Source organism: Oryctolagus cuniculus, chromosome 1 (assembly GCF_964237555.1).
Source record: "Oryctolagus cuniculus chromosome 1, mOryCun1.1, whole genome shotgun sequence".
Lineage (NCBI taxonomy): Eukaryota > Metazoa > Chordata > Mammalia > Lagomorpha > Leporidae > Oryctolagus > Oryctolagus cuniculus.
Window position 1 is genome coordinate 106,593,874 of NC_091432.1, and position 72,089 is coordinate 106,665,962.

The following is a 72,089-nucleotide window of genomic DNA, read 5'->3' on the forward strand; positions in this document are numbered from 1 at the left end:
ACAAATGCCTAGAGGGCTAGGACTTATTTGGATCCAAGTTCCTCTTTCCCCCCTTTCTCTGGAGGACCTTAGGCAGATTAATACAGGTCTCGGTAGCTTCACAGATGACCGCAATCATTACATTAAGGCCTTCCAGAACTTAACACAGGTATATAAGTTAATCTGGAAGGATGTAACACTTTTCTTCAGCCAAACTCTAACAAGGTCACAAGAGCTAGTAGCCATACAGGCAGCAGAGGGATTTGGGGTGTGTTTTATGTATCCCATGGATATGAACGTTAAATTGCAATCTATGAATTAGAGGTGCCATTATCCATAGGTCAACAGGCAATTCTCTAGAATGAACCTAATTGGGGCCCTAACAATCTTCCAGATAATTGGAGAAGAAGGGACCTTATTTTCTGTGAAATAGAGAGGCTAAAGAGAATTGGAACCAAACCCCTTAATTACTCTAAATTATCCCAGACTGATCAAGGGCCATAGTAAAATCCTATGGAAAACCCTATGCCTTCATGGAATTCCTGAGAGAGACTTTGAAGAAATACATTTCATTTACCCTGATTCTATAGAAAGACAAGAAATTTTAAAGGAGTGATACCTGATCCAGTCTGAAACCAGAAGTTCAGAGTGGGACCAGAAAGTGCCCTAGAGAGTTTCTTGAAGGTGGCCACCACAGGATTTTATAATAGGGATGAGGAGAGGACCAAAAGGCAGAAGCCAAAGGACAGAAGGAGATATCCATGCCTTCCTGATGCTATCAGTGCAGAGGCAGTGAACACTTCCTCACAGGTACTCAGAATAGACCCCCAAGGCCATGTCCCATTATAAAGGAGATCATTGGAAGTTTAACTGCCCCTGAAGGCCAAGAACTCCATGGTCAGGCATCTCCACTAGACCTCCCACATGGGACTGAAGGGACCTGAAGGGGCCCTCTTTACAGGCTCTGGTGACACAGGAGATTGGTACCCAGGAGCCCAGGGTAGTTCTGATAGTGGAAGGAAGACGTATAAATTTCATTCTGGACACTGGAGCAACTTTTTTCTATTCTCCACTCCAGCTTTGGGACTCTCTCCTCTTGTACTGCTACTGTAAAAGGTGTGTTGAAAGCACCTCAGGTTAAATATTTCACCCAACCTTTAGGCTGTGTCTGGAATGATCTAATATTTACTCACTCCTTTTCAATCATGCCAGGAAGCCCAGAACCTTCACTAGGTAGGGATCTCCTGGCCCAGATGAAGACCACAGTTCTTACAGGACCAGGGGAGATTTTATGCCTCCCTCTGACAGAGATGAACAATCCTGAAGTTCGGAGTACCTATTTGGGTTGGGCTATAACTGTTCAGCTTGTTCATCTTTTTTAAAATTTATAATGTTTTAATTGACATAAGGTAAAAAATTTTCATGTATTTCATAAATATAGATTTAAGAGCACAATGACATTTCATGCTCTATGCTCCCTCCTGGCCTTCCCAATGATATATTTTCAGATTATTTTATAATCACAGGCTTACTCCTCCACAAAATAAAAAATTCAAATGTAGTAAGTGGAAAAACCACAGTTCCTCAAGAATATATACAATGGTGGTAAGCAATAATCAAATCTCAAAATGTCAATTTTTGCGCACATATATGACATTTTTTTGTGTTCAGCATATTAATTAAAAATCAGGAAAAATATATTTGTCCTTTGGGGACTGTCTTATTTCACTAAGCGTAATAGTTTATAGTTGGATCCATTTAGAATCGAGACAGGATTTCATTCTTTTTATTTATGGCTGAGTATAGTGTATATATACCACATTTTCTTTATCCAATCATCAACTGATGGGCATCTGAATTGATTCCATATCTTAGCAATTGTGAATCAAGCTGCAATAAACATGGGGTTCAGATAACTCTTTTATATGCTAATTTCATTTTGTTTGGGTAAATTCCCAGAAGTGCAATGGCTAGGTCATATGGTAGATCTAGCTTCAGATTTCTGAGGAAACTTCATATTCTCTTCCACTGATTGCATTAGTATACTTTCTCACCACAGTGTATTAGGGTACCTTTTCCCCCACATCCTCACCAGCATTTATTGTTTTTTTTTTTTTTTTTGATTTTGGATGATAGCCATTCTAACTGTGGTGAGGTGAAACCTCACTATGATTTTGATTTGTATTTCTCTTATGACTAGTGATCCTGAGCAATTTTTTTATGTGTCTGTTAGCCATTTGAATTTCATCTTTTGAAAAATGCCTTTTTAAAGCACTCTGGCCTCAGAACCAGCCCTTAAGGCATTTAGATCTGGTTTTAGCCCATGAGAGTTACGCAGGCATGGAAAGCCAAGACACTGTGGCAAAAAATGACCTAAATGAAAGATCTCTGCAAGTGAGATCCCAGTGGAAAGAATGGGCCATCAAAGAAGGAGGTACCTTTCTCTGAAGGGAGGAGAGAATGTCCACTTTGATTATGGCCCTTTCTAAATAATGCCGGAGTTTGTGGACTCAAGAGGCTTCCATAGCCTTGGCAGCTCATGACAAGAGCCTTGGGTGATTACTGACATCATAAAAAAGAGTGTCATTTGTTAAATCAACAACGGGAGTCACTGTGCACCTGCTCTCCATGTAGGACCTCTGTCCTTAATGTGTTGTACTATGAGAATTAATGGTAAAACTACTACTCAAATAGTACTTTATACTTTGGATGTCTGTGTGGATGCAAACTGTTGAAATCTTTACTTAGTATAGAGTTGATCTTCTAAATATAAAGATAATTAAAAATGAATCTTAAGAAGAATGGGATGGGAGAGGGTATAGGAGATGGTGTGGTTTGGGGGTGTGAAGGTGGGTATGGGAGGAAGAGAAACTATAATCCAAAAGTTGTACTTATGAAATTTAATTTATTAAATAAAATCTTTCTATAAAAATAAAACAAAATACTTTTGTAAGCAAAAAAGGAAAAATGCCTGTTTAAGTCTTTTGCCAATTTCTTTTTTTAAAAAGATTTATTTATTTGAAAGTCAGAGTTGCACAGAGAGAGATGCAGAGAGAGAGAAAGAGGTCTTCTATCTGATGGTTCACTCCCCAATTGGCCACAACAGTCAGAACTATGCTGATCCGAACCCAGGAGCCAGGATCTTCTTCTGGATCTCCTGTATGGGTGCAGGGTTCCAAGGACTTGGGCAATCTTCTACTGCTTTCCCAGGCCATAGCAGAGAGCTGGATCAGAAGAGGAGCACTGAGACTAGAACTGGTACCCATATGGGATGCTGGTGCTTCAGGCCAGGGTGTTAACCCACTGTGCCACAGCACCAGCCCTGCCAATTTCTTGATTGTATTGTTTCTTTTGTTGTTTTAGAGTTTATTGAACTCTTTATAGCTAGTGGATATTAATCCTTTATCAGTTGCATAGTTTGTATATATTTTCTCCCATCTGTCAATTGCCTCTTGACTTTCTTGAGTGTTTCCTTTGTAGTGCTGAAGCTTCTTTGCTTGATGTAATCCCATTTATCTGTTTTTGCTTTGATTACTTGTGCTTCTGGGGTCTTTTCCAAGAAGCCTTTCCCAATTCTAGTATCTTGCAGAATTTCCCCAATGTTAGTGATTTGTTGGTATCAGGTCATAGATTTGGATCCTTGATCCATTGTGAGTTGATTTTTATATAAGAGGTAAGGTAGGAGTATTGTTTCATACTTCTGCATCTGGAGATCTAATTTCCTCAGGACCATTTGTTGAAGAGATTATTATTGCTCCAGAGACTGATTTTAACTCCTTTTTCAAAGGTTAGTTGGTGTTACATGCCTGGATTGATTTCTGGGGTTTCTATTCTATTCCATTGGTCTGCAAATCTATTTTTATGCCTCTACAAGGCTTTTTTATTATAGAATGTGTTAAAAATCTTGTATTGTTATGCCTCAGAATTTGTTTTTGTTGTTTAAGATTGCTTTAGCTATGCAGGGCCTCTTGTGCTTCAATATGAATATTAGCATCATTTTTTGTAGCTATTCAAAAACAATTGACTCATGTTGTTCAGACTCCATATGTTTGCATATTTTTTGGAGTTTCTTAAGTTGTTAACTTCCAGCTTCATTCCATATGGTCAGAATCGATACATGTTATGATTTCCATTTTTTGAATTTGCTTGACTATGATGTGTCGTCATGAAGGTGTTTTCTGTTCATGTCTATTATGAGTTCTATGTGCTTTCTGTACTTGGGTGTATCTTTCTTTCCCCCAATTAGAGAAGTTTCCTGTTATTATTTCGCTGAATAGGCCTTTTAATTCAGTCTCTCTTTCCACACCTTTACAAACTCCTAAGAGCCGTATGTTATATGTTTTGATAGTATCCCATAAATCTCAAACACTGTTTTCAGTTTTTCTAAATTTTTTTTAGTCTGAAAGAGATATTCAAATATTTGTCTTCTATCTAGGACATTCTTTCTACCTCACCAAGTCTGTTCTTAATGCTTTTCACTGTATAGTTATTTGACATATTGACCACTTCACTTCTAATATTTTGAGTTGATTTCTCTTCAATATCTCTTTCTCTCAGTAAAAGTTTTCATCCATGTTGTATATGGATTTCATTCTCTTGAATTTGTTTCTCATTGTTTTGAGTAATCTTATGATCTTTCTTTTGAATTCTTTTCAGACATTTCATCAACCTTTTCTTCTTCACATTCTAATACTGAATTACTCTGTGTTCCTTTGAGGAAGTCACGTTGTCTCTCTTCTTCATTTTTTTTCTTGTGTTTCTATTTTTTAGGCATTTGTGGAACCACTTGTTCATTTTCTCTTCTGATGGCATTTATCTTTGAAATATGCCTCTTGGCTTAGTGAGTGTTCCTTCAGTGGATATTCAAAGGTGTGTTGGTGGGGACAGGAAGCTCCAGTCAGTGCTTGGGAGTGGTGCAAGTGTCCAGGGTGATACCCAAGTTGGGCATGATAGATCTTTTGTATTGTCAGCAAGGTGGAGTGTATGATCACATCAGCTGGTGTGAGCCTTGCTTCACCCTCTCTCTACCAAGGTATTCAATGACTAGATTGAGCCCCCAGTGTTTACACAACACACCCAAGCAAGCACATCTACCACACTAAGACAAAGACCTGTGTGGGGCTCAACGTGAGCATGTTTCCCTCTGTAATAACTCACTATAAGCATTTAGGGAACTCTGAGCCTCTGAAGCCTGACAGTGATTGCTGAGAGACCCAGCAACATCCCACACATTGTCACGAAGTCACAGAATTCCCATAGTCATAATGCACAGGGCTCCCACAGTCACAAGGAACAAGAGATCCACTCTTAGCCCCGTGAGCCTGCTCCACCCATGGAGAGAGCTGAGGGATTCCCAGAGCCTGCTGCCTGTTGGTGTTTCACCTTGGTAGTTTGAGAGTACAGTCACCCATGATAGAGTTAGGATAGGGGAGCATCTCACAGTCTTAAGTGGGTGCCCAACCCCCTTCTAACTCCCCTGAGAAGACTCAAAGTCAGTAGTGACCATGGATTTATCCCTCAGATAAAATCCCCTACTTGTACATGCATGAGCTACAGCTGCCTGCACTCGCCTTATCAAGACGAGGCCTTCTCCCTGCTCATTGCCGGGAGTCTTTAGGAGGGGATGGGAAGCAGGCGATGTGCTTTCCTTTCATGGGGTTGGGTGGGCACCCTGCCTCTCCGCCAGATTTAAACTCAGTGTGGTCTGCAAGGTTCTCTCTAGACAATATCAGCAGGGACAGGGTTGCTGCAGACTTCTTTCACTTCTAAGAGGAATATGTCTCCTGGCTGCTCAACATTTCGCTGCTGGGTGTGGCACTTTGTAGGGATCGGGGAAGGGAAGGAAGCAGTTTCCCTGCTCTAAACCCAGCAGTTGCTCACGTCCCAGTCAGCTCCCCAGCTCCACATGATAAGAGATTAACACCCAAAGTATTTAAGAAATTCAATTCAATGGTAAGAAAAGAAATAATCTGATTAGAAAATGGGCCAAGAGAATGAATGAACACTTATCAAAAGAAAACATGCAAATAGCCAACAGATATATGAAGAACATGTTCAACATCAGTATACATCAAGGAAATGCAAATTAAAACCACAGTGAGGGGCCAGCACTGTGGCTCACTTGGTTAATCCTCCACCTGCGGCACCGGCACCCATATGGGTGCCGGGTTCTAGTCCCATCTGCTCCTCTCCTCTTCCAGTCCAGCTCTCTGCTGTGGCCCAGGAGGGCAGTGGAGGATGGCCCAAGTGCTTGCGCTCCTGCACCTGCATGGGAGACCAGGAAGAAGCATCTGGCTCCTGGCTTAGGATCAGCATAGTGCCAGCTGTGGCAGCCATTTGGGGAGTGAACCAACGGAAGGAAGACCTTTCTGCTGTCTCTCTCTCTCTCTCTCTCACTGTCTATAACTCTACCTGTCAAACAAACAAACAAACAAAAAAAATCCATAAAAAAAAACACACTGAGACAACACCTTAAATGTGTTAAAATGACTATTATCTAGAAGAGAAATATATAAGGGTGGGAAGGATGTCTTGTAAACTGTTGGTGGGAATGCAAATTAGTATATCCATTATGGAAAACTGTGGGAAATAAGAATGCCTGAAGCCACCTACCCACCAAAGGATGGACTCAGAAACATGAAATAAGCAGAAAGTGAGGCTTCTATGGCTACCTGGTCTAGAGAATGGTGACAAGCAGGTGGAAACATGCAACTCCCTCAGAGCCTCAGCTCTTTCTATCCCTGGTATGCAGAGGTCCTTTCCCCCAGGTTTCTCACTGGATGGGAAACTTTGGAGGTACAATAAAAACCCAACATGGCACTAAGGCAGGGTGTGGGAAGGGCAACAGGGGTGGGTGTCGCTGGGCAGATCTAGGACAGGGGAAAGCATCAAGGCTCCAGGAACGGAGGTGCAAGAGCATAGTGTAACAGGCATCCAGTGCTACAGATTACAGAACTGCTGAAAGTTGCAAAGATAACAAGTGGTGAATGGTTTGCAAAGCCACGCAGCCATTGATCTCCTTTGGGTTTGCAACCCTCTCTCCTACATGCTACTGAAGCCTAGTATCTTGACTTCACCAAGGTAAGTTAAATTTTTATGAACGTATTCCATGATCACTTCTCACAAAACTATATGGACATTCCTCAAATTTAAAAATTAGATCTATCACATGATCCACAATCCCACTACTAGGTATATATTTAAAGGAAATGATGTCAGTGTGATGAAGACATATCTATACTCCCAAGTTCATCAAAGCATTATTCACAATAGTAAAGATAGGGAAGTAACCTGATGAATAGATAAAGGAATCTATGAATAGTTTTTTTTTATAATATGGCTTTGCATAACCTTTTCGAAGTTTCCTTAATATGCATGGATTTGAAATTTTTTTGTACCAACATAAATTTATCTTTTAAATCCATCTTTACTCAAACTTTTAAAAAATATATATGTATTTATACATATATATGTACATACATATGTTATACATACATACGTACAACATATATATGTACATACATATGTTATACATACATATGTACATATATATGTTTTTCAGTCTTATACAAAAAATAAATCCTGTCATTTGTAGAAACATGGATGAACCTGTAAGACATGCAAGTAGAATGATCCAAGCACAGAAAAACAAATATTACATGATCATAATTACATGTGGAATCTTTAAAGTCAAATTCATAGATGTAGAGTATAATGATATTTGTCAGGGGCTGGGAGGAGAGAGGGGAGAATAGAGAGATGTTGGTTGGAGAATACAAAGTTTCAGTTAGGGTGAATAAGATCTGGAGATGACTGGTACCTACAGTTAGTAATAATGCATTTCATACTTGACACAAATTGCTAAGAGAGTAGATCTGAAATGTTCTTACCATGTCAACAAAAATGGTAATGTGAAATGATATAATTATATTACTATAATACATAACAATATATTATATAATATTAATATATTATGTTAATTAGCTGATTTTAGTAATTATTTCATAATGTATGCTCATGTGTACTAGACATGTGCATTTTTTATTTCCAGCAGCATCTCAATAAAGCTGGAGACAAAAGGAATCCTGAACCTCTGTCTTAATTGTCGCAATAATATAGGACAAAGCAGTAGAGAGAAACAAGAAAGGAGAGAATTATATTTATTTATATAAATATGTATATTTATATATTTATAATTATGCATTATAAAGTATGGGGAAAGATTGGAAGGAACTATAACCCTTTTCTTTGAGTAAATTCCTCTAGAAATTATCTGCTGACACCTGGTGATCACAATCCTGTTATCCATGCAGTTATAAAGACATGTACCTGGAGGGACTGGATCAGATGCAAACAAACATGATGTATTTTGAGATACACACACACATACACAAATATGAAAGACAAGCCTGTAAATATATGTATCTGTACCTACAGATCTATCTATCATCCATCTACACCAGTATAGAGAGAGCTAGATCAAAGGCCCCTCATGCAAAGTAATGTAGACTGATGTACCATGGCCACTTACCACCATTAATGTCATGCTATCTACAAAACACAGTTTGCTCTTTTGGATTCTCTCCTTTCTTGTTCCATATGCAGAATTGCAGCAGGATTTAGACTGGTGGCTACTCCTCTTACAGCCTGACATTTAATTTAAATCTTTAGGGCTGGAGTGCTTTTTGTTTGCAGTGGTTTAGAACAAGGAGGCAGAGTTTAAAAAGAAAGTACTCGGCCGGCGCTGTGGTGTAGCGGGTAAAGCTGCTGCCTGCAGTGCCAGCATCCCATATGGGCACCGGTTTGAGTTCTGGCTGCTCCACTTCCGATCCAACTCTCTGCTATGGCCTGGGAAAGCAGTAGAAGATGGCTCAAATCCTTGGGCCCCTGCATCCACGTGGGAGACCTGGAAGAAACTCCTGGCTCCTGGCTTCATATCAGCTTGGCTCTGGCTGTAGTGGCCAACTGGGGAGTGAACCAGTGCATGGAAAGCCTCTCTCTCTCTGCCTCTCCTTCTCTCTGTGTGTAACTCTGCCTTTCAAATAAAAATAAATCTTTTTTTCAAAAATAAAATACTCCAAATGTTGAGAGGAATCAGCTAAAGTGATTCTCCGGTGTTCTGAAACTGTGGACCAGGGCTTCTGTTTTTCTTGTTTCCAAGTTTTCAGGTATTTCCCCTTCTAATGTGGAGGTGACTACACATCACAGTCAAACAAAGGCATAAGCAAGGGAAGTACAGTTTGCACATAAATATATAATGCCTCAACCAACGGTTGACCTTGCCCTGCAATTAGCTGTCTGTTCTTTAAAAATCAAGCTTTGGAGCTTCCTCCTGCCACTGGCTGTGTAGAATAAACAGGAACAGATCCCTGAAAAGGAGAGCTGTGACTCCAGCTGGCACTCTGTGGACACAAATAACATTTCAGCTTTTGATTGATGAAGCTTATTGGGAAACTCTAACCCTGAAACCAAGGCTTCGATCAAGGAGACTGTGCAGCTGTCATTCATTGGAGATAAAACGAGAAAATGACGGAGAAGCTATGCATCCACAGGTGCAGTGCCTTCCAACTTTTGCTGGTAGGCTTTAATGGAGTGGGGAGAGGGCAGAGAGCTGTAGACCAGTGGTGCTTTGCAAATGGCATGTCGCAGCCCTTTAGGGGGATGGTCAAATTGTTTTATTTGGGTATTAAAAATACTTTTAATGCAGAATACAACTGGGTGGGATAAAATAGAATAACTAGAAAATATCCAAGTACATCACATGTAGTTAGGGTAAGTATTGTTTTAGAAGGATTGTGGTTTGTGTGTGTATGTGTGTGTGTGTGTGCATGTTCATGTGTCCTGAATTGGGACTTGGTGTGGTTTTATTCACTCTGGATCCCAGGAGGTAAATTTGAGAACCACAACCATAATTTAGTTCTTAAGCCACATATTCACATACTTTTGGGATTCTGAGTTTAAGAGATAAGCCAGACACAGAAGGACAAGTACTGCATGTTCCCTTTCATATATGGAAGCTAAAACAATGTCAATGTGAACTTAAAAAGGTGCTTATAGGAAACTGAGAAAGTGGTGGGAGGAGGGGTAGATTTAATCAGCTTTGCTGCCCTACAGCCCAGTGGGCAACTGTGATCCACAATCATGTATTCTACACATATAAAGAACTGGAGGAAAGGAGCTGGTAGGCTCCAAATACAAAGAAAAGATAAGGAAATTTAAAAGGCAACTGCCTGATTTAGTCAGCTGATACTGTATTTATGTGCTGAAATATTGTACCATATGCCATAAAACTCTACAACTCTTTCATGTTAATAAAATTTTAATTAAAAACTAGAACTAAAATATTGAGCTACCAAAATTTTTTGTGTTTTTTTTTTTTATATTTACTGAGCTTTTCTTGAGACTAAGTTTTTAAATTTTTTTTTTAGTGAGCTTTTCTAAAGACAATAACTCTTGGGCTTTTTGGCACTGTTTACTGACAACTTTGGCATGAGGGGATAAAACCCAAGATGGAAACAAGTGTCCTAAAAATATTAATGGGGGATTTATTGTGAAGCCTCTGGGGGCAGAGGAGACATGAGAGGGAGTGCATCAGAAAACTTGTGAGTATGCGTGTGCACATGTGTGTCAGAAAGATTTACAAACCAGGGTTTAGTAGAAGACATTTACTTTGGGTTAATGAAGCATTTACTTGGGTAAAAAGAAGCATTTACTGGGGTCAACAATGCTACAGCTTGCTGTCCACACTGAGTCTTCAATGAGAGAAGATGCAGAGGCCTGATGTGACTCCACACTTGTAGAAATAACTTGAGAGTCAGAAGCCAGGAATCCCTCAACTGGTTCTGATTCCTGCCCCAAGGAAGAACTTTGCTTCTTATTTCTAATAGAACATAGAAGGAACATTCTGAAAGCCTAGGAGACTCTCACCCTGTTCCAGAGATTACTGAGGAGGAACCAACATGCCCAGACCAGTGCCATGTCTATTTGATTTCTTGTGTGACTATTTCTCCTGTCCTGTCTTGCAGGATATTCGTTTTGTTTCCAAATGCCATAGCTCGCAAGTCACTGGTGTTACTGATATTTACAATAGTTTTCTGGGTCATATACTTGGCTTCGGAAGACCACATGAAGGTAGGAATTGATTCCTTGTGTAAACTTTCACATAAAGTCACAATGAATGACTTCATTCTAATACCCCCTGCCTGAAAGGCAAGAAATAAAAGTTGAGAGGGTTCCCTAGTCAGCATTGCTCTTTTGGACAATATGTACTCCGTTGTTGCTATTTCTTAGGGGCAGGTGGAGCGTGGCCATCTCAGTGGTTTTTGGCACAGCCAACCAGCCCACCTTTCAACCCTTCCTTCTTTAGCCTCGGACACTGTACTCCAATTATATCTCCAATTAAGTTCCCTGTCTTATTCAGAACATTTTCATCATCTTTGTGTAGTCTGATTAACATGTGTCAGATTTTTCTTTTCCTGTGGTCTGTCTTTCTTTGTTCCTTTTCTTATTAATTTTTTCCAGTTTTTATTTTTTATTTATATAAGATGAACTCTGGCCTCATAATCAGCCCTTAAGGCATGCGGATCCGGCTGAAATGCCCATGAGAGTATTTCAGGCATGGAAAGCCAAGACACTCTGGGGGAAAAAAAAACCTAAATGAAAGATCTCCACGAGTGAGATCCCAGTGGAAAGAACAGGTCATCAAAGAAGGAGGTACCTTTCTCTGAAGGGAGGAGAGAACTTCCACTTTGACCATGGCCTTGTCTAAAAATTATCAGAGTCAGTGAACTCAGGGGGCTTCCATAGCCTTGGCAGCTCATGACAAGAGCCTAGGGTGATTACTGATGCCATAAACAAGAGTGTCAATTTGTTAAGTCAACAACAGGAGTCACTGTGCACTTACTCCTCATGTAGGATCTTTGTCCTTAGTGTGCTGTACATTGTGATTTAATGCTATAACTAGTACTCAAACAGTATTTTTCACTTTATGTTTCTGTGTGGGAGCAAACTGTTGAAATCTTTACTTAATGTATGCTAAACTGATCTTCTGTATATAAAGAGAATCGAAAATGAATCTTGATGTGAATGGAAGGGGAGAGGGAGTGGATAAGGGCAGGGTTGTGGGTTGGAGGGACGTTATGGGGGGGAAGCCATTGTAATCAATATTCTGTACTTTGGAAATTTATATTCATTAAATAAAAGTTAAAAAAAAAAGATAATGGGAACTAGCAAAAGAGCTTAGACCATACTCAGGAGGTTTCTCTTCTTGGGTCATCTCTCCAAATTCTGAGTTCTTTAGATTTCTTCCTTTGATCTTCTTTTCTTGCACACTTGTAGGACTTCATTCATACCCCCCATACTCCTTTGTTACCCGTATTAGTGTTTCTTAAAGTTAGACTTGAGGGCTCTCTGCACCAGAACTTCCATGTTTGTGCTTGTGTGTGTATAATGCAGATTGCTGAGCCCTACTCCAGAGTTACTGAAAGTTTGGGGGTTGAGCCTATGATGTATTCACAATCTCCCCTGCTGATTTTATATAATGCTGAAGCTTAACAACCTCTACAGTGTGTTCCCAGAGCAGAAGCCACTTCTGAGACCCACTGCTGTACATGTGTTGTTCATTGGATGTCTCCACTTAAGCCTCTTAAAAATGCTGCCCCACCCACATACACAAATACACAGTATGAGTGGGCCTTTGAACTTGTCATTAAGACACTTGTATCTCATATTTGAGTACCTGGGTTTGAGTCTATCTTTGGCTCTGGATTCCAGCTCCCTGCTAGTGTAGATCCTGAGAAGCAGCAGGTGATAGCTGAAGTGGTTGGGTCCCTGCCACCCAGTAGGGAGACCTGGATGGAGTTCTTAGCTCCTGACTTCCACCCAGTTCATTCCCAGCTGGTGTGAGCATTTGAGGGGTGCATTAAACCAGAATTCTCTACCCCCTCTCCATCCTCTCTGCCTCTTAAATAAAAAAAGAAAAGGTGGGCAAGACATATTTAAAAACACACTCTGAATCTGTTCTACCTCACACCATCTTCCCTTGGAAAAACAAACAAAACAAGCCTACAAGACCTAATGGAAAGAAATTTCCTGTGCTTTCCTGTATCTCTCCTATCTTGACTACTGACTGCAGACCATGTAGTCAACCAAGCAAAAACTCTCGACTAGGTAAAAACCAGTAAGTGTTAGAAAACCTGCCTCTCAAATCAGCCCTTTTTTTTCTCCATCCACATTCCTTGCTTTAAAGTTTAGTCCTTTGTCATTTCTCACTTAAAGTGCTGAAAAATAGCTACTAATTAATTTCCCTGCCTTCAGTCTCCATCAGTTCTAACCATTCATTCAACAAACATTTGCTGTTTGTACATTGTTTCAGGTTTTGATATAGACACAATATCATGGTTGTTTTTAATAATTTGAAATTATACTTCTAAAGGAAAATTTGAATATGGTACTCTAATCACCTTTAGTTTGGTATAGGTGAAATTCCTTGGCATATTGTTTCATTTAGTCTCATTTGGGTAAACGACACAGAACTTCCATTGTCCCAAGACATTCTTTCACTGCTGTCTCATCTATCTGCTCTTCCTTCAGGTGTCCACAAAGCTAACTTTTTTAAAAAAATATTTATTTTACTTGAAAGTAAGAGTTACACAGAGAGAGAAGGAGAGGTAGAGACAGACAGAGAGAGAGAGCAAGAGAGAGAGAGGAAGAGAGAGAGGTCTTCTCACTCCTCAGTTGGCCACAATGGCTGGAGCTGTGCAGATCCAAAGCCAGGAGCCAGGAGCTTCTTCTGGGTCTGCCACGTGGGTGCAGGGGCCCAAGGACTTGGGTCATCCTCTACTGCTTTCCCAGGTCATAGCAGAGAGCTGGATGGGAAATGGAGCAGCAGGATCTCGAACTGGTGCCCATATGGGATGCTGGCACTTCAGGCCAGGGTGTTGTTGCACTACAGTGCGACCACAAAACTAGCTTATTACTTCCTTCAAGTCTTTGCTCAAATGTCATCTATTTGATTCTAGAAACAGCCCATCCTAACCTCTTAAAATTCCTTCTACCCTTTTGACTTCCTTTTGCAATGGTGCTTTTCACTCCCTGCTGTACTCTATGAGTTACTGACTTATTATGTTCTTTGAATATTGTCTATCTTGATCTACCATAAGGTAACATCTAAGAAGGCAAATATTTTTGTATTTATTTGTTGCTAACTTCCAAGTATCCAGAATATTGTGTGGCAAAAGGAGGTGCTTAATAAATAATTGATAAATAAAGAAAGATTGTTCAGTGATCTAGGTGAATGGTAATGGTAACTGAAAAATAGAACTAACAATAAGGATGGAAAAAGTCAATGAATTTGAAATAGAATTGACAACAATAATGATTGGCTAGGAGGGGAAATGGCGGAGTTAACCAGGAACTGCATTCTAGGTTTGCAGAGCTATAGGGCTGTGATAACTTTCATTGAGTATATGAATATGTCAGAGTATGAGAAATACTTTTGAAGAACAGAAAATTAATTTATACAGAAACAATTTATATTTGAGATCCTTTCAGATCATCAAAATGGAGATATATCTTCAATAGATTATTGAATATGTAGATCTGAGTAAAACATGGTTTAATTGGTTAAGCTGCCATTTGGGAGGCCTGCATTCCATATTGGAGCACTTCGAGTCCTGGATAGTTCATTCCTGATCCAACTTCCTACTAATGCATCTGGGAAGCAGCAAGTGATGGCTCAAATACTTGGACCCTTGCTACCCATGTGGGAGACCTAGAAGACATGTTCATTTCTTGGCTTCAGCCTGGCCCAGCCCCAGGCATTTGATTTTTCCATTTGAGGAGTGAGCCAGTCAATGGAAAGTCAATCCCACTCTTATTCTTATTGATTTCAAGTAAATAGTAAAACCTTAAAAAAGCACTGGGCTGAGATGTGAGTTGTAGGAGAGGAAGTGGGGAAAAGGGATGGAAGAGAACTTGCAACATGTAATTGGCAGGAGTGGGGACTAAGTGAAAGCATGATAGTTAAAGGAGAACTGGAGTTGCCGGCACCGCGGCTCAATAGGCTAATCCTCCACCTAGCGGCACCGGCACACCGGGTTCTAGTCCCGGTCGGGGCGCCGGATTCTGTCCCGGTTGCCCCCTTCCAGGCCAGCTCTCTGCTATGGCCCGGGAGTGCAGTGGAGGATGGCCCAAGTGCTTGAGCCCTGCACCCACATGGGAGACCAGGAGAAGCACCTGGATCCTGCCTTCGGATCAGCGCGGTGCGCTGGCCGCAGTGCGCCAGCCGCAGCGGCCATTGGAGGATGAACCAATGGCAAAAAGGAAAACCTTTCTCTCTGTCTCTCTCTCACTGTCCACTCTGCCTGTCAAAAACAAAACAAAACAAAACAAAACAAAACAAAACAAAAAAAAAAACAAAGGAGAACTGGAGTCTCAAAAAAGCATTTTGTTAATATGGGAGATACTTAAGTATATTTAAATTCTTATGGAAAGAGGCTAATGGAAAAAGTAGGAAGTAAACAAGAAAATATATGGTTATATTAAGTTAAACATGGTACCAGGAAGTGTAATTGCCAGCTAAGTATCATGGGTCTACAATGCTGACAAGTTTCAAAAACAAAGAGATATTGGTACTGGAGGAGTACCTTCAATATAGATCTATTTTCAGTTAACTTTATACTCATAAGGTTAACTCTACACTAAGTAGAGGGATTAAAAAGTAGTATGAAGAAAAATGTAAAAAACAAAAACAGACAAAAAACATTGTTCCTCAACAGTCAAGACAAGGGCTGGTCAAAATCACTGCATCACAAAATGTCAATTTCACTCCAATAGATTACCTTTTAGGTACTCTATTAGCTACTACAGATTGGAAAGAACATATGGTGTTTTTCTTTTTGGGACTGGCTTATTTCACTCAGTACAACGGTTTCCAGTTGTATCCATTTTGTTGCAAATCACAGGATTTCATTTTATTTTTTTACTGCTGTGTAGTATTCAATAATATGCACATAGCATATTTCGATATTCAGTCTTTAGTTGATAGACATCTAGGTTGAATTCATATCTTAATATTGTAAATTGAGCTACACTGAATATGGGGTACAGCTGACTCATATACTGATTTCATTTCCTTTGGATAAATTCCTAGGAGTGGAATCGCTGGGTCATATGGTAGGTTTATATTCAGATTTTAGAGGTACCTCCATACTGTCTTCCACAGTGGCTACAACAGTTTACATTGCCACCAACAGTGGATTAGGGTACCTTTTTCCTAACATCCTGGTCAGCATTTGTTGTTTGTTGATTTCTGTATGAATGCCTTTCTGACAGGGGTGAGGTAAAACCTCATTGTTGTTTAGATTTACATTCCCCTAATGGCTAGGTATCTTGAGCATTTTTCATGTGTTTGTTGGCCATTTGAATTTCCTCTCTTGAAAAATACCTGTTCGAGTCCTTTGCCCATTTCCTAACTAAATTGCTTGTTTTCTTGTTGAGTTTCTTGAGCTCTCTATATATTCTGGATATTAATTTTTATCACTTGTATAGTTTTCAAATATTTTCTCCCGTTCAGTCGGTTACCTCGTCATTTTGCTGTGTTTTGCAGTGCAGAAGCTTCTCAGTTTGATGTAAACCCATTTGTCTATTTTGGGTTTGATTGCCTGTGATTCTGGGGTCTTTTCCAAGAAGTCTTTGCCTATGCTAACTTCTTGTAGGGTCTCCCCAATGTTCTCTAATAATTTGATGGTATTGGGTCATATATTTAGGTCTTTGATTCATTTTGAGTGGATGTTTGTGTAAGGTGTAAGGTAGGGGTCTTGCTTCATACTTCTGCATGTGGATATCCAGTTTTCCCAACACTATTTGTTGAAAAGACTATCTTTGCTCCAGGGATTGATTTTTGCTCCTCTGTCAAAGATAAGTTGGCGGTAGATGACATGGATTGATTTCTGGATTTTCTATTCTGTTCCCTTTGTCTACATGTCTGTTTTTGTGCCAGTACCAGGATGTTATGGTCATAACTGCACTGTAATATGTCTTGAGATCAGATAGTGTGATGATTCCAGGTTAGTTTTTGTTTTTTAAGATTGCTTTAGCTATTTGGGGTCTCTTGTGTTTCCATATAAATTTTAACATCATTTCCCCAAATTTTCCAATTTTGATTGGGATTTCATTGCATTTATATATTGCTTTTGGTAGTATGCACATTTTGATGATTTTGATTCTTCCAATCCATGAACCTGGAAGATTTTTCTACTTTTTATGTTTTCTATTTCTTTATTTAATGTTTTATAATGTTCATTGCAAAGATTATTGACATCCTTGGTTAAATTCATGCCTAGATATTTAATTTTTTGTGGCTATTGTGAATAGGATTGATCTTAGAGGTCTTTCTCAGCTCTGGGATTGTCTGTGTATAAAAGGCTACTAATTTTTGTGTGTTAATCTTATATCCTGCAACTTTACCAAACTCTTTTATGAATTCCAATAGTCTCTTAGTGGTCTTTTGAATCCCCTATATAGAATCATGTCATCTGCAAATAGGGATAGTTTGACTTCCTTCTTCCCAATTTGTATCCCTTTGATTTCTTTTTCTTGTCTAATGGCTCTGGCTAAAACTTCCAGGACTATGTATTTTTTAAAGATTTATTTTATTTATTTGAAAGACAGAGTTACAGAGAGAGGTAGAGACGGAGAGAGGTCTTCCATCCTCTGGTTCACTCCCCAGTTGGCTACAATGGCTGGAGATGTGCTGATCTGAAGCCAGGAGCAAGGAGCTTTCTCCGGGTCTCCCATGTGGATGCAGGGACCCAAGGACTTGGGCCATCTTCTACCGCTATCCCTGGCCATATCAGAGAGCTAGGTTGGAAGAAAGCAGCCAGGACTAGAACTAGCACCCATATGGGATGCCGGCGCTTCAGGCCAGGGCTTGACCCAGCCTGGTGCCACAGCACCAGACCCAGGACTATATTGAATATCAATGTTGAGAGTGAGCATCCTTGCCTGGTTCCAGATTTTAGTGTGAATGCCTCCAATTTTTTCCCATTCAATAAGATGTTGGTTGTGGGCTTGCCATGCATTTCCTTGATTATGTTGAGGAATGTTCCTTGTATACCCAATTTAATTAAAGTTTTCATAATGAAAGGATGTTGTATTTTATCAAATGCTCTCTCTGCATCTATCAAGATAATAATGTGGTTTGTTCTTCCATTTGTCACATTTATTGATTTGCGGATGTTGAGCCATCCCTGCATATCAGAGATTAATCCCACTTGGTCAGGTGGATGTTCTTTCTGATGTATTGTTGTATTCCATTGGCTAGAATTTTTTTGAGGATTTTGGCATTTATGTTCATCAGGGAAATTGGTCTATAGTTCTTTCTCTGTTGTTTCTTTTTTTTAAAAAAAAAGATTTATTTATTTATTTGAAAGAGTTAAACAGAGAGAGAAGTAGAGGGAGGGAGGGAGGGAGGGAGGGAAGGGGAGAGAGAGAGAGAGAGAGAGAGAGAGAGAGAGAGAGAGAGGTCTTCCATCTGGTGGTTCACTCCCCAACTGGCCGCAACAGCTGCCAATCCAAAGCCAGGAGCCAGGAGCTTCTTCCAGGTCTCCCACGTGGGTGCAGGGGCCCCAGGACTTGAGCCATCTTCTACTGCTGTCCCAGACCATAGCAGAGAACTGGCTCAGAAGTTGAGCAGCTGGGACACAAACCAGCACCCAAATGGAATGCTGGCACTGCAGGCAGCAGCTTTACCTGATATGTCACAGCACTGGCCCTGATGTTTCTTTTCCTGGTTTTAGAATTAAAGAAATGCTGATTTCATTGAAGGATTTTTGAAGGGTCCCCCCCTCCAATATTTTTGAGTAGCTTGAGAAGAATTGGAATCAGTTCTTTAAATGGCTGGTAGAATTCAGCAGTGAAGCCATTGGGATCTGTGCTTTTCTTTGTTGGGAGTATCTCTATTACTGATTCAATCTCTGCTTGGTTCTTGGTCTCTTTAGCTGTTCTATGTGTTTATGGCTCAATTTTGGTACATTGTACGTTTCTAGGAATTTATCCATTTCTTCTATTTTTCCCAAATTATTCTATGTAGTAATTCCTGATGATTCTTTTTATTTCTGTGGTATCTGTTGTTGCATTTACTTTTTCATCTCTGATTTTAGTGATTTGGGTCTTCTCCCTATTTTTTGGTTAGTTGGCTCAATGGTGTGTCAATTTTGAATTCCATTTCAAGCATTTCATCAATCTCTTCATCTTCACATTTTAATATTGAAGTACTGTTGTGTTCCTTTGAGGGGTTCATGCTGTCTCCCTTATTCTTGAATTTCTTCATTTATTTATAGGCATTTGTAAAGATACCTGTGGTTTTTTTTTTTCCCTCCGGTGGATTCTATCTTTGAACTATATGCTTCTGTGTCTTAGTGAAATATCTGCTCTTTCAATGAATTCCCAGAGGTATATGCTGGGTTTGGCCAGGGAACTCTGGTCAGTGCTCCAAGGTGGTAAGAGTATCAAGGGTAACACCCAAGTTGAATGTGGTAGATCTCTTCTTGTTAACCGAAGGGGGCTAGGGTCACTTCCGTTGGCACAATCACACCCTCACCTCCTTTTCCAAGGATATCAATGCCTGGGTATTAGCCCTCAGTGAGAGTAACACTCATCTGTGATTACTCATGAACTCTACAAAGGATCTGTGCATTCTTCAGTGTGAAGAATCCCGCTGCAATGATCCCTCCCAGGCAATCAGGGAGCTCTGATCATGTGGAGTCGCCTATAGTCATTGCCCCGTGCCCTCTCGTGCCATCACAAAATTCCCACAATCTCAGCCCACAAGGCTCCCACAATCATGGATTGCAGAAGATCGTCTCTGCCCCACTAGCCTGTCCCATCCACAGAGAGGCAGAGACAGTCCTAGGCCAGCTGCATGAGTGTGCTCCACCGAGGCAGTTTGAGTCCCAGTCTGCGGAATGTTGAGGGGCAGGGTCTGCATCAAAGTCGTGCATGTCCTAGGCCCTGTCAGTAGGGAACACAGCTTTTCCCCTTTGCTATAATCCCTGGATCACACTCATGCAACAAGACTTGCTGGCTTAATGTAGCCTTCTCCCCAACAGTTGCTGGCTGCATGCACCGGAGCTGCTGCCACCAGTACTGCTGAGAAGACAGCATCTTGTCTCAGCCAGTTTCTGTGCATGTGCACAAGAACTTCTGCAACAGCCTCTTATGCCCCAAATGGTGTCCACCCTCTCTCAGCTGGTTGCTGGGCACTGCTGTGGGGGGGATGGGTGAGGTGAGAGAAACGTGCCCCCTCCCCTTTTTACTGGGACAGCAGGTACCCTTTTCCCCTTTAGGGCTCCAGGCTGGACTCACACCTTTCTCTCCCTCTGGCTATATCACCAGTGGCATGGGTTGCTGTAGGCTAATCTCACCTTAGTCTCCAAAGCTGGCACTTTCTCTGGCTCTCAGGTGCTGGGGTTGTGTGTTGTGTCTGTGTTCCTGTTGCATGTCTGCACCTTCCACATTCATGGCATTCCTCTTCCTATGGTAGAATTTCCACTGTGATTTTCTACGTTTCCCCTGAGAACGTACTTCCTACACTTTTTTTTGTGTGTGTACTATTTATACCTTGCCTAGAGTAGTTTGCTGTTCCCCATTCTGCCATCTTGGGATCACAAAGTCATCAAGATTTGTAAAAGTTTTCCACTGATCTAATTATTAGAGTATGACATACATGATGCTATATCTTTTCTTTCACATAGCCAAATATCTTATTACAGAAGAAATTTTGACAGCAGTTAATGACAAAGGAAATAGCATTCATATACTTGGGCTTCAAGATTTTCTGTTCAATGGCCAGAGTTGGGCCAATTCAAAGCTGGGAGCCAGGGAATTCTTCTAGGTCTCCCACACAGGTACAGGGGCCCAACTCTTGGGTTATCCTCCAATGCTTTCCCATGTTATCAGCAGGGAGTTGGATCAGAAGTGGAGTAGTTGGGTCTCAAACCGGTGCAAAAATGGGAAGCTGGTGCCGCAGGCAGAGGCTTAACCTATTACACTACAGCTCTGGCCCTGTCTAAACACTCTTATTTTGAGAATATCTTTGATAGTCAACATGAAGAAAAATGTTATCTTTTGAACTGATTGGTACTTAACACGATAATAAGTGATCTGGTAATTCTATCATGAGAAATCTATTATAAATATGTAATCTTATCTATATAAAGTTGGAAAATATCTCAATGTTCTGTAAAATGAAAACAAATAGATACAGTTCAATTGTACAATATTGTTGGCTACACAATCCAGGTTATATAAGCAACTGAAAAATAATGATCATAATAAGTAAATGACAACAACAACATAGTTATAGTATGTGATATTAACTGCTAAAAAGTGTTAACACTATATTTAGTATGACTAAAATTACACATGATATATACATGGGAGGAGAAAGAATGGACATAATAAATCAAATATGCAATAAAACAAATAAAAGTTAGGTACAGTCATATTTAAAAACTTGCTCTGGCTCTGGCTTCCAATATATATTAAATGATTTTATAAAGAAAAGATAAGTGAGGGAATGAAAGGAAAAAAATTAAAATTCAATCATAAAAAATTAAAATTCAATCATGAAAAATTTATGTATTATATCAAGTTTTAAAAAAATGTATTTGAAAGTCAGAGTCACAGAGAGAGGAAGAGACAGAGAGAAAGAGAGATCTCCCATACGCTGGTTCACTCCCCAAATGGCTGCCATGAAGTCAGGAGTCAGGTGCTTCATCTGGGACTCCTATGTGAGTGGCATGGGCCCAATTACTTGGACTATCCAGCATGGAGCTGGATGGAAACGGGAGCAGCCAGGACATGAACTGGCATCCATATGGGATGCTAGTGTTGCAGGCAGTGTTCTTATCTACTACGCCACAACGCCGACCCTTATTGAGTTAATTTTTAAGCCAGGCCTCCCCAACAAAGCCATCTACTAACAGCAGGGGAGATCACACTATATGGAAATTGATTTTAGTGATTCCATAACTGAAAAATAGTTACAATTGATTTTTGATATGTAATTTCATCCCACTGAGATGTGAAATGAACCATAATAATTTGTATTGAAAGCAAGCCTTATTATTTGCTGATGCTATGCTTTTTCTCTTCCATACTTCAGCTCTTCTTCAGCTTGAGAAACCCTGCCCCTTTAATCCAATGGAGTATCTTCAAATGGAGCATTTCTCCATCTTCAATGGAGTATTTCTCACTCTCGGAAGCACTACTGAATCCAGTGGTTCCAGCAACAGAGACTGAGCTGAGAGTAAAGGAAATCCTGGAGAAACTGGATCGGCTGATCCCACCCAGACCTTTCACCCACGTGAACACCACCACCAGTGCCACACACAGCACAGCCACCATCCTCAACCCACGAGACAAGTACTGCGTGGGGGACCAGCTGGAAGTCTTGCTGGAGGTGAGGGACCACTTAGGACGCCGGAAGGAATATGGTGGGGATTTCCTGAGGGCCAGGATGTTCTCTCCAGCCCTGAAGGCGGGAGCCTCAGGAAAGGTGACCGACTTCAACAATGGTACCTACCTTGTCAGCTTCACTCTGTTCTGGGAGGGCCGGGTCTCCCTGTCTGTTCTGCTCATCCACCCCAGTGAAGGGGCATCAGCTCTCTGGAGGGCAAGGAACCAAGGCTATGATAGGGTGATCTTTGTGGGCCAGTTTGCTAATGGCACCTCCCGGGTCTTCTCTGAATGTGGCCTGACCCTAAATACAAGCAATGAACTCTGCCAGTACCTGGATGCCCGAGACCAAGAAGCCTTCTACTGCGAGAGGCCTCAACATGTTCCCTGTGATGCCCTGACCCACATGACCACCAGAACTAGAAATATTTCCTATCTTAGCAAAGAAGAATGGAACCTTTTCCACAGGTAAGCAGGCCCTCAAACACAATGATAGAGAAAAAGTATACTGAAGATTAGATCCACTGTGCCTAATATGAAGGTACTTCATTGCTTCTCAGCCTTTTGGCTAAGATAAAGTGTAATATGAAGGTACTTCAAGAGATTTATAAGAAAGTGGAATTAAAAGCATGAATTTATTCTGATACAAAAACTTTTTGAAATCCATGCATAATTTTCTCATATTATACTCTTTCACATAATATGAGAAAAATTGCACCAAAATGAATGCATATATTTAATTCCATTTTCCATATACTTAAAAATAGTTTTTTATATTATTATTTGAGAGGTAGAGAGAAAGTGAGAGGGAGGGAGAGAAAATTAGCTTCTGTCCACTGGTTCTCTTCCGTCCTCCAATGTCTGCAATGACTCCAGCTGAGTCAGGGATAAAGCTGGGGGGCAGGAATTCAATCCAGGTCTTTGACTTGTGTGGCAGGAATCCAATTATGTGATCTGTCACTGTGGCCTGTGAGAGTCTGCATCAGCAAGATGTTGGAATCAGGAGTTGACCCCAGGCACTCTGATGTGGGATGTGGGTGTTCTACTCTGACTCCCTAGCTGCCGGGGCAAACACTTGCCCACTATGAAATTTTTGAAGTTGCCTGATAGCTTTAGCTTTTATCATGCCAATTGATGTTGTCTGAGTCCAATGTTCAGAGCTGATTCTGGTAATATGTTCACAAGACCCCATACAGGTCACCTCTAGAAACATTTGCTAAAAGGAGTATGACCAGTGGAACTCTTTCTATAATATATACCTATAGTTTTTCATGGTCTATGATACTGACACATTCAGTAGGGCTGTTTTGTAGGCCAGCTTTTCCTATAATGCGTTCTATGAATATTAATCCATAATAGTACTAACAGACAGTATGGAAAAGAAAAATGTGGTAAATGGTATCATTATTCAATCTCCTTTACACTTTATATGTAACAAGTCATCAAATTCGGTAAATTATACCTCCCAACTCTCTCCCACACTCAGCTATTTCTATTGTTGTCGCTACTAGCCTGTATAAACTAGTATTATTCCTCAACCAGATTATCACAAAACCTCCAGAAATGATTTCCCTGTCTCAGTCTTGCTTCTTCCAATCTAGTCTCCACACCACACCTAACTAATTTTTTTAAATGCAGATTTGTCTTTTATTTTTTCATGTTTAAAACCCTTAACATATTAAGTTGCTCATCAACAGTCAGGGCAAGGGCTGGTCAAATCACCATTTCTCATAGTGTTCATTTCACTTCAAAAGGTTTCCTTTTTGGTGCTCGGTTAGTTGTCACCGATCAGGGAGAACATATGATATTTGTCCCTTTGGGACTGGCGTAGTTCACTCAGCATGATGTTTTCCAGATTCCTCCATCTTGTTGCAAATGACCAGATTTCATTGTTTTTGACTGCTGTATAGTATTCTACAGAGTACATGTCCCATAATTTCTTTATCCAGTCTACTGTTGATGGGCATTTGGGTTGGTTCCAGGTCTTAGCTATTGTGAATTGAGCTGCAATAAACATTAATGTGCAGACAGCTTTTTTGTTTGAAAATTCATTTCCTTTGGGTAAATTCCAAGGAATGGTATGGCTGGGTTGTATGGTAGGGTTATTTTCAGTTTTCTGAGGAATCTCCAGACTGACTTCCATAGTGGCTTAACCAATTTGCATTCCCACCAACAGTGGGTTGGTGTCCCCTTTCCCCCACATCCTCGCCAGCATCTATTGTTGGTGGATTTCTGAATGTGAGCCATTCTAACTGGGGTGAGGTGAAACCTCATTGTGGGTCCTTGGCCCATCTCTTAAGTGGGTTGCTTGTTTTGATGTTGTGGAGTTTCTTGATTTCTTTGTAGATTCTGGTTATCAACCCTTTATCTGTTGCATAGTTTGCAAATATTTTTTCCCATTCTGTCAGTTGCCTCTTCACTTTCCTGACTGTTTCTTTTGCAGTACAGAAAATTCTCAATTTGATGCAAATCCAAATGTTAATTTTGGCTTTGACTGCCTGTGCTTCTGAGGTGTTTTCCAAGAAGTCTTTGCCAGTACCTATATCTTGCAGAGTTCCTCCAATGCTCTCTAATAATTTGATGGTGTCGGGTCGTAGATTTAAGTCTTTAATCCATGTTGAGTGAATTTTTGTGTAAGGTGAAAGGTAGGGGTCTTGCTTCATGGTTCTGCACGTGGAAATCCAGTTTTCCCAGCACCATTTATTGAATAGACTGTCCTTACTCCAGGAATTGGTTTTGGATCTGTGATCAAATATAAGTTGGCTGTAGATGTTTGGATTGATTTCTGGTGTTTCAATTCTGTTCCATTGGTCTATCCATCTGTTTCTGTACCAGTACCATGCTGTTTTGATTACAACTGCCCTGTAGTATGTCCTGAAATCTGGTATTGTGATGCCTCCGGCTTTGTTTTTGTTGTCAAGATTGCTTTAGCTATTCGAGGTCTCTTGTGTCTCCACATGAATTTCAGCATCATTTTTTCTAGATCTGAGAAGAAGGTCTTTGGTATCTTGATTGGGATTGCATTGAATGTATAAATTGCTTTTGGGAGAATGGACATTTTGATGATATTGATTCTTCCCATCCATGAGCATGGAAGATTTTTCCATTTTTTGGTATCCTCTTCTATTTCTTCCTTTAAGGTTTTGTAATTTTCATCGTAGAGATCTTTAATGTCCTTGGTTAAGTTTATTCCAAGGTATTTGATTGTTTTTGTAGCTATTGTGAATGGGATTGATCTTAGAAGTTCTTCCTCAGCCATGGCATTGTCTGTGTATACAAAGGCTGTTGATTTTTGTGCATTGATTTTATACCCTGCTACTTTGCCAAAATCTTCTATGAGTTCCAATAATCTCTTAGTAGAGTTCTTTGGATCCCCTAAATAAAGAATCATATCATCTGCAAAGAGGGATAGTTTGAGTTCTTCCTTTTCAATTTGTATCCCTTTAATTTCTTTTTCTTGCCTAATTGCTCTGGATAGAACATCGAGAACTATATTGAATAGCAGTGGTGAGAGTGGGCATCCCTGTCTGGTACCAGATCTCACTGGAAATGCTTCCAACTTTTCCCCATTCAATAGGATGTTGGCTGTGGGTTTTTCACAGATTGCTTTGATTGTATTGAGGAATATTACTTCCATACTCAGTTTGCTTAGAGTTTCATCATGAAAGGGTGTTGTATTTTATCGAATGCTTTCTCGGCATCTATTGAGATAATCATATGGTTTTTCTTCTGCAGTCTGTTAATGTGGTGAATCACATTGATTGATTTGCGAATGTTGAACCATCCCTGCATACCAGGGATGAAGCCCACTTGGTCTGGGTGGATGATCTTTCTGATGTGTTGTTGCATTCCAATGGCGAGTATTTTATTGAGGATTTTTGCATCTAAGTTCATCAGGGATATTGGTCTGTAATTCTCTTTCTTTTTTTTAGTTCTATATATTATTTACTTTTTTTAACTTTTATTTAATGAATATAAATTTCCAAAGTACGACTTATGGATTACAATGGCTTCCCCCCCATACCGTCCCTCCCACCCACAACCCTCCCCTTTCCCACTCCCTCTCCCCTTCCATTCACATCAAGATTCATTTTCGATTAACTTAATATACAGAAGATCACAAAGTGAAATATATTGTTTGAGTACTCATTATAGCATTAAATCTCAATGTACAGCACATTAAGGACAGAGATCCTACATGAGGAGTAATTGCACAGTGACTCCTGTTGTTGACTTTACCAATTGACACTCCTGTCTATGGCATCAGTAATCTCCCTATGCTCCAGTCATGAGTTTCCAAGGCTATGGAAGCCCTCAGAGTTCTCCGACTCTTATCTTGTTTAGACAAGGTCATAGTCAAAGTGGAGGTTCTCTCCTCCCTTCAGAGAAAGGTACTTCCTTCTTTGAAGACCTGTTCTTTCCACTGGGATCTCACTCACAGAGATCTTTTTGCCAGAGTGTCTTGGCTTTCCATGCCTGAAATACTCTCATGGGCTTTTCAGACAGATCCGAATGCCTTTAGGGCTGATTCTGAGGCCAGAGTGCTATTTAGGACATCTGCCATTCTATGAGTCTGCTGAGTATCTCACTTCCCATGTTGGATCACTCTCCCCTTTATTTATTCTATCGGTTAGTGTTAGCAGGTACTAGACTTGTTTATGTGCTCCCTTTGACTCTTAGTCCTTTCATTATGATCAATTGTGAACTGAAATTGATCACTGGGACTAGTGAGATGGCATTGGTACATGCCACCTTGATGGGATTGAATTGGAATCCCCTGGTATGTTTCTAACTCTACCATTTGGGGCAAGTTCGATTGAGCATGTCCCAAATTATACATCTCTTCCCTCTCTTATTCCCACTCTTATGTTTAACAGGGATCACATTTCAGTTAATTTTCAACACTTAAGAATAACTGTGTATTAATTACAGAATTCAACCAATAGTATTAAGTAGAACAGACAAAAAATATTAAGAAGGATAATGTATTAAGTTGTTCATTAACAGTCAGGGCTATGCTGATCAAGTCACCGTTTCTCATAGTGTCCATTTCACTTCAACAGGTTTCCTTTTTGGTGTTCAGTCAGTTGTCACCAATCAGGGAGAACATATGGTATTTGTCCCTTTGGGACTGGCTTACTTCATTCAGCGTGATGTGTTCCAGATTCCTCCATATTGTTGCAAATGACTGGATTTCATTGTTTCTTACTGCGGTATAGTATTCTAAAGAGTACATATCCCATAATTTCTTTATCCAGTCTACCGTTGATGGGCATTTAGGTTGGTTCCAGGTCTTGGCTATTGTGAATTGTGCTGCAATAAACATTAGGGTGCAGACCACTTTTTTGTTTGCCAATTTAAACTCCTTTGGGTAAATTCCAAGGAGTGGGATGTCTGGGTCGAACGGTAGGGTTATCTTCAGGTTGCTGAGGAATCTCCAGTCTGACTTCCATAGTGGCTTAACCAATTTGCATTCCCACCAACAGTGGGTTAGTGTCCCTTTTTCCCCACATCCTCGCCAGCATCTGTTGTTGGTAGATTTCTGTATGTGAGCCATTCTAACCGGGGTGAGGTGAAACCTCATTGTGCTTTTGATTTGCATTTCCCTGATTGCTAGTGATCTTGAACATTTTTTCATGTGTCTGTTGGCCATTTGGATTTCCTCTTTTGAAAAATGTCTATTGAGGTCCTTGGCCCATCTCTTAAGTGGGTTGCTTGTTTTGATGTTGTGGAGTTTCTTGATCTCTTTTTAGATTCTGGTTATTAACCCTTTATCTGTTGCATAGTTTGCAAATATTTTTTCCCATTCTGTCGGTTGTCTCTTCACTCTCCTCTTTCTTTTGCAGTACAGAAACTTCTCAATTTGATGCAATCCCAGTAGTTGATTTTGGCTTTGACTGCCTGTGCCTCCCGGGTCTTTTCCAGAAATTCTTTGCCTGTGCCAATATGTTGAAGGGTTTCTCCAATGTTCTCTAATAACTTAATGGTGTCAGGACGTAGATTTAGGTCTTTAATCCACGTTGAATGGATTTTTGTGTAAGGTGTAAGGTAGGGGTCTTGCTTCATGTTTCTGCACATGGAAATCCAGTTTTCCCAGCACCATTTATTGAATAGACTGTCCTTGCTCCAGGAATTGGTTTTAGATCCTTGGTCAAATATAAGTTGGCTATAGATGTTTGGATTGATTTCTCGTGTTTCAATTCTGTTCCATTGGTCTATCCATCTGTTTCTGTACCAGTACCATGCTGTTTTGATTACAACTGCCCTGTAGTATGTCCTGAAATCTGGTACTGTGATGCCTCCGGCTTTGTTTTTGTTGTACAAGATTGCTTTAGCTATTCGAGGTCTCTTGTGCCTCCATATGAATTTCAGCATCATTTTTTCTAGATCTGAGAAGAAGGTCTTTGGTATCTTGATTGGGATTGCATTGAATGTATAAATTGCTTTTGGGAGAATGGACATTTTGATGATATTGATTCTTCCCATCCATGAGCATGGAAGATTTTTCCATTTCTTGGTATCCTCTTCTATTTCTTTCTTTAAGATTTTGTAATTTTCATCGTAGAGATCTTTAATGTCCTTGGTTAAGTTTATTCCAAGGTATTTGATTGTTTTTGTAGCTATTGTGAATGGGATTGATCTTAGCAGTTCTTTCTCAGTCATGGCATTGCTTGTCTATACAAAGGCTGTTGATTTTTGTGCATTGATTTTATATCCTGCCACTTTGCCAAACTCCTCTATGAGTTCCGATAGTCTCTTAGTAGAGTTCTTTGGATCCTCTAAGTAAAGAATCATATCGTCTGCAAAGAGGGATAGTTTGACTTCTTCCTTCTTGATTTGTATTCCTTTTATTTCTTTTTCTTGTCTGATGGCTCTGGCTAAAACTTCCAGCACTATGTTAAATAGCAGTGGTGAGAGTGGGCATCCCTGCCTGGTGCCAGATTTCAGTGGAAATGCTTCCAACTTTTCCTCATTCAATAGGATGCTGGCCGTGGTTTTTTTTATAAATTGCTTTGATTATATTGAGGAATGTTCCTTCTATACCCAATTTGCTTAGAGTTTTCATCATGAAAGGGTGTTGAATTTTATCAAATGCTTTCTTGGCGTCTATTCAGATAATCATATGGTTTTTCTTTTGCAGTCTGTTAATGTGGTGAATCACATTAATTGATTTGCGAATGTTGAACCATCCCTGCATACCAGGGATGAATCCCACTTGGTCTGGGTGGATGATTTTCCTGATGTGTTTTTGTACTCTATTGGTCAGAATTTTATTGAGGATTTTTGCGTCTATGTTCATCAGGGATATTGGTCTGTAATTTTCTTTCAGTGTTGTATCTTTCTCTAGCTTAGGGATTAAGGTGATGCTGGCTTCACAGAAAGAATTTGGGAGGATTCCCTCTTTTTCAATTGTTCTGAATAGTTTGAGAAGAAATGGGATTAGTTCTTCTTTAAATGTCTGGTAGAATTCAACAGTGAATCCATCTGGTCCTGGGCTTTTCTTTGTTGGGAGGGCCTTTATTACTGTTTCCATTTCTGTTTCAGTTATGGGTCTATTTAGGTTTTCTATGTCTTCATGGTTCAATTTTGGTAGATTGGATGTGTCCAGGAATCTATCCATTTCTGATAGATTTTCCTGTTTGCTGGCATACAGGTCCTTGTAGTAATTTCTGATGATTCTTTTTATTTCTATGGTGTCTGTTGTTACGTTTCCTTTTTCATCTCTGATTTTATTGATTTGGGTCTTTTCTGTTCTTTTTTTAGTTAGTTGGGCCAATGGGGTGTCAATTTTGTTTATTTTTTCAAAAAACCAGCTTCTTCCTTGGCTGATTTTTTGTAGTGTTTTTTTGGATTCAATCCTGTTAATTTCTTCTCTGGTTTTAATTATTTCTCTTCTCCTCCTAGATTTGGGTTTGGTTTGCTGCAATTTTTCTAGGTCATTGAGATGCGTTGAAAGCTCATTTATTTGGTACCTTTCCAATTTCTTGATATAGGCACCTATTGCTATAAATTTGCCTCTCAATACTGCTTTTGCTGTATCCCATAAGTTTTGATATGTTGTGTTGTTGTCTTCATTTACTTCCAGAAAGTTTTTGATTTCTCTTTTGATTTCTTTTATTTTTATTTTTATATTTTTGACAGGCAGAGTGGACAGTGAGAGAGAGAGATAGAGAGAAAGGTCTTCCTTTGCCGTTGGTTCACCCTCCAATGGCCGCCGCAGCCAGCGCGCTGCGGCCGGTGCACCGCGCTGATCCGATGGCAGGAGCCAGGAGCCAGGTGCTTTTCCTGGTCTCCCATGGGGTGCAGGGCCCAAGCACCTGGGCCATCCTCCACTGCACTCCCTGGCCTCAGCAGAGGGCTGGCCTGGAAGAGGGGCAACCGGGACAGAATCCGGCGCCCTGACCGGGACTAGAACCCGGTGTGCCGGCGCCACTAGGCGGAGGATTAGCCTAGTGAGCCGCGGCGCCGGCTCTTTTGATTTCTTGAATGACCCAGTGTTCATTAAGGAGCACGTTGTTCAGTCTCCATGTGTTTGCATACTTTCTGGGGTTTCCTGAGTTGCTAATTTCCAGCTTCATTCCACTGTGGTCTGAGAAGCTGCATGGTATGATTCTAATTCTTTTAAATTTGCTGAGACTTGCTTTATGGCCTAGTATGTGATCAATCCTAGAGAAGGTTCCATGCACTGCTGAGAAGAATGTGAAGTCTGTAGATGTAGGGTTGAAAGTTCTGTAGATATCTGTTAGATCCATTTGGGCAATAGTGTCAATTAAATCTGCTGTTTCCTTGTTGATCTTCTGTCCGGATGATCTGTCTATTTTTGAGAGTGGAGTATTGAAGTCCCCCAGTCCTATTGTATTGGAATCTAAATCTCCCTTTAAGTCCCTTAACATATCTTTTAAATAGACCGGTGCCCTGTAATTAGGTGCATATACATTTATAATAGTTACATCTTCCTGTTGAATTGAACCCTTAATCATTATATAGTGTCCCTCTTTGTCTCTCTTAACAGTTTTTGTATTAAAGTTTATTTTGTCTGATATTAATATGGCTACACCTGCTTTTTTTTGGTTTCTGTTGGCATGGAATATCTTTTTCCAACCTTTCACTTTCAGTCTGCATGCCTCTTTGTTAGAGAGATTTGTTTCTTGTAGGCAACAAATAGTTGGGTTGTGTTCTTTGAGCCAGTCAGCCAAACGGTGTCTTTTAACTGAAGAATTCAGACCATTAGTGTTCAAGTGACTATTGATACGTAGTGACTTTGCCCTGCCATTTTCCCGGAGATATTTTCTAGTATATGCTTTGAGCTTCCCATGCTCTTTTACTGGTAGGTGTTCTTCCTTTCCCTTCTTTCATATTGATGGCCGTGTTTCTGTGTTTCTGAGTGTAGCACATCTTTAAGTATCTTTTGCAGGGCCGGATGAGTGGCCACAAAGTCTTTCAATTTCTGTTTGCTATGAAAGGTCTTTATTTCACCTTCATTCACAAATGAGAGCTTGGCAGGATATAATATTCTGGGCTGGCAATTTTTCTCTCTTAGCACCTGTGCTATGTCTCGCCATTCCCTCCTAGCCTGTAGTGTTTCTGATGAGAAGTCTGCTGTGAGTCTGATTGGAGATCCTCTGAGAGTAATCTGACGTTTCTCTCTTGCACATTTTAGGATCTTTTCTTTATGTTTCACTGTGGTAAGTTTAATTACCACGTGTCGTGGTGAGGATCTCTTTTGGTCATGTTTATTGGGGGTTCTATGAGCTTCCTGTACTAGGATGTCTCTGTCCTTCTCCAAACCTGGAAAGTTCTCTGCTAGTATCTCACTAAAAAGGCCTTCTAATCCTTTCTCTCTCTCCATGCCTTCAGGAACTCCTAGAACTCGAATGTTGGTTTTTTTAATAGTATCCTCTAGATTCCCAACAATATTTTTTAGAATTCTAATTTCCTCTTCTTTTCTTTGGTTTGACTGTATGTTTTCCTGTGCTCTATCTTCTAAGTCCGATATTCTTTCTTCTGCTTCACCCATTCTGTTTTTAAGGCTTTCTAATGTGTTTGTCATTTGATCTATTGAGCTCTTCATTTCATTTTGATTTCTCTTCACTATCACACTTTCCTGTTCTACTAGTTTCTGAGTTTCATTTTGATTCTTCCTTAAAATTTCATTTTCACGAGAGAGATTTTCAATCTTGTCCATTAAGGATTTCTGTAGTTCAAGGATTTGCTTTTGAAAACTTCTAAATGTTCTTATCATAAATTTTTTGAAATCCGTATCTTGCATTTCTTCTATCTCATCATCTTCATAATCTTGGTTTGGGGTGTTTTGTTTATTTGGAGGCATCATAGTGTCATCGTTGATCTTGTTCCCTCGATTTCTGTGTTTGTTACTTGGCATAGTTAATTCTTCTTTCGTCACTGTGCGTGTTTTTTTTTATTTTTATTTTTTTATTTTATACTATGTCCGTGTTAAGTGGACTGCCTCCTGTTGGAGGAGCCTTGGAGGCTTGAGATGGGTGCGGCCTGAGAGCTCTGCTTGGTTCTTCCTGGTTAAGGGTGTGCAAAGGTGACACCCTCAGATTATGCATGGTAAATCTCTCTCTATTTATTTATTTATTTATTTATTTATTTATTTTATTCAGGGGATTAGTAACACCGCACGGCACGGCTGTGCAGAATTGATGGTATTTAGCTTCCAGTCTCTGGCTTCTACCCAAAGAGTCTGTTTAGGCTCCTCTGGACTCCCAGTGGGTTGCCTAGGCTACTGAATTGTAGTGACTCAGTTCCTTAGCTCTCCCCTGTTGATATGTAAATCCAGAGAGGGGGCCTGCTCTTTGTCTCTTGGGAATTCTTCTAGCCTTGCAGCCTTGCAACCTTTGCAGGGTTAGGGGAAAGAGAAACCCCCAAGCTTTTTTTTTTTTCCCTTCTTTCCGGTAGTGAGTTTGCTGCACTTCCCGGCCCCCCTCTAGATTCTGACCCTTGTTTCCCCGCCAATGTCTCGGGTTATTGAGCTCACCTCCCCTTCCAGCGCCGATGTGTGGACTCAGAGCCCTGGACATCGCAACTCTCCCCGCTGTTGTCTGTGTGACATGCACTCTCCTTCCCACACTGGCGCGCAGACCCTGCGGGTTCCGCGGCACCCGCGGTACCCGCGGCTCCCGCGGCTCGGTCCCGTGGCTCGGCTTCCGCGCGGTGGGCGACCTTGTTCTCCCAGTAGGTCCTCCGATTCACAGCCACTCGATCCAGAAGAGTTTCCTCTGCAATATTTTCCTGGTTCTTTTTTTCTGAGGCTACCGTAACTCCCCTTTTATTAAACTAAATTTTCCCGGACTGTCGGTGCGCGCCCTCACTATTCCGCCATCTTGGCTCCATATTTTGTAATTCTCTTTCAATGCTGCATCTTTTTCCGGCTTAGGAATTAAGGTGATGCTGGCTTCATAGAAAGAATTTGGGAGGAATCCCTCTTTTTCAATTGTTCTGAATAGTTTGAGAAGAATTGGAGTTAGTTCTTCTTTAAATGTCTGGTAGAATTCAGCAGTGAATCCATCTGGTCCTGGGCTTTTCTTTGTTGGGAGGGCCTTTATTACTGTTTCAATTTCTGTTTCAGTTATGGGTCTATTTAGGTTTTCTATGTCTTCCTGGTTCAATGTAGGTAGGTTGCATGTGTCCAGGAATCTATCCATTTCTGATATGTTTCCCTTTTTGCTGGCATACAAGTCCTTGTAGTAATTTCTGATGATTCTTTTTATTTCTGTGGTGTCTGTTATGTTTCCTTTTTCATATCTGATTTTATTGATTTGGGTCTTTTCTCTTCTTTTTTTAGTTAGTTGGGCCAATGGGGTGTCAATTTTGTTTATTTTTTCAAAAAGACCAGCTCTTCGTTTGGTTGAATTTTTAAAATTTTTTTGGATTCAATCTTGTTGATTTCTTCTCTGATTTTAATTATTTCTCTTCTCCTACTATATTTGGGTCTGGTTTGCTGCAGATGTTCTAGATCCTTGAGATGCATTGAAAGCTCATCTATTTGGTGCCTTTCCAATTTCTTGATATAGGCCCATTGATATAAACTTTCCTCTTAACACTGCTTTTGCTGTGTCCTGTAAGTTTTGGTATGTTGTGTTGCTATCCTCATTTACTTCCAGAAAATTTTTGATTTCTCTTTTAATTACTTCTATGACCCATTGTTCATTCAGGAGCATGTTGTTGAATCTCCATGTGTTTGCATATGCTCTCGGGATTCCTGAGTTGCTAATTTCAAACTTCATTCCTTTATGGTCTGAGAAGCTGCATGGTATGATTCTAATTCTTTTGAGTTTTCTGAGACTTGCTTTATGGCTTAGTATGTGGTCAATCCTAGAAAAGGTTCCATGTACTGCTGAGAAGAATGTAAATGCTTTATATGTAGGATGAAAAGTTCTGTAGATATCTGTTAGATCCCTCTTAGTATTTTTTTGTTTGTTCTACTTAATACTTTTGGTTGAATACTGTAATCAATACACAGTTATTCTTAAGTGCTGAAACTTAACTGAAAAGTGATCGCTGTTAAATATAAGAGTGGGAATAAGAGAGGGAAGAGATGTGCAATTCGGGACATGCTCAAGCTGACTTACCTCAAACGGTAGAGTTAGAAACATACCAGGGGATTCCAATTCAATCCCATCAAGGTGGCATGTACCAATGCCATCTCACTAGTCCCAGTGATCAATTTCTGTTCACAATTGATCATAATGATAGGACTAAGAGTCAAAGGGCTCACATAAACAAGACTAGTGTCTGCTAATACTAACTGATAGAATAAAAAAGGGAGAGAATGATCCAACATGGGAAGTGAGATACACAGCAGACTCAGAGAATGGCAGATGTTCTAAACAGCACTCTGGCCTCAGAATCAGCCCTTAAGGCATGCAGATCTGGCTGAAAAGCCCATGAGAGTGGAAAGCCAAGACACTCTTGCAAAAAAAAAAAAATGACCTAAATGAAAGATCTCCGCGAGTGAGATCCCAGTGAAAAGCACAGGTCATCAAAGAAGGAGGTACCTTTCTCTGAATGGAGGAGAGAACTTCCACTCTGACTACAACCTTGTCTAAATATGATCAGAGCTGGTGAACTCAAAAGGCTTCCATAGCCTTGGCAACTCATGACAAGAGCCTAGGGTGATTACTGATGCCATAAACAAGAGTGACAATTTGTTAAGTGAACAACAGGAGTCACTGTGCACTTACTCCTCATGTAGGATCTCTGTCCTTAATGTGCTGTACATTGTGATTTAATGCTATAACTAGTACTCAAACAGTATTTTTCACTTTATGTTTCTATGTGGGTGCAAACTGCTGAAATCTTTACTTAATATATGCTAAACTGATCTTCCGTATATAAAGAGAATTGAAAATGAATCTTGATGTGAATGGAATGGGAGAGGGAGAGGGAAAGGGGAGGGTTGTGGGTGGGAGGGAAGTTATGGGGGGGAAGCCATTGTAATCCATAAGCAGTACTTTGGAAATTTATATTCATTAAATAAAGTTAAAAAAATAAGAAATGAAAAAAAAACAAGAAATTGGTTATGAAAATAAACAATGTTAATTTGAAAAACAAAAAAAAACCTTAACATGAGCCTGACTGTCCGGGTGAAATCTGAACTCTTTAATGGGATTACATGGACATGCTCTGTAGCTTCTTTCCTGACCTTCATGATGTTTTACTCTTAGTCAAATTAAAGTTCTTTTATTTCCCAGATTTGCTTGAGACATCATTTCCTCCAGGAAGCATTTCATATCACTTTGCGAATTGCTGGTTTTATATTTTTCTATTGTGTTTTGTTCTTCACCAATAGAACACTTACTACACTATTGAATTTTCAATTTAATTTTTTATGTCCTCTGCTAAATTATAAGCTCTGTGAAGCAATAGTATTTATCTGTTTCACCATTTACTTATCCAATTTATAAATAGCACATTTTACATTCCAGACATAGCTCTCCATGTTAGGAATTAACATTCCAGTGGGACAGAAAGATAACAAACATATAAATAAATAACAAACATATAAATAAAAAATAACAGAAAGTCATTATGATAAGGGATTTTTAAATATCTTTATTTATTTATTTGAGAAGTAGAGTTAAAGACTAAGAGAGACAGAGAGAAAGGTCTTCCATCCTCTGGTTCACTCCCTAAATGGCCACAACAGCCAGAAATGAGCTGATCCAAAGCCAAGAGCCAGGAGCTTCTTCCAGATCTCTCATGTGGGTGCAGTGGCCCAAGTAATTGGGCCATCTGCTGCTGCTTTCCCAGACCTTAAGCAGAGAGCTTGATTGGAATGGGAGCAGATGGGATATGGACTGGCGCTCACATGGGATGTTGGTGCCAGAGGTGGAGGCTCAGCCTACTGTGCCACAGTGCCCACCCTTATGGTAAAGGATTTGAATGCAATGGTTTTAAAAGGTGCTCAGGTAAGATCTATTTTGAACAGTAGCCTGAATGTAGTGAGGAAGTTAGCCAGGTGAATTTTTGGAGAAATAACATTCTCTAGAGAAGGAGTAGGAACTGAGGCAAGAACATACCGGAATGGGATTGGGGAAGGGGGATGACAGAGACTTTGAGGCCAACTATGTGTTACTGTTGTGTCAGAGGTCTAGCACAATGCCTGCTTCCAAGAATGTTCTCACTACCTGTTTGTTGAATGAAAGTGAATTACAATCTGGGAAAATCACTAAATAGCTTTCTTTATAGTAGGATTTATCAGAAGCTTTAATGTGTGTCTTTTTTTTTTTTGACAGGCAGAGTGGACAGTGAGAGAGAGAGAGAGAGAGAGAGAGAGAAAGGTCTTCCTTTGCCGTTGGTTCACCCCACAATGGCTGCTGCAGCAGGCGCACTGTGGCCGGCGCACCGTGCTGATCCAAAGCCAGGAGCCAGGTGCTTCTCCTGGTCTCCCATCAGGTGCAGGGATCAAGCACTTGGGCCATCCTCCACTGCACTCCCAGGCCACATCAGAGAGCTGGACTGGAAGAGGGGCAACTGGGACAGAATCTGGTGCCCCAACTGGGACTAGAACGCAGTGTGCCAATGCCACAGGCGGAGGATTAGCCTATTGAGCCATGGCACTGGCCTAATGTGTGTCTTTTCAAGCAGGGGTAGAAACTAAACATTTCCACACATTTGTTTTCTGGATCATTTTAAGAAATTGATTCCAGAGTTTGGCAACTGCTAATGTGGAAAGGACTTGGTTTTCTGATACATGTTTAGAAGAGCAAACTGGATGATATTTTACCCTGGAAATTCAGGTTCAAATCTAATTCAAGTGTTTTGATGACACAGGGGTTAGGGCATAACTGACCCTACATCTCTATAAGATTTCCCTTCCAATCCTACCTCACCTGAGTTTATTTTTCTTTTCTGGACACAGGTACAGAAGAAATTCCTTTCTTCCATGGCTCAGCCAAAAGAGGCTGGGCTTTTTCAAATAAATTTTTAAATTGTAAGCAAAAGAAAATTCATCATTGAGCCATAGAGAGATGGCTATTTCATCTTGAAGGTCTAAGAATTGTCCTCAATGTAGGTCAGAGACCAAGAGACCATCTGCGCCTGATTCCATATTCACAGTTGGCCACATTTGATTCCCTCTTTTTGTAAAACAAAACTTATTTGAGGTATATAAATTTCATTTATTTCATGTTTGCAGATTTAGGAACACAGTGATACTTCCCTTCCTACCATCCATCCCAACCATGCTCCCATTCTTCCTTCTCTTTTCTCTCCTATCCCCTCTCAATTTTTACAATTATCTAGTTTGTTTACTTTATACTCATAAGATTAACCCTGAGCATTTTTTCATGTGTCTGTTGGCCATTTGAATTTTCTCTTTTGAAAAATGTTTGTTCAAGTCCTTTGCCCATATCTTAACTGGATTGTTTGTTTTGTTATTGTTGAGTTTCTTGAGCTCATTATAGATTTGGGATATAAATCTTTTGTCAGTTTCATAGTTTGCAAATATTTCTTCTCATTCTGCCAGTTGCCTCTTCACTTTATAGTGTTTTTTGCAATGCAGAAGCTTCTCAGCTTGATGTAACCCCATTTGTCAATTTTGGCTTTGGTTGCCTGTGCTTCTGAGATCTCTTCCAAAAAGGTTTTGCCTATGCCAGTGTCCTACAAAGTTCCCCCAATATTCTCCTCTAGTAATTTGATGATAACAGGATTTAGATCCTTGATTCAATTTGAGTAGATTTTTGTGTAAGGCGTAAGGTAGAGTCTTGTTTCATACTTCTGCATGTGGAGCTCCAATTTTCCCAGCACAATTTTTTGAGAGATTGTCTTTTCTCCATGGATTGATTTTAGCTCCTTTGTCAAAGATTAGTTGGTTGTAGATGCATGGACTGATTTTTGGAGTTTCTATTCTGTTATATTGGTCTACATGTCTATTTTTGTGCCAGTACCAGACTGTTTTGATTATGACTACTTAGCAGTATGTCAGAAATCTGGTACTGTGATGCCTCAAGCTTTGTTTTTTTTTAAAGATTTATTTGATTTATTTGAAAGACAGATATACAGAGAGAGGTAGAGACAGAGAGAGAGGTCCTCCATTTGCTGGTTCACTCCCCATTTGGCTGCAATGGTTGGAGCTGCGCCAGTCCGAAACCAGGAGCCAGGAGCTTCTTCTGGGTCTCTCGCATGGGTGCAGGGGCCCAAGGACTTGGACCATCTTCCACTGCTATCCCAGGCCATAGCAGAGAGCTGGATCATAAGTGGAGCAGCTGAGACTAGAACCGGCGCCCATATGGGATGCCAGCACTTCAGGCCAGGGGTTTAACCAGCTGTGCACAGTGCCAGCCCTTCAAGCTTTGTGTTTTTTTTTTTTTTAAGATTGTTTAGCTATTTAGAGTCTCTTGTGTTTCCATTTGAATTTTTTCTTTTTTTTCTTTTTCTTTTTTTTAACTTTTATTTAATGAATATAAATTTCCAAAGTACAGATTATGGATTACAATGGCTTCCCCCCCATAGCATCATTTTCTTCTAGTTATGAGAAGAACTTCATTGGTATTCTGATTGGAATAAAATTGATTCTATAAATTGCTTTTGGTAGTATAGACATTTTGATGATATTTATTCTTCCAATCCATGAACATGGAAGATTTTTCCATCTTTTGTGTCTTCTTCTATTTCTATTTTAAATTTTTTTTTTATTTTTCATCATAGAGATTTTTCACCTCCTTGGTTAATTGTATTCCAAGGCATTTAATTTTAATTTAGTTTAGCCAATGGGAGTCATAGAGTCCAATACAATAGTAATGGGGAACTTCAACATCCCCATTTTCATCAATGAACAGATCAACTAGACAAAAAAAAATCAACAAAGGAACAATAGAGCTAATTGACACTATCAACCAAATGCACTTGATATCTACAGAACCTCTCACCCCACGGTTGTAAAGTACACATTGTTTTCATCAGTGCATGGAATTTTCTCTAGGATAGACCATGTGCTAGGCCATAAAGCAAATCTCAGTAAAATAAAAATATCAGAATCATACCATGCATTTTATCTGACCACAATGGAATGAAGCTGGAAATTAACAGCTCAAGAACCTTAGAACATATGCAAACAATGGAGACTGAACAACTTGTTCCTGAAAGAACAGTGGGGCATTGAAGATGTCAAAAGAGAAAGTACAAAATTCCTGGAAACTAATGAAGATGACAGTAAAACCTATCAAATCTTATGGGATACAGTAAGAGCAGAGTTAAGATGGAATTTTATAGCAATGAGTGCCTATATCAAGAAACTGAAAAGTCATCAAATAAGTGAGCTATCAGTGCATCTTAAGAACCTAGCAAAACAACAACAAACCAAACCTAAACATAGTAGGAGCAAAGAAATAATTAAAATTAGAGAAGAAATAAACAAAATTGAAACAAAAAATAAACATACAAAAATCAGTGAAATGAAGAGTTGTTCTTTTTTAAAAAAATAAGCAAAATTGACATATTATTGGCCAACAAACCAAAAAAAATGAGGGAACAGAGTCAAATTAATAAAATCAGAGATGAAAAATGAAATCCAACAGCAGATGCCACAGAAATTAAAAAAAGCATCAGGAATTACTACAAAGAGCTATATGGCAACAATTTGGAAAATCTAGAAGAAACTGATAGGTTCCTAGACACATAAAATCTACCAAAATTGATTCACAAAGACACAGAAAACCTAACACAGCAAGAATAAAGGCAGAGATAGAATCAGTAATAAAGACCCCCCCAGCAAAGAAAAGCCCAGGACTGGATGACTTCACTGCTGAATTCTACCAGACATTTAAAGAAAAACTAATTCTAATTCTTCTCAAGCTATTCAAAATGATTGAAAGGGAAGGAACCCTCCCAAACTCCTTCTATGAAGCCAGCATCACCTTACTTCCTAAACCAGAAAAAGATGCAACAGAGAAAGAACTATAGACCAATATCGCTGATGAAAATCAATGCAGAAATCCTCAACAGAATACTACATAATCAAATCCAACAACACATCAGAAAGATGGTTCACTCAGATGAAGTGGGATTTATCCCTGGTATGCAGGGATGGTTCAACACCCACAAATCAATCAATGATCACATTAACAAACTAAAGAACAAAAACCATATGATTATCTCAATAAAGCATTTGATAAAATATGACATCCTTTCATGATGAAAACCTTAAGCAAATTGGGAATAGGAGGAATATTTCTCAACACAATCAAGGCAACTTATGACAAATCCACAGCCAGCATCCTATTGAATGGGAAAAAATTGGAAGTATTCCCACTGAGATCTGGAACCAGACAAGGATGCCTACTCTCACCATTGCTATTCAATATAATCCTAGAAGTTTTAGCCAGAGCCATTAGGCATGAAAAAGAAATCAAAAGGATACAAATTAGAATGGACAAAGTCAAATTATCTCTATTTGAAGATGACATGATTCTAAATATAAGGGAACCAAAAGACTACACTAAGAGACTATTGGAACTCACAAGAGTTTGGTATGGTCAAATAATATCAAATTAACACACAAAAATCATTATGTACACAGACAATGCTTTGGCTCCCTCCTGAGATAGTTCTCATGGAAGCCTGGGTTGTAGGAACCATCTTTGCAGTTTACTGGCTATGTTTCAGGATTCGCAAAGTCCCTATTTTACTTCCCAATAGACACATTTCTTTTCCAGATTTCATGCTCTGTCTAAGCTGTCAAATTTTTCCCACTGCATGAAGGATTGAGTGCACCTGTAAGCAGTACTTGGCTTCATAAAGATCATATATCTTAGACATCTTCTTTGACATTCTATTGTTAAGATGTAAGTCCCCTTCTGAGACCTAAGCAAGGTTCTTCTCAAAGTCCTCAAACTAAGCCCCTTTCCCTTTCATTTGTAACCTAGTTAATACGTTTTCTCACTAAATTTGTTACTTCCAACCCTGGCTACAAAATCAGAGATGCTAATTCCTCATCTGATCACTTCTTCCAAGTTAAAGAAAAAGTCTTTTTCTTTTTTATTTAAGAGTCTTATGGATAATCATGTAAGGAAAACAATTGGGTTGCCATAAGAAAAGACATCATATAGGCAACACAATTACTCACAATTCTTTAAATTTCTATTATGATCTAATATTGCAGGACCTCTTCAAAAATATACACACACAAATACAGTAGGCACTAAAATTAGTGCTTTGTATCATGACACCATATTCTTAATCTAAACTTTAATACACCATCAAAGTTCAGCTTTGGTAACCAAATTCACACAGTATCCAGGTCGTGGTCTCATTTGTTATCTTCATTACCTGTGATAGATGTGGGAGAACTATTGGTAAATCAACTTCATATTTTCTACTTAAACAAGTTTTAATTTCATGCCAAAGATAGGTCTCATGGGATCCTCAAAAATAAAAATTGCAGCCATTTGTTAAGTAACTACTATATGTTAGGATTTATTATGGTTGTGTCCCTTGTATTATACCTTTAACCTCAGGAAGACACTTTGGAGTGGTTATTATTATGATCATTTTATAGATGAGGAGATTTAATAACAGACATATTAAATAGGTTGTTCAAAGTCATGCATCAAGAAAGTGGAAAAGTCAGAATTGGGTCCTAGTCTACCCAACTCTAAAGTCAATGGGCCATAGCAACATCCCACGTGACACCACCACTCCATGTAGCCATCATTCACCTGCCACTGGCCTCTCATTTCTTCACTCAATGACCTCACAGACAAGATATATTATTCCCATTTGACCTAAAAATTCCTTTCTTGGGATTCAGGTACATCTTCTCCATCTTGGAAAATACTTTCATTTTCCTTTTGGAGGTTTTGGTGGCTCTGACTCTGAAATCCTAACTTCCGCTAGCTGGATTTAATTCTGATAGAATGAATTTTATTTGATCAGATATACCACCAGATTAATTGTCAGGAAGGACTGATACCTTGTAGTGAAATACACTGAGAAAATTACAATAAGTAAGACTGATCTGATTCCTCAAGGAGATAATAAACTATGGAAATTATTTCTGGTGAATTATGAACGTGATAAATGGATGAAGATGAAGCTGGAGATGTTGCTACACTCACAAGAGATTTGGTTTTTACCCTGTAGGTTGATGATGGAAAGTTGTGGAAAGATTTTGTACAAGGGTATGAAACAGACAACACAGAGGTTGTATTTAGATGTGATAAAGCAAAGATGGCAGAAAGATAATATCTTGATAATTTAGAGCAGTGTTCTCAAAGTAATGTTCCTGGAGCAGTAGCATCAGCTTCACACACACAGCTGCTTGTTAGAAACCCAAATTCTTGAGTCCCAACATAGAACTATTGAAAGAAACAGTGGGTGATGAGGCTTGGCAATCTGAGTTGTAACAACTATTCCAGGTAATTCTGACTCATTCTCAAGTTTGAGACGCTTTGGCCTTGGAGCAGGTCACTAAGGGCTTGAACTGCTGCAGTAAAAAGATGGAGAAAAAGGATTGTGGTAGCGAATCACTTAGAATATAAAATTAAAGGATGATAGAAGGTAGACAGCGAGAGGATTTAATGGATTACACATGGAGGTGAGTGCTGCTCTCTGGATTCTCAGATGCCCTATCAGTAGCAGGATAGTTTCTGAGAATTCTGATCCATTTACCTCGCCCAGAATATCTTAAACACATCAAAATAATGAAAAACAAAGCATTTTCAGGGGATTAAGAGTGGTTCAATCCATCTAAACCAGTAATTCACTCTTACATTATTGTTTGGACAAATATTAAGCTCATTTGTTTCCCTATTTCTTGAAGGTCTAATATAGGAGTTGAAATGATGAAGAATTTTATCTCCATCGAGGTCTCACCATGTAACAGTAAGTCTGTGCTATTGCCTACCGTGTCCACAGGTTCTTCATTTTCAAAAAACTATTTATTTATTTATTTGAAAGGTGGAGTTAGAGGGAGGCTGGGAGGGAGGGAGGGAGTGAGAGAGAGAGAGAGAGATATTCCATCTGCTGATTCACTCCTCAAATTTATTCATTTAAAGAACACTATTGAGGCTGGCGCTGTGGCTCACTAGGCTAATCCTCTGCCTGCGGCACCGGCACTCCAGGTTCTAGTCCTGGTTGGGGCGCCTGTTCTGTCCCGGTTGCTCCTCTTCCAATCCAACTCTCTGCTGTGGCCCTGGAAAGCAGTGGAGGATGGCCCAAGTGCTTGGGCCCTGCACCCGCATGGGAGACCAGGAGGAAGCACCTGGCTCCTGGCTTCGGATAGGTGCAGCGCACCGGCCATAGCGGCCATTTAGGGGGTGAACCAACGGAAGGAAGACCTTTCTCTCTCTCTCTCACTGTCTAACTCTGCCTGTCAAAAAAAAAAAAAAAAAAAATCTTGAACCCTGTCCTAAAGCCTACAACCTCTGAAAAAGACTGATCTCTTCTCTAATGTGGCAATCACAATCCACACCCAATTTTTACATCAAAGAAAGCACTTGGATTCTTAAGCTAACTTGAGTCCTCATAACTCCTCTTTTGTTTACCTCTTGCCTGGACAGTTCTTTGCAGTAAAGGCAGGCAGGTTCCTAGAGATGGTGCCCAACTTATTTTTTGGAGCCACTTACAAACTTGATGTAATTGGATATGGATAATGCATGTTATTAAACTTATACCCCGGGGCTGGCACTGTGGCTCAGTGGGTTAAAGTTCTGACTTGCAACACTGACATCTCATATGGGTGCTGGTTCGAGTCCCGGCAGCTCCAGTTCCAATCCAGTTCCCAGCTAATGCACCTGAGAAGGCAGCAGAGGATGTCCCAAGTGCTTGAGCCCCTGCACCACATGGGAGACTTTGACTTTGGTTTGGCTCAGTCTTGGCTGTTTCAGCCACTTGGATAGTGAACCAGTGGGTGGAAGATTCTCTCTCTCTCTCTCTCTTGCTCTCACTCTCACCCTGTCTCTCCTTCTCTCTCTCTGTAACTTTGAATCTAAAATAAATAAATAAACCTTTAAACTTATACCCCGAACCTAAGCAATGCAGGTGGACGATGAAGACATGCTTTCTAAGCAACCAGGGTAAAAATGGCCTCAGAATCTCACCTGAGTTCAGCCTCCAGCAGAGCCAGTGAATCCAGCTTAGGCCCTTTTAATGGTGGGACGTTTTCAACAAGGAAGCCATGGTCCTACTTTTTCCTGCACTTGTCAGAACACACTGAGAATATTACATTCAGTTCTAGACATAACAATTAAGCATTTAAGGGTTTGCAGGTTTTACTGTAAAACATGATTCTGGTACACACAAAATAAACAATTTTCAACAATGATTCCATAAATGCTCAAGCTTCTTTCATGGATAAGCGGTTTGAAGGGGGTTGGGGATTTGCAGCGTGGCAAAGCCAGTGTCGTTGGTGCAGTGTTCAACTGGGCTACTGAGCCCTGCTATTCCTCGGTCACACATGTGCTGGCTGTAGCCAGTTTTCTCATAGTTATGTGGCCTTGGGGACAAGGTGGAGCCCAGAGAGACAGTGTGAATGCAAAAGAGAAAACTCCAAGAAAAACCCAGTGAGAATTGTTAATTCATTCTTTGACATGATCTTACTCAACAAATATTTGGGGAAGGGAGGAGGGTAGAAACATAGACCAAGAGCTGGGTAAAGGAAAATAACAGGAAGGCAGCGGTGAGGAGAGTGTTTTAAAATAACCCGTGGTAATAAAAGTGACTGACTGTGGGCCTTTTCATTGCCAGACAGTGAGAACATCAGAGAGAAATGTCAGATTGGGATGAAGAGTCCTTTCCCTAGTGGTTATGCTTTGAAGGGAAGGTGGATTACAGCATTTTGCAAACAGATCAAGTTCAGTGAAATAAAAAACATAAACGACTGTTTGGAAAGAAAACGTATTTACCTCATGGGAGATTCAACACTGCGTCAGTGGATACACTACTTAAAAAAAGTTGTGACAAGTATGTATTTTGTTATTATTTTGAAATTGTGATTGGCTTCTGAGGGTTATTTTTTAAAATCACCATTAGACTCCTTTGCTTTCCTCTTCTGATCTTAATTTTAGATTTTTTTAATTTATCAAACTCTTAGCTTTGAGTTTTTAATATAAAGTTAGTTTTCATTTACAAATATTAATTTTTCTTCCTCCTGTCTTCTGATAAATGTCCAAAGTTTTAGTTAAGATTTTAATTCATATGCTAAAATTCTTTACCTTGCATAGGCATCAATGCTATTATTTCAAATGATCTTGGTTAGAATTCTAGATACTGTATGAATTTTAAAATTATATCACTTTCTTCTTCTTAAAAGTCTTACTGATTTGTTTCCCATCAGCCTTAAAATATTTTGGTCATCATGGAACTAGAACCTTTGAAACACACATTCTTCTGGATGTTGAAAGACATATTTTGATTCAGTGGAAAAAACACAGTTATCCATTTGTTACCCTAAAGGTTTTCTCAGTGAAAGATGAAAACTATATTTCGCGAGAAATTGACCGTGTGGCAGGTGACAAAGACACGGCCATTGTCATTACCCTTGGCCAACATTTCAGACCTTTTCCCATCAAGACTTTCATCCGCAGAGCCATCAATATTCAAAAGGCCATCAAACGTCTATTCCTGCGAAGCCCAGAGACCAAGGTGATACTGAAAACTGAAAATACCAGGGAGATTCATTCAAATGCAGAGATGTTCAGTGACTTTCATGGTTATATTCAGAATCTTGTCATGAGGGAGATTTTTGCAGATCTCAATGTGGGTGTTATTGATGCCTGGGACATGGCAGTTGCATATCACACTGATAACATTCATCCACCTGATTATGTGATTGAAAGTCAAATTGATATGTTCTTAAATTATATTTGCTAGAGGAAAAATACAAAGAAACAGCATGAGTCATTCTCTGTAGATGGTCTCATATATATGGCAAGGATAGTTTAATGCAATCTGAGGTAAGAGTGAACCGAATTTAAAAAAAAAATAAATTGGGGGTTGGTGCTGTAGTGTAGTGGATTAAGCCACTGCCTGCAGTGCCAGCATCCCATATTGGCACTTGTTCAAGTGCCGGTTGCTCCACTTCTGATCCAGCTCTCTGCTATGGCCTGGGAATCAGTAGAAGATGATCCAAGTGCTTAGGCCCCTGTACACACAGGGGAGACCTGGAAGAAGTTCCTGGCTCTTGGCTTTGGATTGGCCCAGCTCTGGCCATTGTGGCCATTTGAGGAGTCAGCCAGCAAATGGAAGACCTCTCTTCTCTTCTCTCTTTCTCTCTTTCTCTCTCTCTCTGGTTCTGCCTCTTTATAACTCTGTCTTTCAAATAAATAAATAAATCTTTTAAAACAATTAAATTGTTGCTAAATATACACAACTTAAAATTTTCCATGAAAATCTTTTTTAAATTTGTAATTCAATGGCATTGGGTACATTCACAATGTTGTGCAGCCATTACCGCAATCCTTCCCTAGAACTTTCTCATTATCCCTAACAGAATCTCTGTACCTATTAAACAGTAACTCCATATTCTCCCCTACTCCTGGTTCTTGGTGACCACCATCATACTTTCTGCCTCTATGAATCTGACTATTCTAGGTAGCTCATATAAATGAAGTCATAGCATTTGTCCCTTTCTGTCTGGCTTATTTCACAGAGGATATTGCCTTCAAGCTTCATCCATGTTGTAACATGTGTCAGACTATCCTCCTTTGAAGATTGACTAATATTCCATTATATGTATAAACCACATTTTGTTTATTCATCTATTGACTGATATTTGGGTTGTTTCTATCTTTTTGGCCATTGTATATAATGCTGCTATGAAGAAAAAACAAAAATAAAAGATATGTCTTCAGTGCTGAGCACATCTGAATAGCAAATTGTCATCATCCATGATTTAATTTAAGAAACAGACAGCCTTGTAGCTGGTGTTGTGGCACAACAGGTTAAGCTGCCACCTGCAACCTTGTCATTCCACAAAAGCTCTGCTTTGAGTCCTGGCTGCTCCACTTCTGTTCCAGCTCCCTGCTAATGTGCCTGGGAAAGCAGGAAAGATGGCCCAAGTGCTTGGGCCCCTCCATCAACATGGGAGACCCAAGTGGAGTTCCAGTCTACTGGCTTTGGCCTGGCCCAGTCCCAGCCACTGTGGCCATTTTGGGGGTGAACCAGCAGATGGAAGATCTCTCGTTCTCTCTCTCTCTCAACTCTGCCTTTCAAATAAATAAAACAAGTCTTTAATTCCAATGTATGTGTACAATGCTGATCAAAACAGGGTAATCAGTATTTCCCCTTCTTTGACCATTAAAAATGAGTGGAGGTTTGGAGCCTCTATTTGTTCCATAAAATCTGTGCTAGGTTATTATCTACTACACTGTGCTGTGTACTACTAGTAGCTTCTCACTTTGATCAAAATCCAATTTGGTAGCCATTTTCCAAATTCCCTCTAACCTCCCTAGCTCTCCCAGCCTCTGTTAATTACCATTCTGTGTTCAGATGGAGATGTTTGTTAGTTTTTTAGCTCCTTCATGTAAGGGAGAACATGCAGTGTTTCTTTGCCCAGCTTATTTCACTCTACATGATATACTCCAGTTCCACCCACTTTGCTGCAAATGACAGAATTTCATTCTTTTTAAGGCTGAATAGCATTTCTTTTTTTAAATTTTTTTAGTACAGCTTATGGATTACATTGCCCCCCCCCCCAACTTCCCTCCCACCTGCAATCCTCCCATCTCCCGCTCCCTCTCTCATTCCAGGCTGAATAGCATTTCATCATGTATATATAACATATTTTCTTTATCCATTCATCTGATGATGGACAAGTTAGTTGATTTCATAGCTGAGCTATTGTTAACAGTGCTGCACTAAACATGGTAGAGCAGGTATCTTGTTGATAAAATGATGTCATGTCTTTTGTATATATATTCTGGTGGAATTGCTGGATCATATGGTAGTTCTATTTCTAGTTTTTCAAAAAGAAAAATTCATGCTGATTTATTTTCTTTTTCTTTCTTTTATGATGTTTGTTTTTTTAAATTTTAGCTGCCACATATCAGAGAGAACATGCAGAAAAAGAAAGAAAGAAAGAAAGAAAGAAAGAAAGAAAGACACGTGTGTATCAGTATTGCTGCAAGTACCATTTTGTAAAACTTTGTTTTATACCTTTGTGAAACCAATGGTTAAGAACGATATGTCCTTTTTTTTCTTTCTTTCTTTCTTTCTTTCTCTCTTTTTTTTTTTTTTTTTTTTTTTTTTTGGACAGGCAGAGTGGACAGTGAGAGCGAGAGACAGAGAGAAAGGTCTTCCTTTGCCGTTGGTTCACCCTCCAATGGCCGCCGCGGCCGGCGCACTGCTGCTGGCGCACCGCGCTGATCTGATGGCAGGAGCCAGGTACTTATCCTGGTCTCCCATGTGGGTGCAGAGCCCAAGCACTTGGGCCATCCTCCACTGCACTCCCTGGCCACAGCAGAGAGCTGGCCTGGAAGAGGAGCAACCTGGACAGAATCCAGCGCCCCGACCGGGACTAGAACCCGGTGTGCCGGCGCCACAAGGCGGAGGATTAGCCTAGTGAGCCGCGGCGCCAGCCAAGAATGCTATGTTCCAGTGATTACTTTAAAATTTACTGTATATGTGTGAAATGACCATTTTTCCATTCAATTATTGTTTATTGCCTTTGTCTATATTTTCACCAAAGTAGGGTTTCTTTGCTTTTTGCTTGTTAAAATTCTTATTCAGTGACATATTAAACCTTTTTTTGTAATGTAAATTTAAAATATGTTATCTCAAAAACTAAAAAAAAAAACAAAGAAAGGAATAAAAGAAAGAGGGTTGGAAAGAGAGGGGGGAGGGAGGGGGTAAGGGAAGAAAGGAATATCATGTTCTCTGTATCTACAAACCACATTGAATCTGTTAGAACTAATTCAGAATTAAAAATAAATAATTTAAAGATAAACAAAATAAAATAAAGAAAAATCCATGCTGTTTCCCATAGTGACTGTACTCACTTACATTTCCACCAATAATGTATGAGTTGTCCTTTCTCCACATCCTCACTAGCATTTATTACTTTTTGTCTTTTTGATAATAGCCATTCTAACAGGTATGAGGGGATATCTCATTGTGGTTTTGATTGGTATTCCCCTGATAGTTAATAATACTGAGTATTTAAAAGTTTATTTGTAGGTCATTCATGTTTAAGGAAAATGTCACTGATAGAAGATCCTACTTAATGGGATCGTAATAGCAGTCTTCTTGCTTAGGAAAATTATTTGGAACTTTTAAGTCAGGATTCATCTGATTCCATAATACTCATGGGCCACAAATCGACAAAGCTCATTGAGAGAAAGCAACTTACTGTTGTCAACACATGGACCCTGATACCTCAATTCTTGCTGATTCTAAAAGTTTGATGTGGAATCTCTTCTGAGAGAATCTCTAATGACTAAAGAAGTTTGCCTCAAATTCTTCCTCCCATTATAATATTATCCATTCTTTCCATTTTTATAAACTGTAGATCTCAAGAGTTAGAATGTTGCCTTCTGAAGTAAGCCAGACCCAAAATGGCAAATACCATATGTTTTCTCTAATTTGTGAGTGCTAATATAGAGAGTGCTGAAAAAAAAAAAAGCCCTAATATATAAGGACTGAAATTGACATCTTGCGATTTGATTATTGCTTATAGCCTTGTCTATACTCTCGTGGAACAGGCTCTTTCTACTTTTTACCTGTTGAACGCTGTATGTAGTGGATCATTAAGCCTGTGATTATAAAGTAAATTGAAAGGAAGGAAAGAAGGAAGGAAGAGAGAGGGAAGGAGGGAAGGATGGATGGATGGATGGAGAGACATGTTGTATTCTTAAAATTATGTCTACAAAATACATGAAATCTGATCTCTTTATATTAATAGAAAAGAGAGATGGAGGCAGGAAAGTCAGAGTTGAGAAGAGGTGTGCTAAGGAAGCAGAGGTTGGAGTAATGTGCTTTGACTGTGGAGGAAGGGCCCCTAATGCCGATTGCTTCTGCCCCTGAAAAGGGTTCCACAGATTCTCCTGCAGAGCCTCCAGAAGGAACCAGCTCTGCTGGGACCTTGACCTTCAGCCTAATGAGATGAATTTTGGATTGATGACCCCCAGGACTGTAAGATGATAGATTGGTGTTGCTTTGAGTCCCCAATTTGTGCCAATTTATTAAAACAGTGATAGGAAACTAGCACATCAACTTTGGTGATAAACTGAGTGCTTGGTGAGACTTACCTATAAAGAATATCTTTTTGCATCCTTCTAAATAAAAATGCTAAAGAATATTAACAAAAAGAGTTAAAATGTTGTGAATGGAGTGAAATTGTAATGCTGTAATATCAGGACAAAGTTCAAGTCACACAATTTAGGTCCAGACGCCTCTGAATAAGGGAACACATACTAGAAATTCCTCCCTATACACAGCTAACCATCAGTTCTAATTCTTCCTGTAAGACACTTTCAGAATAAATCTAATTATTTCCCCAATCACAGAACTGTTAATTGCTTAAATGAGTTATCATTTTTCCACCAAGGCTACCTCAAATCCTTTCAATTTAGTTCTTATCTGGTACAGTTTCTAATTGTCTTCCCATTACTCTTCAAATGTACTGAGGTTTGTCTATATCACTTTGCAACATGCCTTCCACTCCATTTTTCTGCTCAACAAGTTGAGTGCTCTAATTTAAATGTGATCAAAAAGCCAGAATAATGAGACTCTATTACTTCTATTGTTCTGAAGTTGTGCAGTACAATGTAACAGCAATTAGTCACATGAGGTTGTTTAAATTAAATTAAAAATCAGTTCTTTGGTTGCACTAGTCACATTTCAGGTGTTCAATAGGCAAATGTGGACAGTGGCAGATGTAAGTGTTTGATTGCATGCTTCTCCAGGGAGTGTTTTTCTTTAGGTTTGTTGTAGTATTTGAACATGTTTTAAAAATAAGTACACTGATATTTCATAATTTTTATGGTGAGTATAAAAGAACTCAAATGCTGGTAAATGTCAAACTCCTGATTTTAAGCCATTTATTTGTTGCTCATTATTTTAAAGAAATACTGGAGTCCAAATATCTCATAATGTTTTGTCCTTAAAGTGATAACTTTAGGTTACCGCAATTAGTAACTGTATTGTTAATATACAAGATGAAACAAGCCATTTGAAACCATACAAATGCTCTTTATTGGTATTGTCAAGTCCCCTTTACAAATTCACATATGCACAATGAGATGAAATCAAACTAGAAGGCAATAGGGACTTGAATCGGCGCCCACATGTGATGCCGGCACTTCAGGCCAGGGCATTAACCCACTGTGCCACAGTTCCAGCCCCAGTATTGGAAGTTCTATCCAAAGTAATTAGACAGGGAAAAAAATAAAAGGCATACAACTGGAAAAGGAGAAATACGGTGATCCCAGTTCACATATCCTTACATTTAGCAAGCCTTAAAGATTCTGCAAAAATCTGTTAGAAATAAAAAACAAATTAATTAAAGTTTAAATATACAAAATCAACACCCAAAACCAGTTGCATTTCTATATACAACAATGACAAATCTGAAAAGGAATTAAGAGAATAATATGATTTACTGTAGCATCACAAAAAAGACAATACCTAGGAATAAAATTAACCAATGAGGTAGAAACGTATACACTGAAAATTACAAAACTTTACCAAGAAGAATCAAAGAGATAAAGTAAATGGAAATACAGCCCACATTTGTATTTTGAAAGTCATCATATTGCTAAAATGTCACATTACCCAAATTGATCTACTGAGTAAATGGGATTCCTATCAAAATCCCAATGGCTTTTTTTTTTTTCCATAAAAGGCATTTAAAATCATATGAAATCTCAAGGGACCTCAAGCATTGCAGCGTTACTCACGGAATCCAAGAGGTAAAAATAACCTGAACGTCAGCCAGCACGTAAATGAATAAAGCTAACATACTATATATGTATAGTGGAATATTATGTGGTCTTTAAAAAGAAGGAAATCTTTCATATGCATACAAGGATGAATCTTGAGGACGTTGTGCAAATGAAATAAGCCAGTTATAAAGAGACAAATACTATAGGTCCCACAGGTACATTACCTCTAATACTAAAAATCATGGAAACATAAGGTAGAAAGGTGATGGCCAAGGGCAGGGGATGGGGAGAGAGTAAGTATCCAGTGGTTAGAGTTTCATTGTCAAAGGATGTAGAAGTGCTAGAGGCTTGTTGCAACAATGGCAATGTACTTAAGGCCACTGCATTGCCCACTTAAAAATGGTTAAGATGGTAAATTTAAGGTTGTGGGGATTTTTTTTCAAATATAAAAATGAAATCTCATGTATATTCTCTTAAAAATGTTTATTTATTTGAAGGTAGAGAGACAGAGGCAGATATGGGGATTAGGGGAAGAGAGAGAGAGAGAGAGATAGATAGAGAGAGAGAGAGAGAGAGAAACTACTATCCTCTGTTCACTTCCCAAATGCCTACAACAGACGGGACTGAGCTGGGGCTGGGGCCAGGAGTCAGGAATGCAACCCAGGTCCCACAGGTAGGGGGCAGGGACCTAACTACTCGAGCCATCATTACTACCTTCCATGCTACACATAAGTGGGAAACTGGAGTCAGGAGCCAGAGGCACCCATTAAACCCAGACACTCTGACACGGGATGTAGGCACCTTAACTGCTAGGCCATGCCTACCCCCATGGGTATCCTTCCATTTCATAGCAAATTAAGTTAAATGTAAAAATCAACGGTATTTTTATTATACTATTATTATATAATAATAATAATATTATTATTATAGTATGCTTTTACCTATTATGCTGAAATGAAATAACCTCAGTTACTTATTAGCCATGAATGACTTCAAGTCTTTGTTTTCATCAATAGTGAATTGACATTAGGTCTATTGTTTGGAGCCGAGAAAGGAGCATGTGAATAACCATTCAAGTCTGTGGCTCACATGGCTGCTATTTTACTAAAAGTAAGCACAACGTTCCTTTCCAGTCTATCATGGGTCACAAAATCCCTTACATGAAGAATGTTCCCACATAGCACAAATTTTCAATGACAACTTGTGGCAAAAAGTCATCAAGTGCTTCAACTCTTATCTATGTGCTCAGAAGCCAGGAATTTATTCATATTCTGCATATCAGTCATTTCAACCTACTATAAAGCTTAATGAGTTCTAGTACACATCTTTTCGTTTATGTTATATGTGACTGAGATTGTATTTTTAACACTATCATTTGATACAGGAATTTTGCTAAAATTCCTTCTGACTTAGCATTAACTACATGTGTCATTAGTTTGTGGTTGGTTTTATAAACTTCTTGCCACTGGTTTAGGTTGTACCTTTTTTTTTCTTCACTGTGAAGAGTGCAAAGCACTGATAACTTGGTGTTCTAGTCTTTTTTGTTCATTTTTAACTTCACTGGTAAGTTTTGTTGTTTGTACTGGAAGACAATTTTTTTTTATTTTCTTTATAGAAAATAAATTGCTTTAGCAGAGATGTGACTGCTTTGCCAGACAAATATACAAAAATTTTTGTTAACTTTAGTCTTCAGAAGTAGATTGGATTTTTCATGGGTGATAGAAATGCACTTCAAAGGAGCTGATGGAGGACGGGGAAGCCGCGTTTTCGTCCATAACTGAAAAGTGCAGGGAGAGTGCAGACAAGCTGGTGGATGTTGAATCCAGGTGCTCTCATGCTCTCCAGCCTCTTTCTCTCCCATGCTGCCTCTGGCGGCCACACTGTTCCATTGGTTTTGTTTTCAGAGAGGTCCTTTACTTGCAGCAGCTGAAAGATTGCATGAACCTTGTCATGTGTGGTCTCAAAGTCAGAGAACTCCTCCTAGCATCCTCATGTAGATCAAAATCAGAAAGGACCTTCTGTGGGGCCCAGTTTGGGTCATGTGTCCATGTTGGAGCCATTAAGAGTGATCAAGGGGACCGATTATTTTAATTACTAAGTCTAAGTCCCATGCCCACCCTGTGGCCAGCTTTTCTTGCTAAACAGAAGAAATGCAGTTGGAAAACATTTTTCTTCCACTGCAAATAGTACCTGATAGTTTTATTAAAAAATACTCAAGGAGCAGATAGATTAGTGATCTAATAAAATTCAATTATCAGAGAATCATGACTGTATTTCTTTTTTCCATTTTCTTTTTTACTTAATTGCACAAAATTACCATATTCACAGATAATTTGAAAAGAAGTTCTTTTTATGATTAGACAATTATTCTGAGTTGAAGTATTTGTGTTACTGATGTTGTCAAATATGTGTACATCTGATAATCCATTCTTAAGCCTTTGGCTTATTTATTTATTTTATAGGGAATATATAAAATTATATGATAGAAATTAATACAATGTAGATGTAACACATGCAAACAAAACCCCACAATGATGTAAAAACTTTTATGAAGACTAAACTGCTCCAGGTTAACTGAATATGAGGATTAGTCAAGGTTAACTGGCTGAGCAGAACTTATGATTCACGGACTGCCTTTTAAAAAGCAGCGATTGCAAAAGCTGGAGAGAAATTGTGGGAAAATCATAGTTAGGCTACCATTTAGTTAGGCTATTATTTAGTATGAACTAAATAATAAACAAATGGTGAAATGTTTCTCTTTGAGGGCTAGCACGACTTTGACCTTGACAGACCTCTGCAGGCAGCACTCTGAGGATTAGCCAGTTTACCTCTAAGGGCCTTTGCAGAGTCAACCTTCCCTATGCCCATGAACCACAAAACCCTCAGAGGCTTTTATTTTTATTTTATTTTTAAAATAGCTCTTTAAAACGGTTTACTTATTTTCATCTGCTTGAAAGGCAGAATATATATATATACATACATATATACATATATATATATATATATAGAGAGAGAGAGAGAGAGAGAGAGGATGAGATATCTTCCATCTGTTGGTTCACTCGCCAAGTGAGCACAACCACCAAGAACAAAGTCAGGAGCTGGAAACTCCACCTGGGCCTCCCAAGTGGGTGCCGGGGGCCCAAGAACTTGGGCCATGTTCTGCTGCCTCTCAGGGTGTGTTAGCAGGAAGCTGGACCAGAGGTGCAGCAGCTGGGACATGAATAAAAACTCAAATATGGGATGTGAGTGCTCCAAAAAACAGCTTAACCCACAGTGCCACAATACCCACCCTCTGAGTAGATTCCCAGAACTAACTTCTGATTCATCAAATCAGACTTTTCTTGGAAGCCACAGTGTTTAATTTCCCAACATAATTCTTTTTTTAAATAAATTTGATTTTACTTTCTTAGCATTTAAAATTTTTTTATTAAAGATTTATTTATTTATTTATTGACAGACTTAGACAATGAGAAAGAGACAGAGAGAAAGGTATTCCATCGGTTGGTTCACCCCCCAAATGGCTGCTATGGCCAGCGCTGCACTGATCTGAAGCCAGGAGCCAGGTGCTTCTTCCTGGTGTCCCACACTGGTGCAGGCACCCAAGCACTTGGGCCATCCTCCACTGCCTTCTCGGGCCACAGCAGAGAGCTGGACTGGAAGAGGAGCAACTGGGAATGGAACCCAGTTGTCCATATGGGATGCTGGTGCCGCAGGCAGAGGATTGACTAAGTGAGCCTCAGCGCCGGCCCCCTATTAAATATTTATTTGTTTATTTGAAAGTCAGAGTTACACAGTGAGAGGAGAGGCAGAGAGAGAGAGAGAGAGAGAGAGAGAGAGAGAGAGAGAAAGGGAGAGAGAGGTCTTCCATCTGATGGTTCACTCCCCAATTGGCTGCAATGGCCGAAACTGCACAGATCCAAAGCCAGGAGCCAGGAGCCAGGAGCTTCTTCAGGGTCTCCCACGTGGGTGTAGGAGCCCAAGGACTTGGGCCATCTTCTACTGCTTTCCCAGACCATAGCAGAGAACAGGATCGGAAGTGGGGCAGCCAGGACTCGAACCGGCACCCATATGGGATTCTGGCACTGTAGGTGGCGGCGTTACCCACTATGCCACAGCATTGCCTCCCCCACCCCCAACATAATTCTAATACGTACATCCTGGCACCTGGCAGTAGGCCACTTCAAGAATAACACTCCTAAGTGTCCTCATTCCACTGTATTCCCTGAGGACTCACGCTCACTTCCCCTTTCAAATGCACCGTCATTCTCTGTGAAACCTGTTGCCTGGCTGAGCCCTCACCACCAGCTCTACTGGATGGAACAAGGAAGTGGCTCTCCAGGCAGATGACCCCTAACTCATGCCAGAGTGTTGTCCTCGACCGGGTCCTCTGGCAGCGTGACTCTGCCTTCATCTGGTCTGGATCCAATGACGCTAACTCCTTATGCTCCTATCTCTACTCCATTTCCCGAAAGCCGGATTCTGGTGCTTAGTGAAAATCACTCCATTTCCTATGCACTAGTGACCCCAGGCAAAGGAGAGGAGGGATGCGGGGTAAACCCAGAGAGAAATAGCTTTGTGTCACTTTTGAGGCATTTGGTCAGTATGGCAGCAAAGCAGAGAAATCTCAGTGCTGTCGGCTTTGTCTCGACTATTCAGCTCTGACCCCAAAGTGCGCGTCCCACTAAACCAAATGGAAGCTCTGAGATTTGCAAGGACTGTCCCACTCAGAAGCCCCATTCAGCCAGGCCGCTGCCGCTTGATTACGTCCTGTAAGGGGTGGGAAAGTGGCATTTCAATGTGTTACACTCTAAGCAGTTGGCAAAAGCATTGCTTCCAATACCAAGAAGCACTTTCTGGGGCTGCTGTTGTGACGTAGTGGGAAAAGCTACTGCCTGCAACACCAGGCGGCATTCCATTTGGACACCAGTTCATGTTCTGGCTGCTCCATTTCTTACTCGGCTAATTGGCAGAGGGAGAAGGACCAAGTGTTTGGGTTCTTGCCACCTGAGTTGGAGATCCAGTGGAAGCTCCCGGCTTCTGGCCTCAGCCTGGCCCAGACCTAATTGTCGCAGTTATCTGGGGAGTGACCCTGTGGATGGAAATTTCTTCTCTCTCCTGTCCCTCATTTGTTTCTCTCTCTCTCTCTCTCTCTCTCTCTCTCTCTCTCTTTCTCTCTCTCTCTCTCTGGAACTCTGAATTTCAAATAACTAAATAAATTGATCAAAGCAACAAAATCAATAGTTTCTGTCTTTCTGTGTATTTGGTGCTAATTTATAGTGTGGGATCAGACCCTCTGGATGGCAGCCAAACCTAGCTTGCAGCCTGTTTTTAAACAGCCTATGCATTAAGAATTATTTTCAAAAAACCCTTTCAATGTTTTTTTAAGCATAAAACAGAGAATAATATGTGGTCTGCAAATCCTAAAATATTTACTTCCCAGCCTTTTACAGGAAAATTTGCTGAGCCTATCTTTAGAATGCTTTTAGACTGGTGTACCTGGTTACTGCCTGGCTGGGGCTCCTCTTAATCTACTCTTCTTGGTTCCACCATGAAGACCAACTAAGAGTGGCCTTGGACCTAGGTCACACAGCTGTCGTCCATTTTACTAGATCCCAGTGGTGTGCAGGTAAATATTCATCAATCAACTCTGCATATGTGGAATGTGCCAACTTCTGTGGTGCAAATATTCTCCTCCATGACCGATTTCAAGCAAGCTCCATGTCATCATTGAACATGGAGCATGGAGCATGGAAGGAATGTGCACAAGCAGATCTTGCTAGATGGGACCAGCCAGCTGCAGTGCAAGGGTGACTGATCCCACACATTCTGCAGAATCTGGCAAGGTGGAAAGAATGCAACTGTCAGCTGGTTAACCATTCTAAGCTCAGATTCAATCTCCACCACTTAATGAGTTGAATGACCTTCAGTAAGTCACTGAGAGTTTGTTTTCTCCCTTGTAGGTCTGAGATAATCTCCCTCTCTCTCAGGAAGAAGAGTTTGGGAGCACAGTTCCTGGTCTATGCTGTCCCCCTGCCCCTCCACTGTACTCACCAAGGCTGAGGAGGTTTCTCCTTCTTCCCAAGAGGTCTCTCTGTGTTCGCCAGGGCAGGATAGGGGCCCCAGCGATCCTCCAACCGAGTTTGCTGTAGTCAGAGAGTCACCTGAAGTGTTTGGATTCCAGGAAAAGTTTGATACCATAGGAAGCTGGCCAGGGCCTTAGGAGCAGAACAACTTGGAAGAATAATTGCATAGGTTGTCCTGAAAAGCCCCCAAAGGATCCCACTTGAAGGACCGAGTTCTGCTGTTACTGGTGTGTGTATGTGTGTGTGTGTGTGTGTGTGTGTCTACAATACCTGGCTCACAACGTGACCTTAGTGGCCGCTCCATGGATAATTGCTGGGTGGATGAATGGAAGAGTGATGAGTGTACCTGGCGTACCGAATGCCATCTTGGTCATCTTAGAGATTGAGAACAAGGAGCAGCTTGGATTTGAATCCAGCTTTTTCCCTGCCTAGATCTCTAACATAAGTTGCTTCTTTCTCCTCAGTTTTATCATCTGTATAATGGATAATAATAATACTATCTACCTCACAGGATGGATTTAAAGCCATTAGTAAAATAAGTACTCAGTATAAGTACTCAATAATAGATGCCATCATTACCTTTATCATCAAAGCCCGCATGCATTCCAAACACGCATCATATTCTTAGTCAATGTATTAATCTGCTCATTGTTTCAAGGGAAGGGATCACGCTACATCATAAAAGTACCACTCTAATGCATCAGGACACCCATTTTAATAAGCCAGGTGTCTTACCTCTAAGTGTTTCTACTCTTCTGATTTTCATGCTCATCAGATGGAAGAAGCAGAATCTGCTGTGAAACCAAAGCCAGTCTGAATTATAGCTGCGAAAGAAGATTCCAGATCCCCCTGGCTCACTTCTGCCCCGGAAATGTTCTTTGCTTCACAGCCATGTTTGTCCTCACCTCATATATGTAACTTTCTAATTCTTTTATTTTTAAAAATTTTTAAAGATTTATTTATTTACTTGAAAGTCAGAGTTACACAGAGAGAGAAGGAGAGGCAGAGAGAGGGAGAGAGAGAGGTCTTCCATCTGCTGGTTCACTCCCCAATTGGCCACAATGACCCAAACTGTGCCAATCTGAAGCCAGGAGCCAGGAGCTTCTTCCGGGTTTCCCACATGGGAGCAGGGGCTCAAGGACTCAGGCCATTATCCACTGCTTTCCCAGGCACAGCAGAGAGCTGGATCAGAAGTGGAGCAGCCGAGTCTCCAACCTATGCCTGTGTGGGATGACAGCACTGCAGGCAGCAGCTTTACCAGCTACGCCACAGCGCCGGCCGCTCAATTCTTACATTTTATCTCTTTTACAAGATGTAGTATAGGTAATAGCTATGGCCTGAAATGTGTTGATGACAATGTTATGATGCGATTACTTTTCTCCTTTTTTTGGAGGAGGTAGTATGGGATTACATTAGACTTTCTCCCTCACTTGTCCTCCGCAACTAATGCCAAGCATGAATGCTCCGCACACTGCCGTCAGCCTTCACATCCTGGAACATGATCTCGTTTCCAGACCTTAATTCAAATATTTAAGTAGCACCAACTTTTTATGACCAATTTGATAAAAGAAATCCTGCAGTTAAACTTTGGATTTATGATTAAACAGCTAGATTTAAGCTGTGGCTCAACTTTGTGGTTTTATTGCTTGAGAGTTGGGCAGTGCCTAGGTAACAGCTGTCCCCATAAAATAACTTTGACTTTGGTTTGGGATAATTTCCTGGCTCCATTCGCAAAACATTAGATAATATTTTGGGGACTGTGACATCATCCTTTAAATTTCCATTTCATAAAAATAGGAGATAAATATCTTATGCCATAATTGGTGACAAAATATAAATAAAGTATCATGAATTTATGTGGCGTTAAAGTAATGGGCAAAGGAGCTCTCGGGTGGGACTCGAGGATGCACTGGGGGTGATGCACGGGTGTCGTGGCAGATGTGCTCACAGCTGGGGACGGTGGGAAGAACCAGTCCAGTCTCTCTTTTTCTCTCTGCCACCTCTTTGTGTTTCTCTCTTGTTTCATTCCACCCCTCCCCCCCATCAATTCACCACCTCCCCTTCTTTATGGCTGGAGCAGTATCTGGAACCTTTGTAAATGTCAAAATGCAAACTAAAACCAACTTCACCCAAGCTGCATATACAAGGGAATTGGGGAGATGGTCCCGAGGTTAGCTCATGGTTGCTTTCTTATTTACTTATGTAAAACTCTTCCCCCTCCCTGCAATGTCTATTTGAATTTTCTCATAGATTTTTTTCTGTCCCCATCTTCAGTGTCACAAACTTTTCTTTTCACATTGGAAGGTAATTCTGAGGTCACCTCTCTTGATTATTTCAGACTTCTGGCAGTCATGAAGTTTCACAGATAATTCTTAACTCTTTTTTTGTAGACGAGAGATTATGGGATAAAATCCAAAGTTCCCTTACATTTGAGGGTCTGAAAAGGAACTAGAGTGGGTTCTGTTGGACAAAATGGGACAATTAACACTGGAAAGAAAATAATGATTGCAGTTGTTTAAAACACATTACATACACTGAGATATATTTGTTTGTGTGTGTCTGTGTGTGTTTATAATAGATGGGTAGATGATAGACAGGACATCTCATTTCTCATCTTTGTTCATAGGTAGTACAGACATACCATCACGGTCTGGGTTCACTATTGGTATTCCCCTTAAGTTCCTGTGTTGAAATCTCATCCTCAAGGTGAAGTTAAGGAATTTAGGGAATTGATTAAATCATTAGGTGGGTTCACTCATGACTGGGTTGAGCACCCTTTTTTTTAAACTTTTATTTTACAAATATAAATTTCCAAAGTACAGTTTATGGATTACAGTGGCTTTCCGCCACCCCCCCCCATAACTTCTCTCCTACCTGCAACCCTCCCATCTCCCACTCCCTCTCCCATTCCATTCACATTAAGATTCATTTTCAATTATCTTTGTATACAGAGGATCAACATAGTATATATTAAGTAAAGATTTCAACAGTTTGCACCCACACAGAAACACAAAGTGTAAAGTACTGTCTGAGTACTAGTTATAGCGTTAATTCACATTATACAACACATTAAGGAGAGAGATCCTACACGAGGAGTAAGTGCACAGTGACTCCTGTTGTTGACTTCACAATTGACACTCTTGTTTATGGTGTCAGTAATCACCCTAGGCCCTTGTCATGAGTTGCCAAGGCTATGAAAGCCTTTTGAGTTTGCCAACTCCAACTTATTTAGACAAGGTCGTAGTCAAAGTGGAAGTTCTCTCCTCCCTTCAGAGAAAGGTACCTCCTTCCTTGATGGCCCGTTCTTTCCACTGGGATCTCACTCACAGAGATCTTTCATTTAGGTGTTTTTTTTTTTTTCAGAGTGTCTTGGCTTTCCATGCCTAAAATACTCTCATGGGCTTTTCAGCCATATCCGAATGCCTTAAGGGCTGATTCTGAAGCCCGAGTACTGTTTAGAATATCTGCCATTCTGTGAGTCCACTGTGTATCCCGCTTCCCATGTTGGATCGTTCTCTCATTTTTAATTCTATCAGTTAGTATTAGCAGACACTAGTCTTGTTTATGTGATCCCTTTGACTCTTAGTCCTATCATTATGATGAATTGTGAACTGAAATTGATCACTTGGACTAGTGAGATGGCATTGCTACATGCCACCTTGATGGGATTGAATTGAAATCCCCTGGCATGTTTCTAACTCTACTGTTTGGGGCAAGTCCGATTGAGCATGTCCCATATTGTACATCTCCTCCCTCTCTTATTCCCACTCTTCTATTTAACAGGGATCACTTTTCAGTTAAATTTAAACACCCAAGAAAGATTGTATGTTAATTACAGAGTTCAACCAATAGTATTAACTAGAACTAAAAAATACTAAAATGGATAAAGTATTGCATTGTACATTAACAGTCAGGACAAGGGCTGATCAAGTCACTGTTTTAAAGAGATTCCAGAATGCTGCCTTCTGCCTCTCGCACCCTGTGCAGACAGAGAGAAGATGCCGCTATGAACCTCAAAGCCCTCGTGGACATGAATCTGCTGGTGGCTTGATCCTGGAATTCTGCGCCTCCAGAACTGTGAGAGAGAAAATTCCGTTGTTCACGAATTACTCATTCACAGATATTTTGTGATAGCAGCTCAATGGACTGGCAAATATCTTATGATAAAAATCAATAATGAAAGTGGCAGAATTAAGCATTTGTCTTATTTTTGTTGTGTGAATTGCAATTAAGGGAGACCCAACAACTTGACCTGAAGCCACAGATAGTAATGGACCTATACTAGGTTATTTCCTGTATGTGCAAAGCTGTGATAACCCTAATGTTAGGCACAGTCAGATTAATAACAATAAAATGAATAATTTTAATAATATACCATAGTAAAAGTTATTTAAAACATGAATTTTTGTGTCTCTGTAATTTTCCATCTAATACTTTCAGGCTGTAGCTGACTGCAAGTAACTGAAATTGTGGAAAGAGAAACCATGGCGAAGTGGGGATGACAGTGTACTGAGGTCTCAGACAGTAACAGTTTCATGTGAGGTCATCCAGTTTCATATTTTTTACAAAAATACTCAAATCAGCCTTTTTGACTGTGTGTGCCTCAGGGCACAGTAAATGATCTGTTAGTGTAAGATCAAATTAGAATTATAGGGAGAGTACCCAGTTTTTGTACAGATGACAAAACCTGTTGCTACATTATTGTCCGTGTTGGTGGGTTTGAACTACATGTATATCCCCAGCAGCCGTTTCTTGTCTGGATTATGCCCCATTTCTAAATCCCCACTGTTGGGGAAAGAAATCCCGAGCACACCTGTGTCAGGAGGTGAAGTGAAGAGAAGCAATGGTGAATTAGCTGATGGGAGGCAGAAGAGGGTGGAAATTTGATGTAAAAAGATGGGGCTACTTAACAGCTTTTGGAAGCTGGCCACCTGTCAGGCACTGCGCACAATGTTTCTAGTATCAATACATTGTTTGACTTTCCCCTAGTAATCCCTGAGGCAGGCTCTAAAATAATCCTATTTTTCAGAAGAGAAAACTGAGATAGTTCTGATGACCAATAGCAGGGTCAGGATTTGAACACAAGTCTGAGTCTAGAAATCGTGCCTTTAATTGCTGAACTAGACTGCCTAAGAATAGGGTGGGGGCCATGAGTGGGAAAGAGGCACATTAAAGGAACAAAGACAGGAAGAGGGAGTAAAATAAGGGTGTCCTAGAAATGAGAGCAGTGAAGAAGAAGTAGAAAAGCTTGACTTGAAAGAGAAGAGCAGTATAAAGAGGAAGAGATGGAGATGAAAGGGGAGAAATTAGAGTTTCTTTTTTTTAAGTTTTTATTTAATGAATGCATTTTTTTCATAGATACAATTTTTGGAATACAGTGGTTCTTTCCCCCACACCCCCCCCCCCAACTCCCATCCCACCTCTCTCTCCCTCTCCCATCTCCTTCTTCATTATGGTTCATTTTTAGTTTGACTTTATATACAGAGGACCAACTCCATGCTAAGCATAGACTTCAACAATTTGTACCCACACACACACACACAACATATAGAGTACAGTTTGGGTACAATATTTGCAGTTGATTCTCATAGTACAACTCATTAGGGACAGAGGTCCTATATACGGAATAAGTGCACAGTGGCTTCTGTTGTTCCTTTAAAAATTAACACTCTTATTTATGACGTCTGTGATCACCCGAGGCTCTTGCCATGAGCTGCCAAGACTATGGAAGCCTGAAATTAGAGTTTCAACCTTTTCTTTATTATTTGGAAGATTCTTGTTCTCATGTTTACCAGAAAAAAATTCTATTTAAGATAATTTCCCCATATAATTTAGGGAGTTCTGTTACTAACACAAGGTATGCAGATGCAACTTTTCCCAGTGCAGTAACAGAAACAGGGAGACCTTGCCAGGAGGGGTACCTGGGCTTGGGAGAGCCAGGGGAAGCCACCTGTCAGGAGTGGGAGAGGTTTTTCCCACAGAGAGACAGTGGAATTCCACCTACAGAAAGACAAACGGACCTCTGAAGCTAACTCCATGCCAGGACTCTAAGATATCCTGACTTTCTGCTGAGGGTTCCTCATACATCCTTAAAAGAATACACAGCTTCAGAGATGCTACCAAGGAAACCCACAGGGAAGCATGGGAGAACTCATGGCCCTCATCTTGTTCTTGGCCGGGGGAAGACATGTTCACTAATTCAAGATTAAACAGGAAAACAAAACTAACGCAGGACCTCCCATAAAGACAGATGTGTGCAGTTTGGCAAACAAAGGATTGTTCTTTGTTTTGAGATTATTTCTACCTTAGGACACTGAAGTGTCAGCTGTTGTTTGGTCAACAAAAAATTGAGGGGCCAGAGCTGTGGAGTAACAGATTAAAGCCCTGGCCTGCAGTGCCGGCATCCCATAGGGGCGCCAGTTCTGAGTCCCGGCAGTTCCGTTTCTGATCCAGCTCCCTGCTAATGTGCCTGGGAAAGCAGTGGAAGATAATAAGTAAATAAATCTTTTTAAAAATTTGAAAGCTCTGTCCAAAGAGTTTGAGGAAAAAATTAAAAGGGAGATTGCAGGACATAAATGGTATGAACTATGCATATAAAGTTTTAAAATCTCCAAGACAGTGTCATATATGTCCATGGTTATGTACATAAATGGTAAGGATTGGCACCAAAGTTCAGAGTCATAGACGCCCCTGGAAGGGTTTGGAGAGGCACTGTGTTGGAGATGGTAACCAGGAATCTTATTTTTATTTGAGAAGCTTTATTTCTTAAAGCAGGCAGTCAGTACATGGGTGTTTCAATGTATCTTTTCCTAAACTTTATGACAGTTGGAAATTTACTGAAAAATTTCAAGGAGAGAAAGAAGGAAGTAAAAGAAGGAAAGGGTAAAAAAAAAAAGCAGGAGGGAAGAGAGGATCACTAGAAGTGACGTCAAAAACATAATAAGAGATCCAAGTGGGGAGGGAAGACATAGAAAAATTCAAGGTCAAGTCATAGGACAGAGTTCCCTGGGGATTCGGGAGGAAAGCCCTCCAAGGAGAGTCTTCCCTTATGCAGTGATGAATTCTCCTGAGCCTAATCAGCTATCACCCCATGTCTGGGTTCCTTCATATATATATATAGAGAGAGATTTACCTTGGCTTGCCTGGACAGGTAGATTTTCAAATGATGGAACCATTCTCTACCATAGTAAGAAAAATACTTTTTAATTTTACAATTAGGATGAACACAGATAATGAGAATTGTGGGGGCTGGCACTGTGGTATAACTGGTAAGGCCATTGACTGCGGTGCCGGCATCCCATATGGGTGCCGGTTCTGGTCCTGGCTGCTCCACTTCTGATCCAGCTCTCTTTTATGGCCTGCGAAAGCAGAAGAAGATGGCCCAAGTCCTTGGGCCCCTGCACCAGTGTGGGAGACCTGGAAGAAGCTCCTGGCTCCTGCCTTCGGATTGGCGAAGCTCCAACCATAGCGGCCAATTGGGGAGTGAACCAGCGGACAGAAAACCCTCCCCCCCGCCTCTATCTCTGTGTAACTCTGACTTTCAAATAAATAAATAAATCTTTAAAAAAAAAGAAAATTGTATATGCTTTTCCTTCAAAATAAGAAACATGGTTATGAATTCTGTAATGGGTGAACATGTAGAATTATAGCAACATGGCACACTGAGGGCTCAATCTGTATTTCCACTAAATCTCTGACACACACAGTGCTCTCTTGACCCTGGGTTCGCGTTATTTCTAGATAACATCTCTTTTTGTTTTCTCAAAATGTCTAACAGGTTTTTTAAACGATTTTTAAATTTTATTGTTTTTAAATTTTATTTAATAAATATAAATTTCCAAAGTACAACTTTTGGATTATAGCAGCTTCCCCCCTCCCCCATAACCTCCCTCCACCCACAACCATCCATCTCCCACTCCCTCTCCCATCCCATTCTTCATCAAGGTTCGTTTTCAATTATCTTTATATACAGAAGATCAATTTAGTATATACTAAGTAAAGATTTCAACAGATTGATCCACACAGACACACAAAGTATAGAGTACTGTTTGAGTAGTAGTTTTACCGTTGATTCGCATAGTACAACACATTAAGCACAGAGATCCTACATGGGGAGTAGGTGCAGTGACTCCTGTTGTTGATTTAACAATTGACATTCTTATTTATGGTGTCAGTAATCACCCGAGGCTCTTGTCATGAGTTGCCAAGGCTATGGAAGCCTCTTGAGTTCACCAACTCTGATCTTATTTAGACAAGGTCATAGTCAAAGTGGACGTTCTCTCCTCCCTTCAGAGAAAGGTACCTCCTTCTGTGATGACCCATTCTTTCCACTGGGATCTCACTCGCAGAGATCTTTCATTTAGGTATTTTTTTTTTTGCCAGAGTGTCTTGGCTTTCCATGCCTGAAATACTCTCATGGGCTCTTCAGCCAGATCCAAAAGCCTTAAAGGCTGATCCTGAAGCCAGAGTGCTGTTTAGGACATCTGCCATTCTATGAGTCTGCTGTGTATCCCACTTCCCATGGATAACATCTCTTTGTACCTTGGAATTTATTAATTATGCTTTCAAGAAAAGAGGAAAATCAGAAACTAAGAAATGTCTTATGTCTCCTCTAGGAAAAAAAGTCAAACTGGTTGAGTAAGAGTAACAGTCACATCCTGTAGGTGGAGATCATGATGCTCTCCATTTGACAGAGAGGAAACCAAATTTCAAAGGAGATAAGTAAACTTCTCAAGGTCATGTGAAGGGTAATTCAGTAACCTGAGATTTAGTTCCTTAACCAAATCCTTACCAACACACCATCCTGCTACTCACGCCGCCATGACAGCTCACTTCCCAGGTACAGCATCCTCTGCAACCCCCAGGAGAGATGCAGAGTATAAGTCTTGTTCCCCATATCCCACAAGGACAAGTGAAATCATGACATTGAAAATGTGTATTCCCTTGTGTCTCATAACAATGTTATAGTCAGAAGATGGGTGTCAGGGTCTGTTTTCAAAGTATTTGCTTATTTATTTAATAGGGAGAATGAGAGAGAGTGAGGGAGAGAGAGCATGAGCGAGCGAGCTTTCATCTGTTGGTTCACTCCCAAATGCCTGTAATGACTGGGGCTGAGCAAGGCCAAACTGGGAAGCCAAGAACTCCATCTAGGTCTCCCACATGGGTGGCAGGTACCCAAATACTTGAACCATCCCTGCTGCCTCGCAGGGTGTTTAGTAACACAAAGCTGGAATCAGGAGCAAAGCCCCAGACTTGAACCTAGACACTCTGATTTGGGATGAGGACATCTTAACTGCGAGGCCATTTAGTATCCATTTTTTAAAGTGACATTGTCAGTGTTAGCATTTTTTTTTACACAATTTGACCGGTCCTTTGCCATATGGAGTTCTGAAGTCTGAAAGGCACTGGACTACACCAAATGCAGACATTTTTACATTGACAGCCGTATTGAAGTGATTTGGGGCCTCTTGCTTGTACAAGTGGGAACTTAACAATCCTCCATTGATTCCCCCGCTAACAAAGTCCTCCCACCTGTTAGTCATGATCTCCAAATGGGTGCTTCATGTTTATCTGTGAGCCATCCTGCTGCCCTTAACTTCCTGCCTTTCCTGTCCTCTGCTTTGACTCCTGCCAATTGATTAGCAATGCTGATGGAGTTACTTGAAGGAGCATTGCTATGTCTCCCTTGACTTTGTTTTACCCTATAAGTAATATTATCTTCAGAAACTGTTATTTCCTAATGCTAACAAGGCTGGTAGACCTCAGGGTGCTACAATGGTTCTAGCTTTCAGGTAAAGGCTGGGAGAAAATTTTCTCTAAAGTTCAGTGCTATGCTTTTGCACTTGAGACCAGAAGCAGCATTGTCTGTGCCCTTGGGTTGTAAAATGATATTTTCCCCACCAACAGTTGCTGAGGTCTAACTCGGTCAGCCAGACTTCCTTATTTCATATTATTGTATCATGCAATCATAGATCTTCAAGGAGACAGCAAAGATCTTCCATATGAACCTGGGGTACTAAATTCCCTTTGGGGTCAGCAATTTTCAAACTTTAGCAGGCATCAGAATCATACAGAGGGCTTATTAACAGGTGTTATGCATTTGTTCACTGTACTTGCTGCCTCAGCATCTGTTTGTAAGCCAGATGTAAGTTGTCAGAATCCCCAGTCATGCCCCATCACCTTTGCCCTGGCTACAATGTTCCTCTCACTGTGTAGTTGTTAGTTATATAACACCATAATAGTTGTAGAGTTATATAATTATATATAGTTAATAATTATATAGTTATATACTTAAGAGCTATATATTACTATATATAGTTAATCGTTTTGTTCCTCAAAACAAGCCCACATACCCCACAGCTGCTGAACATAATAAAACCCAATGGTCAATATCAAAGGCATGTAAGTTAGTTCCCCCCTTCTCATTTGTTTTCTTTAAACCAGCCAATCCACAACCCTCTTGGAAAATCCTGAGGGATAATGCCCATGGACTTGAACAAACACAGAGCTGCACAAGATCCCTTTCGTCCTCACTCCCCGTCTGCTGGTTAAGCTCCCCACCACCTCTAGACTTCCTGTCAGTCTGCCATCAGCACCACGCCTGTGAGTAATAAAGTGCTTGTTTCATAAATTTTGTTTTCACCTCCTCATTGTGTCTCTTCTGACACACGCACACGAGGACATAACTTTCTCCTCAATCGGGCTCTGCTAGAGGGCTGCTAACTTAGATTATGGCTATTTTGCAAAGAGATACCTCAAGACCACATTAGAAAGAAACCATGCCAATAGAAATCACAGCCAAATGCTCCTTGCACTATCCACGGATAATAAGTGCTCTATCTTACTGTATCTGGAAGTGCTGCATTTTACCTTCATTTTACAAGGATATTTTAGCAGGATATAGAATTCTGGGTTGACAGTTGTTTTCTTTAAGCACTTTATGGATGTGGAACCTCTATTTTCCAGCCACCATAGTTCTAAAATGTCAGCTCTCATTTGCTCCCTTTTTATGCAATATGTCAGAATTTTATAGTTGCTTTCAGTATATTCTCTTCATTGTTAGATTTTGGTAGTTTGAATAAAATATGCATAGGAATTTTATTCAGATTTATCTTGCCTCAGAGTCCATGAAATTCTTGAAGCTATAAATGTATGTCTTTAAATAAATTAAGGATATTAATTGCCAGTGATTTCTTTAAATTATTTTTCTTTATCTTCCTTCTGAGACTCCAGTTGCACATTAGAGTTGATGAGATTGTTCCTGAGGCTTGGTTTGTTAAAACACCTTTCTAACATACTGGATATTTTCTACCAATTTATCATCAAGTTTCCTGAGTCTCTAATATTATCTTTATTCTACTGTTGCTACATGTAGTAACTTAAGAAAACTTAGCTCTAAAATTTCAATTTTAAAAATGAGTCTCTGCACTGATATCTTCTGTTTCCATGAATAACATGTCATTAAGAAAAATTTAAAGTCTACTAATTCTAACAGCTAATTCATCTTGGATTCAGACTCCATTGGGTGTCTTTTTTTAATGAAAAATGGGTTGTACTTTTCTATTTATTTGTAAGTTGAGTGATTTGGGATTGAACACGGTATATTGGAAATGTTACATTGTGAAGAGTGGATTTCATTATGTTCCTCTGATGAGTGTTATTTGTTCTTACTACTTTACTTGCTTGGTTTCAAACTATGAACTGGTTCTTGGAAATCAGCTCAAATCTCAGTTCAGTTCTCTTATCCTTAGGTAGTTAGCTTGCAATCTGTGTTGCACATACATGGTCTGGGGACAGTCACATATTTGGTTAGAGACTTCATAGCATTTGGTACTCATTCTTTTTATCTTGCTCATTTCCAGGACTCTCCTCTCACTTTCCATTGACCTAATGACCATCTTCTGCCTCTTCAAGTCATAAGTGTTGAGGGTTTTAAGTATTTTGCAAAGCATGGATTAGCTTTTCCCTCAGATTACAAACCATCAAAACAGAAAAATAACCCACTGCTCTTCTTGTTGCAAATGTCAACCCCCACCAGAATCTGCCTCATTTCAGTTTCCCTCACATACTACCTTTGGGTAGTTCCCCTTTGCGTCAGTTTACAGTTGTTATTTATGGGAGGATTAACCCAACAGAAACCCATTTAGTCCTGCTGGAAGCAGAACCTCATTGGTAATTTGAATGATGTATATCATATTTGTCTTTTTTTGTATCAATCCCTGTAATGTTAATAAACACTGCTGTGAAATGAATGTTTGTATCCTCTAATTAAATGTTGATTATATTAGGAGCTAGGGCCTTTAGTAATTGATTAAGTCATAAAGGTAGCACAGCTTCCTGATAATATATAACCTGGGAGGCAGCAGGTACAGCTTAAGTACTTGAGTCCCTGCCACCCACATGGGAAACACAGAGTCAGTTCTGGAATCCTGCTTCCAGCTTGGCCCAGCACCAGCTGTTGTAGGCTTTTGGGGAGTAAACCAACAGATGGAATATCTTTCTATGCCTCTCTCTCTCTCTCTCTCTCTTTCTCACTTTAAAATAAAATGAGATTAATAAATTATAAAAGAGATTTAAAAAATCACCCAAACTGTGGCATTTTTACAGCCTCTCAAACAGACTAAGATATCTAAGAGAGGCACCATTAATTTTTAATTAATCTATATCTTATCCAAATCAAGACAAATAAAAACCAAGAACTTTACCATCATCTATCTAACTTTCTATCTATCTATCTATCTGGAGGTGGTAGGTCCAAAAAAAGTCCAAACCTAGCAAGGCAACTCCAGGATATCATAAGGCTCAAAAATAATCCTTTGCCTTCAGTCCCTCTGGGATGGCACTGTCACTCCCACAGCCCACCAGGGCTGCACATGCATCGTAGCCACACCCATATGTGATTCTTGCTTGAGAAAGAACTGTTTCTCCAGAATTCCACTGGGTGGTCTCATCTCCAGGGCTCTTGAGATTGTTGGTCCCCTTTGTATTCAAAGTGAAGGCAGCTCTGCCTGTGCACTCTGGGACTAGTGGGAGTAGCAGCCCTAATGATCTCTAAATTGCTTTGGGGGTCTTTCACCCCTTTTCTTGAAGAATAGCACATGTTCATAGCAACATCATTTTATACTCTGGCCCCACAGGATATAAGGAATATGTATTAATTGGCTTTTTGTTACTTTAACAGATACCTGACACATACTCCTATGAGGGAGGAAGGTTTACTTCAACT

General features: G+C 40.0%; 1 protein-coding gene across 4 annotated transcripts; it reads left to right on the forward strand.

Moving 5' to 3' along the window:
• Positions 1-9,315: 9,315 nt before the first annotated feature.
• LOC100357107 (NXPE family member 2) lies at positions 9,316-48,141 on the forward strand. Of its 4 annotated transcripts, none has more exons than XM_051849113.2 (6): positions 9,316-9,555; positions 11,004-11,109; positions 22,145-22,905; positions 43,724-43,785; positions 45,649-45,864; positions 46,238-48,141. In XM_051849113.2, the coding sequence occupies exons 2-6, from the start codon at positions 11,104-11,106 to the stop codon at positions 46,771-46,773; spliced, it is 1,581 nt and encodes a 526-aa protein (XP_051705073.2). In that variant the 5' UTR covers positions 9,316-9,555; positions 11,004-11,103; the 3' UTR covers positions 46,774-48,141. The 4 variants fall into 4 exon arrangements, with proteins under 4 accessions (XP_051705073.2, XP_002708459.2, XP_069934686.1 ...); XM_002708413.3 differs by having other exon boundaries at positions 9,316-9,530; XM_070078585.1 differs by lacking the exon at positions 11,004-11,109.
• The last annotated feature ends 23,948 nt before the right edge of the window (positions 48,142-72,089 follow it).

Coding starts and splice junctions, on each gene's coding strand:
- LOC100357107 (XM_002708413.3), top strand. CDS start 9,505: ATGACGGAGAAGCTATGCATCCACAG. Junction 11,110..22,144: donor CTTCGGAAGACCACATGAAG/GTAGGAATTGAT, acceptor TCCATACTTCAG/CTCTTCTTCAGCTTGAGAAA. Junction 45,865..46,237: donor CTTAAAAAAAGTTGTGACAA/GTATGTATTTTG, acceptor GTTTCCCATCAG/CCTTAAAATATTTTGGTCAT.